This window comes from Vulpes lagopus, chromosome 3 (assembly GCF_018345385.1).
Source record: "Vulpes lagopus strain Blue_001 chromosome 3, ASM1834538v1, whole genome shotgun sequence".
Lineage (NCBI taxonomy): Eukaryota > Metazoa > Chordata > Mammalia > Carnivora > Canidae > Vulpes > Vulpes lagopus.
Window position 1 is genome coordinate 32,692,028 of NC_054826.1, and position 72,089 is coordinate 32,764,116.

At 40.1% G+C, this 72,089-nt stretch overlaps 2 protein-coding genes across 3 annotated transcripts; one reads left to right on the top strand and one right to left on the bottom strand.

The window, feature by feature from the left end:
* Window positions 1–5,651: 5,651 nt before the first annotated feature.
* On the bottom strand, window positions 5,652–31,286 carry FAM114A2 (family with sequence similarity 114 member A2). The gene is given in 14 exon segments (XM_041750049.1): window positions 5,652–6,894; window positions 6,896–6,982; window positions 8,830–8,883; window positions 12,422–12,494; window positions 14,012–14,151; window positions 14,655–14,777; window positions 20,960–21,039; window positions 26,459–26,582; window positions 27,247–27,405; window positions 27,904–28,038; window positions 28,545–28,636; window positions 29,870–29,962; window positions 30,570–30,669; window positions 31,051–31,286. Coding segments are annotated over 14 exon segments (1,533 nt in total). The 5' UTR covers window positions 31,273–31,286; the 3' UTR covers window positions 5,652–6,843.
* A 5,027-nt stretch (window positions 31,287–36,313) lies between these two features.
* On the top strand, window positions 36,314–55,380 carry MFAP3 (microfibril associated protein 3). 2 transcript variants are annotated; one of them, XM_041749821.1, is made up of 3 exons: window positions 36,314–36,364; window positions 47,451–47,914; window positions 51,173–55,380. In XM_041749821.1, exons 2-3 carry the CDS (start codon window positions 47,620–47,622, stop codon window positions 51,964–51,966), a joined length of 1,089 nt encoding a protein of 362 aa, XP_041605755.1. In that variant the 5' UTR covers window positions 36,314–36,364; window positions 47,451–47,619; the 3' UTR covers window positions 51,967–55,380. The 2 variants fall into 2 exon arrangements, with proteins under 2 accessions (XP_041605755.1, XP_041605754.1); XM_041749820.1 differs by lacking the exon at window positions 36,314–36,364 and adding an exon at window positions 42,540–43,650.
* The last annotated feature ends 16,709 nt before the right edge of the window (window positions 55,381–72,089 follow it).

The window sequence follows — 72,089 nt, forward strand, 5'->3', positions numbered from 1 at the left end:
TGGGCAGATGGTTGTCTAAATGTCCTCAGGCACACAGTCTGGAAACAGACAAATGTTTCCAATCAAAGCCTGGGACTCAATCCTACCACCCCCTGCGCCCCCTTGGTCTCCCTGCCGGCTGCAGGGCACACCCTCCATAAATCATGGACGCATTCTATGCCAGCCTGGAACATTCTCCCCTCAGACTCAGTAATGCAACTTCTAGGAAATGATCACTTACATGCTCAAAGATGTGTGTAAAATGGTATCAACTCTAGCATTATCAAAGTAATAAAGCTAACAGAATAACATTATTAACACATGCATAGTACTTGTTTCATTTCTTAAATGCTATTCCTGTATTTATTTAATCTTCACAATGGCCCATGAGCCATGTACGATGATTGTCCCCAGTTTAGAGCTTCATACATCGCCTCTCAGTAATTGACACTTACTAAGTGAAGTGGGACAGTGAAATGTGTGCTGGGGGCTTGGGGGCTGGAGCCTTGGCTTACACACTGTCCAGGGCACTTAAGTCTCGAGGGTGGAACCCCAGGCACCTGTGAGGATCTACGCTCACCAAGAAGGTACCCCTGTGCTTGAGGAAGCACAACATACACTAGCAAATAAAGAACACCAAGACAGCCAAGAGAGGGACAGTGGAAGAAGGGGGAAAAGCTGTACTCTTGCTGTTTGAACAAGGAGCCCTGTGTTTTCATTTTGCAAATTAAGTTGCCAGCCCTGGGTAAACCCAAAACACCTCTATGAGGAATGTGCTTATTTTATTCTTTTTTACAGGCAAGGAAGTTGGGCCTAGAAGGTACATTGCCCCGGGTAAGACAGCTGGAAATAGCTTAGGCAGGATTTGAACCCAGACCAGTTTAAACACACACACACACCCCACTCACCGTGTCTGTGGCCTCATCACTGTGCTATAGGAAGTCAGGTGATGCACAGGTCAGGCAAACCTCAGAGCAGCAACCCATGATGCCCTCTAACCACAATCAGCCATCACGACTCACACGGGGGTCAGCCCCTCCCCTGGATGGAGAAGGGGGAGCCTAGCTAGGTCTTAGAAGGGCATTAGGAGAGCCCTCACACCTCCACATATCTTTTCTGTCGGCTGAGAGGCGCCTGCTTGATCCAGGAGGACGGGGGTTTCACCTGGCTGTGTGAGATTCCACTCCCTCAAGGAAACTGAGCGGGCCGCAGAGAAGAGCCAAAAGGACCTCAAATGCCCCATCTTAAAATGGGAGTGAAAATACTCACGTGGAAGTTCTCTACAAATGCAAGGTGGTACAGCTATCAGCAGCCCCATCTGACATCGCCTGCACTGACTGGCAAGGACTGGCCAGAAGTTGGCTACTTCTACTGTATAGACGCTTGTACCTTGTACTCGTGTGTGTGTGTGTGTGTGTGTGTGTGTGTGTGTGTGTGTGTGCATTTAAAATTCCATACACTTTATCACACGAGTAGGTCCCTGTGTCCATCACAAGTAAGGCACCCCCATCACAAGGATCCCTCCCGTTGCCCTTTTAAAGCCACACTTACCCATCTCCTCCTCCACCCCCATTCCTAACCCCTGACAACTATTAATTGGTCTCCATTTCAGGGTGCCTGGGTGGCTCAGCCGTTGAGCGTCTGCCTTCAGCTCAGGGCGTGTTCCCGGGGTCCCGGAATTGAGATCCACATCCGGCTCCCTGCATGGAGCCTGCTTCTCCCTCTGCCTGTGTCTCTGCCTCTCTCTCTGTCTCTCATGAATAAATCTTAAAAAAAAAAAATGAGTCTCCATTTCTATAAATTTGTCATTTCAGTGTTTTATGAATGGAATATATAGTATGTAACCTTTGGGGATGTTTTTACTCAGCATAATTGCCTGAGATTCACCCAAGTTCTTGCATGGATCAATAGTTTATTCCTTTTAATTTCTGAGTAATGATCCATGGTGTGGATGCAGTTTAAGCACTCACCCACTGAAGGCTATCTGCAGTTTCCTGTTTGGGGCTGTTACAGATAAGGCTGTTATGAACACTGGTGTACTCCTCTCTCCTTTTTGATCACTAATTGATACAGATGCTCTTACTTCACAGAGATTTTTGTTCCTGCTGTGGCAAACATGACTTGTCACCACATCATCTTTTCCATGCCAACTCCAACTAGCTTTGGATAACGGGCCCAGGTGCTCCCCTACAGGCATTTACCACTAGACAGGAACCTCCAACCCCTTTCCCTTAAAATAATAAAATAGAACAAACTGGAGTTTGGGAGCCAGACAACCTGGGCTCACACTGCAGGAGCTCTGTCATTTACAGCTGTGAAATCCTGGGGAAGTCACTGAAACCTCTGTTTTTCATAACCATCATAATAAAGTAGCTAATAGTTGTTAAAGGTTTCTATTCTGACAGGTTATGGTGGCAGTGTGATGTCATAGTTGAAAAGAGAACTTAGGTGCTCAGCTGCCTGGGTTTGCATCCTGACTCTACCACTTGGTGACTGTGTGATCTCAGGCAAGTTATTTAACCTCTATCCTCAGTTTTCTCTTCTGTAAATGGGCATGCTAATAGTGACTATATCATGGAGTTGTTTTGAGGACTAAATTGGTCCACGTAAAATGCTCAGAACAGGTGTCTGGCTAGTAAGCATTATGCACCTATTGCTGTGTGGCAGGTGCTCTTCTAAGTACTTCATACAGATCGTTTTATTTAGTCCTATCAGTGACTTTATAATACAAGTGCTATTCGAGATGGATTTCACAGATAACAAAACTGCAATCTAAGGGGCTAAGTCACCTGCTCTTGATCACAAGGCTGGAACATAAGGGTGCTGAGGTCCATTTTGAGTCTGTGCTCACTCCCAACTTTTACACCATCCTGCAGGCCCCATACACATGGGCATCATTGCTCTGCCCCCGTACAGCAGTCATGAGGATTACAAAGAAAAGTGTATTCGGTGGTGCCTGATACTCAAGTTGCTCCATACTCGTGAGTTTCCTCTAACTACTGGTAGTGGATGAACAGGAGATCATGCTGTAGTTTTACATAAATGGCAGAAATTGGCCTCTTAAGACACAAGCCACCAGAAGTACAGTTGAGAGTTTCGATGGATACATCTGGCACACGTGTGCAAAGCTGAACTGGCCCAACAATCACAATTAGATTTGAGACATGTCCATCCAACTCAACCACAATTCATTACAACAGGGCATCTGCCCCTTGGAGAGCTCTGCAGCTAACAGGCAGAGATTGCTCAGACAGTGGCACCAGCGTAAGCTTGCAGGACAAATGAGTTCAGAGAATATTTCAATTGTTAAAAAAAAAAAAAAAAAAAAATTCCTAAAGAGTTGATTGGGGAAGCAATAGTTAGAAACGAAGGGACTCTGGGGTTGGCCAGATGATGTAATCACAAGTAACAGAGGCTGCAAGTTAAACAGAGAAATGAGTGCATGCAGCTTGTGGGAGTATCAGGGTGCAGCTGAGAAGTGATATTACCAGGCAAATTCTCAAAATTCTCCTCATAGATTAGCCAGAGACCTTGATGACACATTAATTAAGGCTTGTTATTTTTAGAACTTCATTTCCCAAATGCTTCATTTTAAGTCTTTTATGAAAATGAACATCACCTTTATTGGTGAGACAGAAGAGATTTCAATCTTTGACATTTCTGAAATACCATGCTTGTTGAGGGGCCCCTGCGGGTACAGTTTTAATCTGGGTTCTCCCAGTGTGAAAAATATTCCCACCTTTAAAACTCAGAATACATCTAGAAATAAAGATAATCTATTTCTCAAATGATGACATCAACAGCAACTACTTATAAAACATCTCTCCTTCAAATAGGTCTTTAGATAAAAATAAGTATGAAAGAGAGGGTCTTCATTCAGGGTAAGACTGACAACGTCTTGTTTTCTGATTGTAGGCCTAGAAAATCCACATTTGTGCATCACACTGATTTCAGATTCCTATGAAGGCCAGCCCCATAGATTACAGATTTACTCTTCACAAGCCTGTCAATGTTGGTATCTATGCCTTTATTTTTTTTTTTAATTTTATTTATTTATTCATGAGACACACACACAGGGAGAGAGAGAGAGAGAGAGGCAGGGACACAGGCAGAGGGAGAAAGGCTCCATGTAGGGAGCCCAACTTGGGACTCGATCCCGGGTCTCCAGGATCACACCCTGGGCCGAAGGCAGGCGCTAAACCGCTGAGCCACCCGGGCTGCCCGGTATCTATGCCTTTAAAAAAAAACCTATCAAAAGCAAGTAAGGTAAAGCTTGTCCTCAACACATCTGCACGCATTATATAAAGAAAAAACAAGAATTACTTTGTACATGTTTCTATTTCTTTTAGACCAAATTAATGAAGTTTCTTTTAATCACAGCCTTTAAAGATCCCAATAGTAGGAAGAGAAGCATCTTACCCCAATTATAACTGAACATTTTACCAATAAGGTGTTAAGTGAATTGGGAAGGAGGAGAGCAGTATACTTCAGGATGTAGATGTAAATCTCAGACACAAGAAAATTTAAAAGAATAGCACCAAAAGACTAGGTATCATCAAGAAACTACATCCTGTAGCCACCCCAAATGGAACGAAGTACGCACCATTCAAAAATCATCACCATAATTCAATAGGTTCCAAAGCATCCCCTGAATTTACCTTTTCACCTGCCAACAAATTTTTATGCTTACTTTTCTCTCTCTACTCCATCAAGGAACTTTCTTTTTTTTTTTTTTTTTAAAGATTTTATTTTTATTTATTCATGAGAGACACAGAGAGAGAGGCAGAGACACAGGCAGAGGGAGAAGCAGGCTCCATGCAGGGAGCCCGATGTGGGACTTGATCCCGGGTCCCCAGGATCACATCCCGGGCCAAAGGTGGTGCTAAACCACTGAGCCACCCAGGCTGCCCAGAACTTTCATTCTTTTTCACCATATTTTAGGTGAAAGGTAAGCAACTGTTACTCAGAATTAACTGGTGTTTTCATTGTTGCTTCACGAATGGTCTCCTAAATACACTGAAAAACATCTGGGTAGATAGGGGAGGCTGATAAGGGCGATAAGAAAAAAGTGGCAGTGAATCACATTTGCCTTTTTTAAGGTCTAATCTAAAACCAGTCTGGGGAGGTGCCTAAAAAGAGTCACTGTTCTGTTCTCCACATCTAAAACCCTCTTCTTGAAAGAAAAACCGTAGCTATGTTTCTAGATTGAAAAGTAAAAACTGCAAACCGCCATTGTACAAGCATCTGAACAGACAGACAGCAGTGTGAGCAGTTCCTAAACCTTGCTCAGGGGATCCAGGTTCACACACAGCAACTGCTCTTGAGACAGCAAACCAGGACTGGGGACACCAGCTTTCATAACCATAGGAAACTGTTTTTTCTCTGACATTTCAGAATTACATTAGGAAGGGTGAAATTTACCTAAAAAGAGAAATGTTCACGAAGTTTTCTGATCATATTAAAACAGAATATAAGCAGAGTAACATTTTAGTGCTACTGGTGTACCTTTTTAGCCCAAATCTATTTATTTTCTCCCTGCTTATAAACCACCCGTGCCCCAAATAAGGGTATGGAAATAGTGCTGAGATCAGTCAATGTTACATCTTTGTTCTGCTATTTCTTTGGTCTATTGGGGCTCATGTTTGGAAAAGTAAGTGAAAGGATCAAGTGACACAATTATTACTTTTTATTTAAACGTTTTAGAAGATGAGTGGTAGAGCTCACAAAAGTTACCTCCAACAACAAAGTTGGAGAATTCTTTTTTAAAAAGAGTGGATACCAAATAACTTTTAGGAAGATAACACCTTATTAGCCTCTTACATTGTTGAAGAGAGCAAAAGAAGGCTTAAGATCTAAAGGATAAAAGTTTTATTTATAAACATGCTAAGGAATACATTAAAACAAACAAAAAACAAAAATAAGGAAAACATATTGTATCTTACAGGTTAAATCCTGTTATAAATGATTTCTATGGGACTCTATAGTCCCCTTCAACAGCATTTAAATAACAAAAACTCCATTACTGAAAGAGCTTGAATACTCCTTTGGAGCTGGCTATTACAGAATTTATCCTGCACATAAGGTATGCATGAAAAACATCCTGGAGAGACTTGGAATACCTGCAAACATGAAATTGTTTCTATAAGTTGCACTTATTGGTCTGGAACCCCCTTGACTGGGGTTCAATTACAACTTGAAGCTTGTCACCTTAGGGTAGGAGAACAATTTAAAGCCAAAGGGCACTTTGCTGTATTTAATTCATGTGGCTTCAAGTAGATTTCAGAAGTTTCTCCTCCATGCCAAACACCTATTGAGAATTAAAGAGCACATGAAACTTTCTAACCAAGTCCTAAGAATCTAGGTAATCATTACAGTGTCTATATACTGTTTTCTTAAAGCCACAGATTTTATTATAGAAAGGAGAAAGGTCATGGCATCGACAGATCAAGCACAGGACTTCTAGAATACTAAATTGTTTCTCTCTTGCTTCACAACCAATTATATCAGTGGGCTGCAAAATCATACAGAACCATAACAAAACTGTTAGTGTTTTGCATCATGTCCAATAAAGAGCAATATTTTTGCCTGAGTCTCCCATTAACCTTTATCTAGAGCTATTATTCTTGAACTTTCCATAAAAATTTCTTCTCAAATAATTTAATAATTCTAACAACTTAGAAGGGCAGTGTGAAGACCTGAATATTTCACCCAAGCAGTGAAGGCAACAAAACTCCTTTAAACCTGCTCTCCTGCCCAAATTTTATACACTAAAAGAATCCTTTCTCCTTCCCTTCTGCAGGGGTACCCAAAAGAGAGTGGCATTTCTTGGCCACCAAAAGTTTTGGGTTGAATCCTCTCAGTTCTTCAATGTTCTGACAAAGACCCTGGGCCTGTATATAGCTCATGCCTCTGGTAATTCAGTTTTGTTCTCAATGAGAGAGATCTCCAGCACAGGTAAGAGCAGCTGAAAGGCATCCTGAATATAGGAAGCACTGTTTGATGCCTGTCGAGATTGAGAAAAAGAAAATATCACAGTTACTTAAAAGGGAAAATATATTAAAAGACAACAACAACAAAAAAACAGATTAATTTGTACAATCTAACTGAATCTCTGGGCTGGCAAACAAAAGCACAAACTAACCACGTTAGTAAAAGTTACAGAGGCAAGAATGAAATAGCTCTTAAGAGATGACAGTACCAAAAACAAATGTCAGCATTTTTTGTCCAACTTGTCCATCAGAAATGGTAGCTATTCTTTCACATTCTGCTCAAATTCGGCATTTGAAGCTTATTTAATCCTTTACTAAATGCTAGAGTCTGTTACAACATTCTAGTCACTTACTCAAAGGACTCTGGAAGGCTATGAATCTTACACCAATAGGATTTTTAGTCCATTATGATAGCTCTTCTTCCATGAACCCAATACAATTAGTGAATACAAGACAGGTACTACAAATATGAACAAGGAAAACCGCTTTCAAAGATGATACAGTATAGATATATTTCTATCTGGCACAACAGACATAATTATGAGAAGCATCGTGGAATCACCATGCTCAAGAGTTTGCCAGACTTCATATATCTGACAAGTTCTGATCTTCCAGAAGAATAATAGAGAGTTCATTACATTAAGAAAAAAACATATAATTTCAAGGGCAAGGATGTTTCAAATATGTAATCAAGAACAATCAACTCCAAACAGCAATAAGGAAAGCCCATTAAGTGAGTTTACCTTTTTCGGATTTATCAATAGCATGTACTCCTATTTAAACCTTAATGTGACATTTGCTGCCAAATTTTCAACCAAAAGAGACCTCAGAGATCATCTAGTTAAATCTATTATATTGCACATAATGATAATGAGATTGTCAAGAAGGTAAATGCCTGGTCCAGAGTCATAAAGCAAATCAGGGGAGATCCAGGACAGGACTAGACTCCCGGTCTGCAAACTTCTCACCTATACCACTCTGCCATGTACTAAATCACTAACTTTTAAAAACATTGGTTAAGTGTTAATTATCAGAATAATTACCCTGATATTCAAGAAAACTGTGCAGCTAAGGAATTAAAGGCATTTCCTTGATAATTTTAAAAGAATTTAAAACTAAAGAAGTAACAGTCTAATAGTTAATTCTTTTCAATTCATATTTAAAACCTAACCAATTATCTCCCCTGACTTACATAAACACGTTTTAAACAGATCATCAAATGTTCAAATAGTTTACACAATTAATTTACAAGACAGAGTTTTTAAAACATGGCAGGCAGAAAGTGTCACACAAGGAGACAAATAATTGATCATATGATCTTACATCCCCCTTTTCCATGGACTTAAACCACCCACCTCCTTAAATCTAATGAACTGATGAGGATTCTATAAACACAGTACCTTTGATAAAACAAAGCAAATCTCTTGGCAAGGAAATGGCACAACAAAATGTTTTGTCTTGTTTTGTAACAAATCTCCCCTATATAAACTTTAGTCCTTTTGGAAGCAGTATTTGCCTGTTTGTCATTTTCAGCTCTTCAAGTCTATACCTGGTCTCCAGAAGGCGTTTCATTACTAAAGATTGTCCATCAGCTGCCAGTGGGTAGTACTAGCTACTGAAAGCCTACTGCTGCTTTGCAGTTCATGCAAGAGCTTCATCATTATGCTTTGTAATAATGAAAAGGGAATATGCATCAACTACACACCATTTTGGCCATACCTGCATCAGTATGGCTAAACTACCAATCTGGTGAAAAAAAACAAAAAACAAAAAAACAAAAATCAAAAAATAAAGACTGAAGAAGAGCTGATTAATAAAACATTATACCCTAAAAGTTAGAGACTTATAATTAACTACTAACCTCCAGAAATACTGCAGTGATTAGGGGATTAAGGATGTCTGCCTTTTCTTTGACCTAGAATAAAAAAAAATACATGGTTAAAGTGAGCACTGCAAATTAAAAAAACACAACAGTAGACGCAGTGTGATCCCACTTTGAAACATAAACACACACACACCCATACATAATATAAGTACAGAAAAAGTCTGGACTGAGAAAGAGCAAAATATAATCTCTGGAAGTGCTTTAAATTTCCTTTTATATTTTCCCATGCTGCCCAACTGACAGTGTATTCCTTTATAGTTTTGTTTTTGTTTTTTAAACAAAAACTCACACTCACTAATTTGGGCTATGCTCTTGATAAGTTTAAGAGCCTAGAATTTGCTGCCACACTGGCACTTAAATACTTATTACAAAGTGATTTTATTTTTTTGATTGAGGTATAAGTGACATACAACACCATACTAGTTTCAGGTGTACAACATGATTTGATATCTACATATATTATAAAATGATCACCACAATAAGTCTAGTTATTTATTTATTCATGAGAGACAGAGCGAGAGAGGCTGAGACATAGACAGAGGGAAAAGCAGGCTCTCCTTAGGGAGCCCAATGTGGGACTCAATCCCAGGATCCAGGGATCACACCCTGAGCTGAAGGCAGATGCTCAACCACTGAGCCATCCAGGCATCCCCAGTTGTAGGTGTTTTGTTTTGTTTTGTTTACTTTAAAAAGTATTCATTTTGGAGGAGGGGGTAGAAATGATACACATGACCAGAAACTTCAGAACAATTTTAAAATGGAACATGCAAATAAAGAACATGTGCTCAAAATATTCAATGGTTTTTAAGATGGGCTATGTGGAAAACATGGAAATAAATAATGGAAATTTAACACCGCCATGTGTTAGCACCTTATAGTTGATTTGCTGGGTTAAAGTATCTTTATGAAACACATGGAAAGATTTGGCCTCAGAAGATTAACTTCAGGAATCCCAGAAGCTCTTTTAAAGACAATATTATGGAATAAAGAGATAATCCCAGGATTATCCCTTATAGGAATAATCTAAACTCATAAAGTAAGAAAAATTAATTTGGGCTATGCTCTTGATAAGTTTAAGAGCCTAGAATTTGCTGCCACACTGGCACTTAAATACTTATTACAAAGTGATTTTATTTTTTTGATTGAGGTATAAGTGACATACAACACCATACTAGTTTCAGGTGTACAACATGATTTGATATCTACATATATTATAAAATGATCACCACAATAAGTCTAGTTAACATGTGTCACCATAGTTAGAAAAATATTTTTCCTGTGATGAGAAGTTTTACGTTCTACTCAGCAACTTTCAAGTATATACTACATAATTATTAACTATAGTCATTATGCTGTACTTTACATCCCCATGACCTATTTAAAACTGGAGTTTTATACCTTTACATCCCCTTTACTCATTCTCGCCTCCCTTCACTCCCCCACCTCTGGCAACCACCAATCTGTTCTCTGTATCTATAACTTGGTTTTACTACAAAGTGATTTTATTTACTCATTTAAAATGCCTTGATTTGATCCTAATTCATGGTTACTGATTTCTGATCGTATTCTACAGTTTACACACCTTCAGTAAATTTTTACAATTCCTTTAAAAAGGAAAAAAATTACTTTAGCTGTTTTAATTACAACTCTCCTCTTGGTTGGCAACTGTAGAGTATAAGGATTGCCACAATCTAAGTAAGGCACTGCTCCCTAAAACTACAGCCAAACTTTGGGGGCTTTATTTTAGCAAAGTCTACATTTCCAGTACAGATATCAAAGAGTAGCAGAATATATACTGCAGATTTCATAAAAAGAGAAAACAAAAATAGATTGCAAAAATCTGCTAGACACAGAAAATATGATCCAAAAACTCACACGAAAATGTGTAATGCCCCAAAAAGATAAAAGATCTTGTAAAAGAAGAACCAAGTTGAAGATTTGCACATCTTGATTACAAAGCTACAGTAATCAAGACAATATGGCACTGGTATATGGATACACACACATAAAATCAACAAACAGAAATGAGAGTTTAAACCAGTTTATCTATGGTTAAATTATTTTACCATTCAACAGGGAAATGCTTTTCAACAAATGGTGCTAAGGCAACTGGATATCCACATGCAAAAGAAGGAAGGTGAAACCCCACTTCACAATGGATCATTGACATAAATGAGCTACAACAAAACTCTCAGAGGAAAACACAGAGGAGTACATCTTCATGATCTTGGATTAGGCAACGATTAGTACTGAACGGTGATAAAAGACAATGATGACAAACTGGACTTTTCAATATTAAAAACTTCTGTGCAGAGACACTACCAAGAAAGTGAAAAGACAACCCATGGCCTGGAAGAAAAGACATGCGTATCATGTATCTGATAAAGGAACTTGTACCCAGAATATATAAGGCATTCCTAAAACTCAGTAATAAATAGTAAGTAATAAAAAGGCAAATAATTAAAATAATAAATGACAAAAAGTAATGAAATAATCCAATTTATAAAATAATTTTTAAAAATAACTCTATTTGAAAGTAGGAAAAACTAGAAGACATTTCTCTAAAGAAGACATACATATGGCCAACAGTACATGAAAAGAAGTTCAACATCATTAGCCATCAGGGAAATGCAAATAAAAGCTGCAATGAAATACCATTCATACACTGTTCAAACAATGAACAATAGCAAGTGTTGAAGAGATTGTGGAGAAATTGGAACTTTCATACACTGCTACCAAGAACGTAAAACGATAGTTACTTTGTAAAACAGTCTGCGAATTCTTCAATGGTCCATAACACCCATATGACCCAGCAATTTTACTCCTACCTATACACCTAAGAGAAATGAAAACACACATGCATGTTTGTAGCAACATTCATTATAGCTGAAAAATGGAAATAATCCAAATGTCTATGAATTAATAAACAAAAATAAAATGTATATGTCAGGGTGCCTGGGTGGTTCAGCGGTTGAGCATCTGCCTTCAGCTCAGGTCATGATCCTGGAGTCCCAGGATCGAGTCTCACATTGGGCTCCCTGCAGGGAGCCTGCTTCTCCCTCTTCTATGTCTCTGCCTCTCTCTCTGTGTCTCTCATGAATAAATAAATAAAACCTTTAAAAAAATGTGTATATCCATAAAATAGATTATTTGGTAATAAAAACAAGTACGGATACATGCTACAATGTGGATGAACCTCAAATACATTAGGCTAACTGAAAGAAATCAGACACAAAATATCACATGATGTATGACCCCATACATATGAAATGTCCAGAATAGGTAAATCTAGAGATGGAAAGCATGTTAGTGTTGCTTAGGGCTAGTAGAATGTGGAGGGGAAGAGAATGCAAGTGGCTGCTGAAGGCATGAGGTTTTCTGAAGGATGAGGAAACCATCTAAAATTAGATTAAGGTCACAGTTGCACAACTCTGTAAATATATTAAAATCAATCTACTAAATGGTACACCTGAAATGGGAAAATTTTATGGTATGAAAATCTTAATAGAACTGTTTTTAAAAAGCCCAAAGAACAGACATTAGCCCAATAAGAGGCAAGAATTCTTACCCCAGCAGTTGTTAGGCAAGTGGTGAACTCTTTAGACAGAGAAGACAACTCTTTACACAACACAATTGTCATCCTAGGAAAGAAGTGAGCAAAGTCAGGAGGGTTCCTTGTTTTTGTTTTTTTTTTTTTAAATAAGCATATTTAACAACTATAAGAAAACAAATCATTCCTGGGAGTAAATGTGAAAGAGGAAAGCTTTTTTTAAAGGGAAACATGCCTTCATCAGTTACCTAATTTGGGGACCCATTTGAGCAAGCATTCATGCTACAGAAAGAGGTTTAGTCCTTGGAAAAACATTTTTCTGCAAAATCCTCTAGGAAGTACTAGATTTTCAAGTTATATCAAAGGAAATAACTAAAATACATTTTAAGGAAATAAGGTAGTACTTAAAAGATACTACATTCTGTTCACGAATGTAGTTAAAGTAAATATGCATTCATTCATTCAACAAATATTTATTGGAAGTCTTCTATTTACCAGGTACTGTCCTAAGCATTGCGGATATATCAGTAAACAAGTGAAAGCCCAGTTTCCATGGATTCTAACTTACTTGATAATTAGCAGGGAGACTATACATATGTGTGTTTATACACACATATACCTACTGTACACATACACATATACGTATATGTATACATGTAAACCCAGATATATAAGTAAAAAAGTGGAAGTAGCCACTTTTCCAAAGAACAGGCTACTCTGGGAGTGTAAGTCCCTCATCTTAAGGATGTTAAGACAAAACCAACCCCCTGTTGTGGGATGTTGCAGAGCAGTGAAGCTGTAGGTGAAGAAGGGGTCTGGAAAACATCAAGGGCCCTTCCCAATCCTAACAAACTCGACACTACTACACATTTTTTTTCTAATGAAAATTCTCATTATTTAATTAGATTTATTTAGAAAGCAGTCCTTTTTTGTCTCTTGTGACTATCTACTTAATATTATTTCTGAAATTTTTATTCCAAATCAGCAATATGGTGGGAAAGGGGCTTAGAGATTTAGCCTGGCCTGGGATTAAATCCCAGTCTGCACAAGCTAGGTAGATTATTTCATTTGAGTGTTTCCTCATTTATTTTATTTATTTATTTTTTTTTATTCTGTGTGTGTGTGTGTGTGTGTTTCCTCATTTTTTTAAAGCTGGACTAATCACTTATCTTTAGAGTTGTTATAAAAGTTAGAAATGATACACGTAAGTCCCTTAGCAGTCCCTTAGAGCCTAGGACATAATCAACATTCAATAATGGGTATAACCATTATTAAGAATTGAGGTTTTAGAACTATTCTGTTTTTACTTTTGTAAAATTTTATTTTTATTAAAACTAATAACGTGAGACCTAGTTTTCAGATTATCAATAAAAATTAATTAATAAAACAATCAGTTAATAAAAACATTTATAATGCAGAGTTATGGCTCAGTGAAAAGAACCCCTCGGGCTACTTAATAACTAAAACCCAAAATGAACAAACCTCTAACCTGTGGATGGTACAATGTGAATAGCACCTTTTTGAGAGGAACGTTTCTTAAACTTTGGAAAGAAGCTGAGAAAACTCTGAGCAACTTGTATCTTTTATAGGGATACTCTTTATACTTACTGGGAAAGAGTTCTGCTTCTTTCTATGGCTGTCACTTCCTGCTTCTGGCCATGAAGAACCAGAGCCGCTGTTTTGTGAAACAGTTCAATTGAGCAGGCAGTCAGCTCTGCTAGGCTCCGGATTGCAAATGCATGTATATCCTGAACGGAAAAACAAGACAAAGCACTGTTTTTTTATTTTTTTGGGTTTTTTAGCCCAGAGGAAATGACATCACTTTGCTTCTCTCATCCTGTAGGATTTGGTATCTTGAAAGCAGCAGAGACCAATGGCTGCCCTTCAATAAACCTCTTCTACCACAGCAGTGAGGTCTTTTAACAACTGGACTCAAAATTACAAAAACAGTAGCTTCCGTGAAGTCAGGTGTGACCATGTGACCATGTTTTGGCCAAAAGATTTAGATCAAAAGTGTCTTGTTGCAGCTTCTGGGAACTTTCCCCATAATATAACACACACCCTTAGTCTCTTTTCCTCCACTCCTTCTTTCATTCCATAGTCTGGAACAAGGTTGCTGCTATACTCTTGGATTGCAAGGGTGAAATGACGAGTAGTGGTGCAACAAAGAGAAGGTGCCTGCATCCCTGATTGTGATACCCACATCTCCACACCGTTAAAAGAGAAAAAAAAGGTTTAACTGCTCTGATACCTCTATTGAATTTTTACTGATTTGCTCAATTTTTTCTGTTTCCAACTGTTTCTCTCCATCTTCCTTCTCTTCTGATGGCTTGGCCAGAGATGTACTGATCCATTCGTAGGCAGTATTCCTTGCCTAAATAAGAAAAAGATTACTGCCCATCAACAGTTCAATTCAGCTCACCAAGAGGTAACAGTATGCATTGTGCACCTACCAGGAACATGTTAGCATCATAGCTAGCATCATGTAAGTCAATGCTCTGTTCTCACCCAAACATACATTTATCATACATGTATCTACTTACCTTACCACTTCTCTTAGAACACCTAACACTACTGTTCACTCATTCCTTGTTGAAATTCTCTAATCCTTTGGCCTTTTTGAAAACTGGGTAAAATTTACATAAAGTGCACAAATTTTCAGCACACAATTCAAGAAATGTTTACATGCATATGTGCCTTTGTAACTGTGACCCAGATCAAGATACAGAACATTCCCATCACCCCACAACAGAAGGTCCCCTCATGCCCATCCCTAAACCCTTGCCCAAAGGTAATCACTCTTCTGTCTCACTGTAAATTATTTTACCCATCCTTAAATGCATACAAATGAAATCTTAAGTCCATTCTAATTTGTGTCTGACTTGTTATGCCTAACATACTGTCTGTTAAATCCATCCATGCTGTTGCAAGCACCAGCAGCTCATTCTTATTTCTTGCCGTGTGGTAGTTCATTTTATACATATATCATAATTTACCATTGTCCTGATAATGGGCCTTTGAGTTGCTTCTTGTTTTGACTTTTATAATACCACCATCTTCCAGTTCTGCCTCCCCCCTTATAAGCATTCCTACTCAGACTCTTGTATGTTAGATCCTTATTTTTCAGCCCCTTAAATACCAGCATCACCTGGAGTTCTAGCCTGGCTCTCTACTTGCCTAACCCAACTCCCTCTTCCCTTTGCCCATTCTTTTTCTATAATTTTAAATATTCCCTACCTGCTGCTGACTCCTAAATCCTTATTTCCAGCACTGACCTCTCAGGAAAACAACACATTCCAGCTGCTTACTGGACATATGTATCAGGATATTTCATAGACTGATCATTCCTCTTCTCTTCAATGGCTCCCCATCAACTAGACCATGTTCTTTCATGATTGAAGAAGTACCCATGACCTAGACCTCCAGCTTCATCTCTGACCACTTTAATTTTAAGATCTAATAATAATGACCTATAAATATGCCTGTTCTTCACTCATGCTATTCCCTTAGGTTAAAATGCCCTTCCCCACCCTCTTCTTTTCTCCAAATAAAGGTAGCTCTTAGTTTTCTTTCAATCCTCCACCCAGACAGTGTTTCTTCCAGGTAACTTTCAAAACGTTCCAGGAGACTGGGCACCCAAACAACTCTTTTCTGCGTGTCCACAGTCCCCTGAGTTCCCATTCATCTTAGTACTTACCAAAATTAAATGTGTCTATCTCCTATACAAACATTGCTATAGGATAGTTACAGACTGTCTTACTTGGATTTGCACACCCACTATCCAGCACACTACAAAGGACACCTACTGTTTTTATCTAGCCAGCATCCATATCTCCTTTCTCTTGGTAGTAGGTTCCAGATTTTTCTCAGTTCCTGTGGTTCGGGTGGGGTTGCTTCCATCCTCTGGTTCCAAGGGTTGGCAAACAATTCAGGTTTTTACCAAGAATATTAATCCCCCTGTCCATACAGTGATTACTTCATGGATGGAAAAGTGACCCCAACCCAGGTCAATGGGCATTAGCCTCAGGACAACTGATAAAATTATTGGGGAAGGGAAGCCTTCCTTCTGTTGGGAGTTATTCAACTGGAAAAAAGTTACCCTTAAGTTGTCAGTAGTCATCCTACCACCATGTGGAAAAGATTCTCTAAGAATAAAGCCAAACTAAAAGAACACAGAGTCAAGAGACTGGTGTGGGGACTGGGGTGGGGATAGGTGGGTAGAGAGCCATGCCTGAAGTCAGTCTTGCCCCTTGATATTCTGGTTTCTTGAGCTAATGAGTGCCCCCTTTTTTCCTAAGCCAGTCTGACTGGAGTTTCTGTCATTTGCAACTGAGTGTGTCCTGGCATCTAAGAAAAGGTTTATTGTCATTAAATGAAGGTACCCACTCGAGGACCTCTATATGGACAGAATGTGCTCAGAGCTGTAACCAGGCAATAGGAATCCACGTAAGATTAGGAGAGTCATTCCAGCTGAGAACTGAGAGTCCCACGCAGGCTACATCATGAACGAGCTAGAGCAGAATCTATGTACCCAGATAATTCATTTCAAGGTTCTTTCTCCTATGACACAGGAACTCCCATAGAGTTCAGCTATGAACACCTTCAAGAACAATCTGGCTCTGATCTATAACTCCCCTATGCATTAAATCCTCAAATTAGGGGGATCCCTGGGTGGCTCAGCGGTTCAGCACCTGCCTTTGGCCCAGGGTGTGATCCTGGAGACCCAGGGCGTGATCCTGGAGACCCGGGATCGAGTCCCATGTTGGGCTCCCTGCATGGAGCCTGCTTCTCTCTCTGCCTGTGTCTCTGCCTTTCTCTGTCTATCATGAATGAATAAATAAGTTAAATCTTAAAAAAAAAAAAAAAAAAAAACTCAAGTTAAATAATAATAATTGTATAAAAGATCGGAAACAAGAAAACCCGAAGTGTGCTAAGAAAACTGTGAAGCAACTAGTAAAACCAGAGCAGGCAGTGCATTTATTCAGTTCATCCATTACAAATATTTACTACACACTGTCCTAAGTGCTGGGAACAGTAGCGACTAATATAATATAAATATTACTCTAGTGCAGAAACATAGCAAGAAACAAATAAGTGAAGAAAATAAAATAGAGAGATGGAGAGTGTGGACTGGATGAGAAGGCAAACTAGGTTTGGATGGTCAGGAGGGATCTTGAGACGTGATACCTGAGCTGAAATCTGAAGTTTAAAAGTTTAAAATGCAAATATTTAGAAAATGAGTGTTGTAAGCAGAGGGAAGTCAGGTGGGTGTACTCAAGGAAAAGAAGGAAGACCAATACGGGAAAAGCATGGTAGAAGATGAGGTTGGAGTGGTGAGATTTTTAGAGAAAAGGACAGTGAGAGATGAGGCTGGAAAGAATCCTAAGAGATGACTAATACTCTAAATAAGTATGGGAAATGTTCTGCAATTCCTTTCAAGAAATAAAACGAGAGCAAAACCAGGGATTGATTTATCTTGGATTAAAAGAAGGAAGAAGGGGATCCCTGGGTGGCTCAGCGATTTAGCGTCTGGCTTTGGCCCAGGGTGTGATCTTGGAGACCCCAGATCAAGTCCCACAACAGGCTCCCTGCATGGAGCCTGCTTCTCCCTCTGCCTGTGTCTCTGCCTCTGTCTCTCTCTGTCTCTATGAATAAATAAATAAAATCTTTAAAAAATAAAAAAATAAAATTTAAAAAAATAATAATAATAATATCTAAAAGCAGAAGGGAAAATGGAACGGATGGGAATTATATAGTTTTGACTTTTCAGAAACTTGACAATACTCTATATATTTGAAAATTAACATGGGGGAAAGCAAATAAATCATACATTCTTTCCAGAGGTTGGTTTTATAGTAGCGTGGGCAAAGAAATGAAACTAATTCAGATGCATAAAGAACTGAGGAAATAAGGACGTGTGCTAATGTTGGAAAATTGGATTTCTCACTGTGTTAAAAGAGAGATACAAAAGTGTCATGAGGAAAGGCAAAGCAGGAAGAACCATGTAGAGGTGGACTGAAATTAGAGTTACCAGGGTGAACTCAAATCTCTAACGTATGTACAATATACAAATATAGGGGTGTGTGTATCTGAATACATTTCCTAGCTCTGCCCACAGGGCCTGGAAGCAAAGACACCCCAGCAGTGATGAGCTCCCACATGTTAGCCTGTAATACTAAAAAGAAACCATGGCTCCTTGAAGAAATGGCTAATTCCAGGGCTGGCATATGGAAGGTACAAAGTGAGTCCAAGATATCCTGTTATGCCAGAAAATAAGGAAATACTCCAAACAATGGTAAGTGCATGTCACACAGGAGTCCATATGAAGGACAACTTGAATACCAAAATAATTTAAAACCGTAATGAATTACAAACCAAAGGAAAGAAACAGAAACCCATGAGATCATATTAAGTAACAGATAATAAATGAATAAACAAGAGAAGGGAGAACTCTTAAACTCTTAACTAGAGTAGAATGCCAAGAGCCAACTGATAAATGTGGGGCGAGTGCTGGGGTTAAAACAAATCATCATTTTGCAACCATCACTGGAAACACTGGTGCAGCAAGAATCACAGATGCTAAATAGAGAAGGGAAATTATGATGAGGATCAGGGTATCTGTCTTATGTCTCTGCACAGAAAGTTTATTAGTAACAGAGGGAGTCAATCTTAACCACACAGTGAGAAATCAGGCAACAAGGCACAATGAGGGGAAGATGTGCCTTGGGTCCTGTGCATTGGGTGTGACAACATGGGAAAGATACATCATCACTTAGGAAGTAGCTTGCTTGGAAATGCATAACCTGACGTTAATCGTGAGATCAGACAAACCCAAATGAGGAATACTCTATTTTTATACACAGGGGAAGAGAAATTTGTATTTCTCATAATAAAAAATAAGGAAAAGTGGGGAACTACTCCAGATGAAGACAGGCTGAAAGTACATGACAACTAAACACAATCTGTGATCATGTACTACCTCCAATGTTAGAGGAAAAAGTTTAATACAAAGGATATCGTTGGGCCAGTTGCCAAAACCAGAATGTGGTCAAGTGGACAACAGATTAAGTAAAAAATGGTATCAGGGGCGCCTGCGGGTTCAGTCAGTTAAGCATCTGCTTTCAGCTCAGGTCATGATCCCAGGATCCCAGGATCAAGCCCCACATTGGGTTCCCTGCTCAGAGGTGAGTCTGCTTCTCCCTCTCCCTCTGCTGCTCCCCCTGCTCCTACTCTCACTCTCTCTCTAATAAATAAAATCTTTTTTAAAATATAGTATCAATGTTAAGTTTACTGTGGTGATAACTACCGTGGTGACATAAGGGTATATCCACATTCTCAGCAGATACATACTAACATATTTATGACTAAAGTGCTATCGTATACACAATTAATTCCCCAAAATAGTCCCAATAATAACAATGTGCATGCATGAGCATGTGTGTATGTTTGTGTAGTGCTGTATGGGGGGAAGGGGAAGAAGGGGAGATGAAGGGGAAGGGATAGGAGAGGGAATGAGAGAACAAAGGCTCAGACATGACTGATGAAATGTATGAAGTAAAATATTACTAATAGGCGTACCTGCATAAAAGATACATGAATGTTATTTCCTTTATCTGTGCAATCTTTCTCTAAGTTTGACATTATTTCCAATTCAAAAAACACTATGATGATTCATGTCAGAAAGTGCTGTAGTCAAGTACTACAGTTGAGATGAGGAAGATGAGTGCCTAGGGGATGATCTAAAAAGTTCCTTGGGGAATGCAGCATTTTAAATGGAGATGGGAGAGTGGGATAACAAATCTAGCATCACATTCCTTACCCTGCAGTATCCAGATAACTGTAATGGCTGTCCTGGCCAGGCAGCAGTGTGTACCTGCTGCTAACTAATCCGAAAATGTATCTGGAGATTTTGAGAGGAGGGTACAGAGGCAGCAAGCAGCCCAAGACCCAGTGGAGAGTGTCCCATGAGTTGGCAGTAGCATATATGCTATAGGTGTACTGCTCTGGAAACAGACCCTCCCTACCCACTTTGACTAAAGCCCTTCCATGTTCCAAGTGCGTGAAGGTAAGTCAGACATCGCCATCAAAGACCAAGGCCTAAAAGCTGTGGGATTTTCATTTTCACGTGCTAAAAGGTCACTGGGCTCTGGGAAATGATAACCTCCATTCAAGCCATAAGGGCAGGGGCCACATTCCATTATCTCTAAATCACTCAGAGACCTAAGAACAGGAAGACCCCAATAGAGGCTAGCCACTGGGAAAACGAAGGCTGGGGAGCACCGCCAATGCTGTGGTCTCATGTGAGCTTTCAGATAAGCAAGCATTCCAAATGAAAACAGCTGAGGATGGCAGATGTGTGGGGCAGGCTCCACTGGGGAGGGCAGATGTGAGATCTGCATGTTAACCTGGGAATCCAGGAGGCAGGCAGAAGATAGAGAACTCAGGATATATACCCAATTTCGTGACATCCTTGCCAGGAAGCTAGAATCTTATATTCTTCATCCGGTAAATTGACATAAGTAAAAAAACGAAAATCACCAAGAAGTAATAACTTACCTTGGTAAGTTTCTCAGGTTTGGAGGAGACATGCAGCTGGGAAAATAGCTCTGTTATTTCTTTGGTAAAGTCTTCGTCATCTAAAAACAAAACAAAAACCAAGTCCCATGTAAGACGCAGCAGAAAGACTGATGGAGTGGGTAGGTGCTGAGGAGGAAGAGGAAAGGCACGGCAGGAACAGCAGCAGCAATTTAAATGAGGAACGTGCTTCAGTACTTACAGAATCTTCTATAGATACCAATGAATTCTTTCGATGGGCTTATAAAAAGTGTCATTATCCCATTTTAGAGATAAAGAAACTAGGCCTTTAAGTGGTTAATTTACTTCCCCCAAATCTCATAGCATAGATTAGGAGGCAAACATTGGCCTTCCCACCCCAGTCCAAATCCTGTGCTCTTTATATTCCAGATGTATGAATGAGAACTGGTGAAAGCAGTACTATGCCTGTGTTTTGAAGAAAGTGGAGTCAGGACATAAAACATGAATACAACTTAGCCAAGAGACAAGGAAATCTCAGTGAAAAAAGTAATAGAGGCAGAGGTGAAAGAAAGCATGGCAATAAGTTTAACATGTTTGGGAGTGCTATGTAAGGGAGAGGTAAGAATAAAGCTAGAAAGTTAAGGAGAATCCAGGTAAAAGAGGGCCTTAAAAACAACAGTGAGGAATTCAAACTTTTTATTGAGGGAATGAGGAGATGCTGAATGATTTTTAAGAGAGACAGATATGTCCAATTTAAATTTTAGAAAGATCCACTGGCGCACGGTGAAGGATGAACTGAAATGGGAACAAGAGGGGGGCAGGGGGAGTGGGCAGGGAGGCTGAGGCAATGATCGGGGATACAGGTGGAAATAATGATGGATAAGAAGAAAGGAAGAGGAAAAGGGATCCCAGAATGTTGGAAGGAGGAAAGAAAGCTGTTGGTTAAGAAGCCTGAGAGATGATGGGAAACATAGAATATTTGTATTTGAGAAACATACAGGCAAACAGGTAAAGTCAATATAAACAAAAAAACATACACACACAAATAGCAAAAAATGCTGTTTTCCTTTCCACTCATCTAAATCTTACTGAATTTTCTCAGATCAAGGAAGGCTTCTCTCAACTGTACAATGTAGGGAGACTCTTGTATATAGAAATCTTCTAGCACTTACAATCTCTAAGTGTATTTCTGAGTCACCAGTTCATGGTTTACCAGGGCAAATTATTACTGCTTTATACCTGTTTTTTCCCCCAAAACCCTTAGAAAAAAAAATTCCATCTTCATTCTTCTCTCTCCATCTGCTATCCTTTTACCTTTCTCTCTTGGTGTTCAAGACAAAATTCAAATGGTTTGGTGATCCCAGGTGTAATATGGCCTGGGAAAAGCTGATCTCCTTAATACTACAGCTGTCACTACATAAATCCTCTTAGCAGCTCCTAATCAAATCCCACTATCTAAAAACCTAAAATCTGACAGGCATTTTGTTTTTCTAGCAAAGCTTCTAAATTATATGGGAGCAAGGGAGTATCTGAATCTATACTGGGATGCATATACCCCAAGGAGTTCACAAAATAACCCAATAGAGTACTGGGAGGGGGGGGGGGGATAACTTTTATTTTTGGGCAGCAGTGTGTACCTGCTGCTAACTAAACCATCCTTTAAAAACTTCTATTTTAGAGTATACTTTAGAATGTAAGTAATATATTATCATAGTAGTACGTATATATAAACAGCAAACGTACATACATTAGGTCTAAGTAATAGACCAAAATCTTTTACTGCTAAGGATTGATCCAAAAATGTTTGGAGATCGTGTCTCATGTACTTCCTTCAGACCTAAGTATAAAATGTAGTTGTTGCATTAGGATAAAAGTGCGAGGATGGAAATGAGGTAGGGCTAGTGTTTTGGAGGGATTCAGGAGAGGCTAGAGTCTCCCTCTGAGGCAAAGGGATCAGATGCATAAGATAGAGGGGCAAGAGCTAAGTCTGTTGATGTAAAGTAAAGATGTCAGCATCACCAGAACCAGATTCTATGGTTTTCTCTCCCCTCTGCTACCACTGCCTTTTTTTTTTTTTTTAATATTTTCATTGAGATATAATACCAAGATCAGTGTTGCGTTTTTATCCAAAAATCCCTGGAGAAAACTGTTGGGGAGCGTAATGTGCAGCACTTGGGTGCCTTCTTTTCAGAGTCCTGATCTCTAGCAAACAGGTAGGGGAGAAAAATGTCATAGACACAAATCCATCTGTTCAGAAATGCCATTAGAGTCCTCAGAATGGTATTTAAAGATCAGGATTTCTGATTACTATGCAAAGCCAGATGTTGACTAAATTGAGCAAATACTGTTAATGGTATTATGTACAAATAAATAAAGTTTATAAATAACTGGGATTGCCACATTAGGGCTTAGTTAGGAACAATAGAGCAACTTACGCAAAACAAAATTAATTTATGGATTTCCTGCTAAGCATAGATCTTTATTTACTTATCACACCCTAATAATGAAAATAGCAGTCACCATCTGTTGAGTGCTTACCATGTGTCACACCTTAAATATTTCATTTAGTCCTTACAACAACCTGAGAGGAATTAGCATCCTTTTCTTACAACTGAGAAAACAGAAGTTGAATGTTAAGGAATTTTCCAAGGTCACATGGCTTAGGAAACAGCAGATCTTGATTATGAACCCAGGTCTAACTCCAAAACCCATCCTTCTATCCATCATGCTATACTGTCTTCTCAGTACTTCAGGGAAGCTTTAAAAACTTATACTCAAGAGCCATTTCATACCAGGACCAGGATTTTTACATAGAATATATAGCAAAATGTTATATAACCAGCCAATGTGACTTCTTAGAATGCAGTGAAAAACAAAAATGGGAACAAAAAGAGGAAGTTTTTCTTAGTATAGAATCCATACATTCTACTTTACTTCCCTCTCTCATAAGAAAGGCCCTAAGACTCACTCAAAGTGCCCTTTTAATACACAACTTGAATAAGACTGGTTTCCGGGACACCTGGGTGAGTGGTTGAGGTCTGCCTTTGGCTCGGGGCGTGGTCCTGGAGTCCCAGGATCAAGTCCCACATCGGGCTCCTTGCATGGGGTCTGCTTCTCCCCTCTCCCTATGTCTCTGCCTCTCTCTCTCTCTCTCTGCTTCTCTGTCTCTCATGAATAAATAAATAAAATCTTAAAAAAAAAAAAGACTGGTTTCCAACCAAAGCTGATTAAAGATAGATAGTAAGATTCAGAGGGTATTATAAGCAAGCTCACTGATAAAGAGAATTAAAAGATGGGCAGATTAATGCACAAAAGAACACAAACATGCACAATTCTGAAAAGCAATAGAGACATTTCTAAAAGACTAGCATTTTAGGATAATGTAACATAGTAGTTCTCAAAAACATTTTGGTCTCAGGACCCCTTTATATTCTTAAAACTTTTTGAGAACCCCATAGAGTTTTTTAAATATAAGCTATATACCTGTCCACACTTATTATATTAAAACTTAAAACTGAAATGTTTGAAGTATTTAATTCTTTAAACACACTTGTTGACATAAAATTTTTAAGAAAAACAAATATATTTTCCAAAAAAGAAAAACTTTAGTGAGATCAATACCATTGTTTTATATCTTTGCAAATCTCTTTAATGCCTAGCTTAAAGACAGCTGGATTCTTGTATCTGCTTATACATTCAATGTGTTCTGATATATTATTCTAAGCACATGAAGAAAATTCAAGCTCACATAGTTGGAAAGATGAGAATGATTTTAATAGCCTCTGCACATAATTGTGGATATTCTTTAATACTACACCAAAGTTCAACAAATTGTTATTTCTTAAAAGTTAGTTACAATGTACAACCTGAAATCATATCATAAAATTTTGAATTCAGTTACATTAAATCAAAATTTACTGGTCTCTCTTGCCCACGTATGACTTTGTAACATCACCCAACATCACCGGTAAGTCATCCAGAAAATACTGGTTCTCTGAATTATGCAGATCTAAACGCTGACACATTTGAATACCCCTAGGAGATCAAATTTGTTACTATCACCACCAATTTTATCAAAAAAATCTGTAAGCAATGGGAAGCTGTCAAGCTCACTACAATAACAAACAAGTTTTACAAAATTCTAAATTTTGCATAATTTAAATTTTACTAGCCACAAATATTTCTTTCCTTAAGGTGTCCTGAAGGCTTATTTCATTCATTTTTAAGAAAATATTTACCAAATATCTAATTCTGAACAGTCTGTGTGACTGCAATCTTTTTATATAAAAACTGTGTTCCATGAAAAAAACAGGTACTCTAGCTTACAACCCAAACAATAACAGTACTTCTCCATGAGACAACTTCCATACCATTCACACAAAATATGAAAAATAAGTGTATTCAAGGGTCAAGCCTTAGTAAGATTAATCATTGTTACTGCTTCATGAGACAAGGTTAAATGAACTAGCACTTTAAAAAATTTTATCTATTTTTTTTTCTTACTATGAATGCATGGCAGCTGTAAACAGCATTAGTACAGTTTGATACCACTGTCTTGATCTGTTAAGACACCAGTAATTTAATCACCACTGCTCTTGCACCATCAGTACAAATATCAAAATAATAAATTAAAAAAAAAAATCTTGGTATTATGATGCAAAGAGTTTTGACATATGGATTCCCTGAAGAAATCCTAGGGACCAAGAATCTGTAGACCCCACTTTTCAAACCACTGACTTAATCTACCATATGGGTAATTGGCCCATGTGTCTTGATGGACACTGAGGGAATTTTTCTAGTCACTTTTAATGTTTACAACTCATTTCATTTATTAAAAAAGGCAAAAAAAAAAACTGTATTAAGTCTAGTAAAAAAATGGTCAGTGTTTAAAACATATTAGAAATATTTCCAGCTAAACTTTAAAATAAAACAATTCTTAAAAGCTTAAGATTCAGCTGACTAGAAATTACATTTTATGTAAACTACCTTGTTTCCTGATAATTTTGCAAAAATGAGTAGTTACTAATATTTTCTGGAGTATGCAGACACTAGGAATATGGCATAAAAAAACTATCGAAAATAAAAAATACAAATTATCACCTACATTTGGGATAACTGCCACCTTGCATGCCTGATTTCAAGATGAAGACAGGGATCACAGAATTTAGAGAGGCACAGGAGCAGTATCTAGGGATATAAAAGAAGCTCACAGGGATGACCAGCCTGACTGAGGCAAGAATCTAACAAGGGTGACTCTCTAACCAAAAAAGCAGGCAGATCTGTGAGTCCAAGATGAGACCTTGGGGAAGTCGCGAACAGTTTGGGGGGGCAGGAGCAGGGAGTGGGGCAAAGATATGCACATAAGGCCAACTGCTCACATCAATACCTAGTCAGGGGCAAGGCAGCAAAAAGTAAAATCAGATTAGCGTAACTGGAGAAAAAATAATTTATTTCGAGGGCAAAACACTGCATATAAACATGCTACATCCCTTCCACTCAAATGTTAGATTTTCATATTACCTTTTTTCTCTTCTTCCTCTTCCTCACAGAACTCTGCTAGAGAAAATGCTTCCTTGAGTTGCTCCAATTCAAGTTTTAGAGTCTGTAGTTCTTCTCCACTTAAAGAATTAAGAATAGATTTCACCTGAATAGATACAAAATAATAAGCTGTGAGAGTACAAAACAAAGAGAAAAACATTTTAAACACTTTAAATAGCCTCAAAAAGAGGCTATAGACCAAATTAAAATAAAAATTATGAGTTCATCAGCCAATACAAACTATTCCTTAAGAACCTTAATACAGAGGCAAGCCATTACAGAAAGGTAGGGAGAAATTATATTAAAAAAAAAAATAGAAGCCAGAAACATCCAGAAATTATTAGTGCTTAACAATTGCTAAGAAATTAGGGGGAAATTAAACAGTTTTGAATCAATTAAAAACTAGCAGGTAATTGTATCCAAATTGGCAGCATAAGCCAGAGAGACTACAAAAAAAAAAAAAAAAAAAAAAAAAAAAAAAGACTAACACAAAGGCACAATACAGATGTGCTATTAAGACCTCTTGGTGAACCTGTCCTTTTCTGTTTAAATTAAAAATAGTAACACCCGACTAATTCTATTTCTAGCAAGTAGTTCAAACATTAGTTTGTTTTGCTACAGTATTTTTTTTTTTTATTTGCTATAGTATTTTTAAAGAGTTTCCAGGCTCCATGTGAAATACATTTCACCTTCCAATTGTACAGAGAGGAAACTATGCAGCACTCCTTTGCTGGGAGACCATCCATCTGAAATCATTGGTTTGGAATTACCTTTATTTCACTTTCTCGCGAAAGCATCTCCAGAGCTTCCAGATGCGAAAGGCCTTGAAATTCATCAAAGAGGAGCCCATAATGAGTTTTCTTGTCCGTTTCCAAGGTAACCTCATTGGAGGTCCATAGCTCTTCTTTCTCCTTTGCCTCTCGTAAAACCTGAAAAAAAGGTGGAGGAGTACCCTGCAGTCAGTAATGAGAGCTCAAGGGTGAGTTCTGAGAGCTGAGGAAGCAAAGCTGAGATGGTAACAGGACAGAGTGCTACCCTTTCATTCCTGGCACTGCAATTCAAATCTGATAGGCTAAGGAGCTGCTGGGAAAAAAATGGTCACACATAATTTGATCCTGGACAGGGTAAATAACACCCAAGGAACCAGGTGTTTCTCTGAAAATGCTTTAAACATTAATGTACTCAACAGCTCTGAAAGGGCTTGTCACCTTCTACTACACTGAGAGGAGGCTCCTGCAGAAAAGAAAGAGGAGGAGAAGAAAAAAAAAGGGGGCATTTCTCTAAGCATTAGAACTCTCACCAGCCACCTCCCACCCAAAACAAGCTTTACTGAAAATTCTTCAAAAGGAAATACTAACAAGGTCTACCATAGGCAAAAATACAGATCAAAACAGAAACATGAAGTAAACAGGTAAATACAACAGTACCTGAGACAATGTAGAATTCCGGTTCATCAGACCCTTGGTTCTTTTAAATCCAGGATCCCCTTCTGCTATTACATCCATTGTCTTTTTCCCAATGAATTCTAAGGCATCCAAACCCCCACTGATCACGCTCTTTCCCTAGGAAACACATTCAACTCCATTACAGTAATACTGAAAAAAGACATCTGCATGTTTTGATTATATAAAATAGTGGCTCCAATACCAAGCACTGGCAAGAATGTGGAGCAATTAAAACAATCATCCACTGCTTGTGGAATGTAAACAGGTTTAAACAGTTTGGACAACTGTATGTCAGTATCTACTACAGGGGACCATATGAAAATCCTGTGACCCAGCAATTTTACACATGGTTGCATACTCAACAGAAATGTGTACAGAGGCTCATCAAAAGACATATAAAATGGAGCAGCCCAGGTGACTCAGCGGCTTAGCACTGCCTTCAGCCCAGGGCGTGATCGAGTTCCACATCGGGCTCCTTACATGGAGCCTACTTCTCCCTCTGCCTGTGTCTCTGCCTCTCTCTCGGTGTCTCTCATGAATAAATAAATAAATAAATAAATCTTTAAAAAAAAAAAAAAAACCACTATATTCACAGAGTACAGTCCACCATCCATTTTACTCACTGTGGTTTGAACAGCAGTAGAGATGGTTGAAAATACACCAAATGGCCCAATCAATGAGGAAGAGTTTGCATTCTCATTGGCATTTGTCTCTCCTATAAAAGGAAGAGGATGTGTCAACATGAGGGATGATCCAAAATAGTTTTGGCTTATTAGCATCTATGTGAAATTTTAAAAGTTTGACCTTGCTTCCTATACACAGGGTAGCCTGAGCCTTTTTTGTTTTATTAAACTATTTACCTATTTTAAAATGAAAACTAACATAGTTTTTTTCATTTTCATTTCATTTCCAAAATAAAATCCAGTCTTTTGAACTACTGATATATGTAACAATACATTACACACTACATGATTCCATATACATGATCTTCTGGACAAGATCAAACTTTAGGCAAAAAATAGATTAGCAATCGCCAAAATTTGAGAGTAAGTGATAGGTAGGACCACAAAGGGGCATGAATAGTCTTCTGGGGGTGATGAAAATATTCTTATATTTTGATTACACAAACACATAGAGGAAATATTCTATACTGTATAATCACAATGGACTGTGATTATACTGTATAAACAGGATGTTATGTTCGTTGAAATACGTAAACTATATACCTAAAAAGTAAGTTTTACTGTATATAAATTATACATTTACATGTAATTTTTATATAATTAATTATAAATCAATAAATCTGACTTTTAAAAATATGGCCTATTTTAAATTTTATCCTAGAAAATTATGCTTATTGGAGAAAAAAAAGTGAGACCATCAAAGAGAGACAAGAATGAAAGACAATAAAGCCCCCGAGAGATGGAGAAAGCAAAACCAGGGCCTGAAAAACTTCCTGTTTTCTGGTCCCAGGCCATCTTGATCCCTGGTTATAATTTTGTCTTTTGTGGCTTAAGTGAGAATACACTGATCAAAGCAGGTATCCAAAATTAAATTTCACCCTCATAAAAATTCAAATACACAAAAAAATAACCTTCTAAAACTAAACACGTTAACATATTTTTCATATCACAACAGAGTCAAATTCAGCTAACCCTTCTTGGGCTCTTACTCATTTGTGCCAAACACAATGCTAGGCAATTCTTGTATTCTATATTCATGGCCTTATTTAATGTTTGTAACAGTCCTCTGACATACATCATCCCACTTCACAGATGACTAAAGTGGCTAAAGGACACAGAACTCGGTTAGAGGAAGATTCCAAACCCCATTCTCACCAGTACCATGATGCCCCAAACATCAGACACTCAATAAATATGTACTGAAAAATTGGCTCAACTGTTCCATTTGACCCATAATTCTAGGTCTTCAGTTTCCATATACTGACCTGCTGCATACTGGACTTCAGTTGAAATTTCACTGGGACTAGGAATTCCAAGAGAAGTCTCTGCCTTCTCAATGACATTTGAAATACCTTGTCCTAATGAGAAAAATGGTAACATTTTTCAAAAATCATAAACTGAAGAAACAAACCAAAAACAATCCTGCAGATTTTTTTTAAAGATTTTATTTATTCATAGAGATGCAGAGAGAGAGAGAGGCAGAGACACAGGCAGAGGGAGAAGCAGGCTCCATGCAGAGAGCCCGACGTGGGACTCAATCCAGGGTCTCCAGGATCACGCCCTGGGCTGCAGGCAGCGCTAAACCACTGCGCAACGGGGGCTGCCCAATCTTACAGATTTTTAAAGTCACTATGGCCACAGACACGTTATACTGACCATACACAACTGATGTTCATTTCCATAATATTAACAAAAAAACAAAACAAAAAAACAAACTTGATTTACCACCACACAATAGTTTTAAATTAACAATGTCTGGTTAATGAGAAAACAAGAAACTCTAATAAGAAATGCTAATGAGAAAATGCTGCAAATTCTAGGTATACTACAAATCAGCCCATCATTCCTAACAAATTCTCAAACTACAAAGCCCTTAAGTAAACATGGAAGAGGAATTAGGTCATTTTCAATACAGATCTGTAGCAACATATACCCAAAAACTGATAAAATGGTGGATGATCTTACCTACTGTAGCTACTGTAGCTGAGGCTGAAGAGAGTAAGGACTTGCCCCAGCTGCCCCAATATCCCCATCCAGTCTGAGGTACATCTTTGGAAACAGTCTCCTGTTCTTCCCAGTAGGCAGAAAAACAAAAGGCAAAAGAAAAGGGAAAAAAAATAAAGAATAAGAGAGAATACAGAGAAGGTATCTAATTAGCCAAAAGTAAAAGTAAAAAAAAAAAAAAAAAAAAAAAAAAAAGCCCAAGTACAGGTGAAAAAATAGGTATTATTAAGCTAAAGAATTGTACTGCTTGCCTGACATCACTTGCATTTAGGCACCATGTAGCACAGGCATTTATACTCATGCCTTACTCATAAAGGCATTTATAAAACTGAAAAGATTGTGTTTTACGGCTTTTAAAGAAAAGAAATAGATACAATATCCAAATTCCTTTTAGCTCTAACTTTTAATCCCAGTGTTTTAAAAGATACTCTACTTTGCCTACAGCCTGTGATGCCTCAACAGGGAGAACTTCTGAAGTCTCAAGGTCACTGGAAGGTTTGGACTCTGGTCTTTTCCTAGTGATAGCTGCAAGCTCTGATTTATTCTCTGGCTTGGCACTTTGGTCAACGAACTCAGAATTCTCGGCCAGCTCACAGTTCCCATCTTCAAGGGTGGAGGTTGCTTCGGTTACCACTGGTGTCTCAGTATCATCTTTATCTGACATGATTAGATCATTGCCTGGTAAAATAAAAGTCAAAGAAAAAAATTAACCTTATAGGCTTTTTTGATTTGTTTAAGCTTTTCATTTTGAGATTATCATAGAGTTACATGCAGGTTTAAGAAATACAGACAGATCTGTATATCCTCCATTCAGTTTCTTCCAATGGCAACCACTTGCATAACCACAGTCTAATATGACAACCAGAAAATTAATACAACCATCTTCAGATTTCATCAGTTTTACAGGCACTCATGTACATGTATTTAGTTCTAAGACATTTTATCATACATATAGATGTGTGTGACCATCTACACACTCAGGCTACAGAAAAGTTCAATCCCAAGGATCCCTTGTGTTGTCTTTTTTCAGTCACATCCCCCCGACCCCACCCCCACCAACCCAGAGCAACCCCTAATCTGTTCTCCATCTCAATACGAGACACTATATAAATGGATTCATACAGTATGTGACCTTTTGAGATTAACTATTTTCACTCAGCCTAAGTCCTTCAAGATCCATCCAAATTGTTTTATCAATAGTTTCTTTCCCTTTTTTTTTTTTTTTTTTTTTTGCTGAGTAGTATTCCTTGTATGGATGTATTTTAGTTTTACCATTTACCCATTGAAGGATATCTGGGCTGTTCCTGGTTTGGGGCTATTACAAACAAAACAGCTAAAAATATTAACATACAGGTTTTTGTGGGAACATAGCTTTTATTTATCTGAAAAAAATGACCAAGAGTATAACTTCTAGATCATGTTAAGTACTTGTTCAGTTTTATAAGAACTGCCACTCTTTCCCAGAGTAGCTGTACCATTTTATATTACCACAAGTGATGTATGAGTGATCAAGTTTCTCAGCATTCTCACCGGCATCTGGTGATTTTTTTTTTCCTTTTTTGAGCCATTCTGATTAGGTGTGTAATAATTTCACTGTAGCTTTAAGCTGTATTTCTCTAATGGCTAATGACACAGAACATCTTTTTTCATGTGCTTATTTACCATCTGCATATCTACTTCAGTGAAATACCTATTTGTATCTTTTACTCATATTCTAGTTGGATTTATTTTGTTGAGGTTTTTTTTGTTGGTTTTTTGTTTGTTTGTTTGTTTTTCTGTTTTGAGAACTCTTTATATATTCTGGATTCAAGTTCTTAGTCAGATATGTGGTTTGGAAATATTTTATCCTAGCCTGTAGTTTATCTTTTCATCTTCACAGGGCCTTTCACAGAGCAAAAGTTTTTCATTTCAATGAGGTACAATTTATCAATTTTTCCATTTGTTGATTGTCATTAAAAAACCTTAGTCATTATTTCTACCTCAATTTGTAAGTTAAATTATAAAATTTAAGCCATGAGATAGAATCTAAATCAACCAGCTTTTGAATAGCAATGTTAACCAATTTAATCCCTTCCATAAGTACGGCTCTTTGGCAATTAAAGCCAAGATACTACTGGTGTTTTTTTACAAGAAGCAGATGCTGGTTTCCAAGACAACCTAGTATTACCAAAAGAGAAATAAATGTATCTCACACATACACACTTATACCAAAGCCTTAGGTGTATATATAAGCATTTATTTTATACCAATATTTACCAGGTGCAGAATTAGACCCAATCCAAACCATCAATATGTTTCCAATGTAGTAGAAAAGACAGACATTAAGAACTAAGACAGCTTGGCAGGGGCACCAGGGTGGCTCAGTCAGTTAAGTGTCCAACTCTTGATTTTGGCTCAGGTCATGATCACAGGGTTGTGAGAGTGAGCCCCACGACAAACTCCATGGTGGGCATGGAGTTGCTTAGGATTCCTCTCTCCTGCTCCCACCTCCGCCTGCATGTCTGTCTGTCTCTCTCTTTCACAAAAAAAAAAAAAAAAAAAAAAAAGAGAGAGAGAGAGAGAGATCTAGGACAGCTTGGAAACAGCACTTTAAGTAAGGTATATATAAAATGTTAAAATAACAAAGTTTGCTGGAATCAGAGAATATGATTCACACACAAAGTATCTGAAATAAGCATAGAATAGTGACCACAAACTGAGAATGTGACTGCTAACTCCAGCCTTTAAATGTTTCTATTTGGCCTGCATAGTGTTTAAACTTTTATATTAACTGCTAACATTTAAAAATCAGACTTCGGCCGGGTGGCTCATCGGTTTAGCGCCACCTTCAGCCCAGGGCATGATCCCCACATCAGGCTCTCTGCAAGGAGCCTGTTTCTCCCTCTGCTTGTGTCTCTGCCCCCCACACACACACACCCCATGAATAAATAAAATCCTTAAAAAAATAAACATCAAACTTCATATATGAATACAGATTTTCTACTTCTCTTGTAAAGTTGAAACATCTGGTAACATGGCACCACTATTAACATGGTAATAATTAGCTCATGCCAAAGAGTTGCTGGACCTTTTTAGACAGAAAAATGTTCTCCAGTTCCCTACAATCTCCACCTAAATCCATTTGACTTGTTTGTTACCAAGCCCCTGTATACATCTGAACTTGCAACACGTACCTAAAAGGGCACTTGGGATTTTGACAGATAAAAGTGCCAATGAGAAAATTCAAAGGTGGGAAAACAACACATAGGAAGTATAAATGGAATAGACAGACCATAGATAGACATGGACTATCGACAAATAACTGTAGTTAAGATAGCAGGGAGAATGATGAAAAAGCATAAGGCTGGAAAGTTAGATGTACACACCATGGAGCCTAGATCATATATGATATACATACATTATACACTCCCAAAACACAAAGAAAAAAAACCCAGATGCAATTACCCACACACATACAAACCAACTCTGAAATATCCATTCATTTGCAAACATTTTTTTCAGTCCCTACTACATACCAAGTTTTGGAGACCGAGAATTAATTTATGGCACAATTTCTGCCCTATTGCTCCAAGAACCTAACAGGGAAGACTACACACGCCTTGCACAAAGTGCAATCACTGTTTTGTGCGTCTAAATATGTACTTTTTTTACACTATCATTCCCCTTTCCTTAAATGCTCTTTACAAATTACAACACATAATAATATATATTTTATAAATAGTATGCTATATACAGCAGTCTCTCTTCTCTGGGGTTTCAGCTACCTACAATCGACCGCAGTCTGCAAGCAGATGATCCTCTTTCCAAGATGTTGTCAGGTCAGTAGCGGCCTAAGGTAATGCTCTATCACAGCGCCTACATCATTCACCTCATCTCACCTCACTACGTAGGCATTTTATCATCACACCTCTTGGGATAAATCACCTGCAGTAAAGGGGCAACTACTGTACAGTTTATGTGGCATCCATATTACATAAACAATTCGTATTTTACAGAAGACCCGAAGAGCATATTCGAAAATACTAAACACTAGGTCTATTCCTTCACTTGTGCAACAAAGGTCTATTTTTTTTCTAAAGATTTATTTATTTATGATAGACACAGAGAGAGAGAGAGAGAGAGAGAGAGAGAGGCAGAGACACAGGAGGAGGGAGAAGCAGGCTCCATGCAGGGAGCCGGACGCGGGACTGGATCCCAGGACTCCAGGATCACGCCCTGGGTGGAAGGCAGGCGCCAAACCGCTGAACCACCCAGGGATCCCCGCAACAGAGGTTTAATGAGCCCCTAGAATGTGCTCATTAGATATTTGGCTAGGTGGAAAAGCTGCTTATATTATAATGACCAAAAAAAACATGTACATATATATATTATAATGACCATTACTTTTATTATCATAATGGCTGTGCTATCCCTGTTCTCAGTGGATTCACTATCAGAAAAAGGGAAAGAAAGAAAGAAAGAAAGAAAAAGAAAGAAAGAAAGAAAAGGAAGGAATTAAGAAAGAAATTAAGGAAAAGAAAAAGAAAAAAAGAAAGAGAAAGAAAGAAAGAAAGACAAAGAAAGAAAAGGAAGGAATTAAGAAAGCAATTAAGGAAAAGAAAGAAAAAGAAAGAAATTAAAAAAGAAAGAGAGAGAGAGAAAGAAAGGAAGAAAAGGAAGGAATTAAGAAAGAAATTAAGGAAAAGAAAGAAAAAGAAAAAAAAGAAAGAGAAAGAAAGAAAGAAAGAAAGAAAGAAAGAAAGAAAGAAAGAAAGAAAAAGAAAGAAAGAAAAGGAAGGAATTAAAGAAATTAAGGGAAAAAAAGAAATTAAAAAAGAAAGAAGAAAGTGAAAGAGAAAGAAAAGGAAATCTCGGGTGCATGGAATTGCGCTATCTAACGTTTCCGCGAGTTCTCCAAGTGTCCTGTAGCGATGCGTGTCATTCTCACAGAACCCCCAGGACGGAAAATGACAGTCAGGCGGCCGAGCCCCACTCCTTAGAAACAGCCCGCCCACGTCTAGACGCGCACACGCCGCACGGCGGCCCGGCCCGGCCGAGCAGGGAACGCGCTGGCGCTGGGTGAGGGCTCAGCGGGCGGGACTCGTCTTCCACGCTCCCCGCGCGGCGCTGCGCTCACCCGGCCGCACCCGCAGCGCCTCGGCGACCCGGGGCCGACGCCCGCCCGGCGGGTTCCCACGGGGACTCGCCTCCACCCGCACAAGCACGCGAGGGGCTCAGGGCAGACCCCGCACGCCGCCGCCGGCCGAGGACGGGCGGGCGGAGGCTGGCGGGGCCGCGACTGTCGTTGATAAGCGGCGGTCTCCGGCGGACACACGGGTGGGCTCACCGTCCCACACCCAGGTCGGGCCCAGCCGGACGCCCGCGCCGACCCGCGCTCCCAACTTCCACGCCCACGACGAGCGTGCCCACGCGAGCGCAGCGCTTCGACGACCCAAAGCGCTTTACAGCCGCCGCGTCCAGCCGCAGCCGAAGCGCGGGCCGCCCGGGCCCGGGCCGCTCCTCCCCCTCCCCAGCCGCCCGCACGGCCTGGCCGCGAGTCCCCGGCCGGCCCGCACCCCGCCGGCCTCCTCCCCGGGAGCCCCGCACCCGGCCCACCGCCCCCCTCACCGCCGCCGCCGCCGCCGCCGCCGCCGCCGAGGAGCCGCTCCTACTGCCCCGGAAGTACTCGTCTTCTGTGCGGAGGCGGCCCCGCCGGCCCAAGAGCACTTCCGGGTCAAGCCGCGGCTCCGGCCAGCGCCAGCTGAGCTGCCGGTCTGGTAAGTGCGGCTTCCGTCGGGGTCGTGCCGGGAGGCACTGGGGGTGCTGAGGCAGGAGTTTGAACCGGTGGGTCGGGGTCCGGCGTGGGGGAGACGAGGATGTCCCCGCCCTTTTGAAGGCGAGGCTTGAGCTGCAGGAGTTCAGCCGTCGTCGCTCTACGGAGCGTCAGCTGCCTGCCGGGCGCTACCCTGGGCGTCGGGGACAGCACTGGGTTACGAGCCGCCCCCGGCCCTGCTCCCAGTTTGTTGACTGTAAACAAGTCAGCAAGCAGACACTACGGTCTAAAACGGCGGCGGGGGGAGAATGAGGAGTCCGAACACTTTACGGGAGATTAAACGGCATCGTGTGATACGGAACAGGGAGAGTGATGCTTAGGAGGCTGTTGAGAGCATTGGAGGCGGAAGAAATAGCAAATGCAAGGAAAGGCCTTATGGTCGTAACAGACTTAGCAGGGTCAAGGAAAAGATTAAAAAAAAAAAAAAAAGAAAGGCCGCTGTTAACTTGCCCAAAAAGAGGAAGGAAGATGGGCCGAATCTTGTAGTGTCTATGAGCCAGGACGAGGAGTTTGACTTTTATTTGGAAACAACGGGGGAACGATTGAAGGTTTCTCTGCAGAAGCTTCGTATGCTCTGATTTATGACTTTTAAGATTGAAATTGACCTTCATCAGGAAGGTGGATCTCTTCAGTTGTCTTTGAGCGGTGAGAATGCATGCAACCGGGACTGAGCCAGAAAGAGGCACTAGAGACCCCTTCAGTGTACGGATGTGAAAAGTGAAGTTCCCGGGAAGTGAAGGGATTTGATCTTTTAAGAACCCAAGTCTCCCGACCCCATCTGTTGCCTGCAGAATCACCATATCACTGTCCGTATATAATAATTGTCACTTCCTAAAACAGCTAGGGCCTTTGCTTTTCATGGCGGTTCTCTTAAACTTAAGGGCATCACTGTCACCTGGTAGCTGGTTAAAAATCCCTATTCAGGGGATCCCCGGGTGGCTCAGTGGTGTAGCGCCTGCCTTTGGCCCAGGGCGGTCATGGAGTCCCAGGATCGACTCCCATGTCCGGCTCCCTGCATGGAGCCTGCTTCTCCCTCCTCCTGTGTGTCTGCCGCGCGCTCTCTCTCTATGTCTATCATGAATAAATAAATAAATAAATCTTTTTTAAAAAAATAAAAATCCCTATTCAAAAGAAAAAAAAAGATAACAAATTTGTAAGAGTATAAAATAGGTAGTCTCCTCTGATTTTCTGTGGTAATGGAAATTGCATAGAATTTGAGGTTCAAAAATGGAATCTCGGTAAGTCACTTAATTGTGCCTTGCATTTAAAATGGTGCTAATAATAATTATAGCAGCAGTTTTCAAACGTTTTGGTCTCAGGATCCCTTTACACTTTTTAAAATGTACTGAGAACACCAAAGAGTTTGTGCATGCGACTTATATCTATCAGTGTTTACCATTCTAGGTATCAAAACAACTTTCAGTTATTTATTTGAGATAATAAATTCATTACGTGTTAACATACATAGCATTTCTATGAAAAAATATTTTCCAAAACAAAAAATCATTGCAAGTCTTTTTAATATTTGGTTTAATAGAAGATAGCTAGATTCTCATTATCTCCTGAATTCATCCTCTTATGTTAGCACTCATCATGTAGCTTCTGGAAAATTACACCATATTGTGTGAGAATGAGAATGTAAAGGCAAATAAGATCCTAGTATTATTATGAAAATCATTTTGAAAAAGTCTCAGGGACCCCAGGAGCCCCTGTACCACTACACTTTGAGAATCACTGGATTGCAATATTGTCATGACAATCAAAGGAAATATGGGCTTGATTTGTAAGTCATTAAAACTATGCACATGAAAAAGCAGATGCTCGGCCCTACACTTAGAGATGCCAAATCAGCAAGTCTGAGTGGGACCAAGAAATATTCATCTTTAACAAGCCGCACGGGTTAATTTGATATAAGTTCTCAAAAATTGCAATTTAAGAAAACCAGGTACAGATCAAACTCACTCTAGACTATTTTCCCCACTAAAATTTTAAAAGCTACGCTTCCATATCTTCAAAAATCTCCATTAACACTTTCCAGAGCCTGAGACTCTGGAAAGCCAGTAAGAAGTTGGTAGCAAGTACCTTTCTAACTGCCAGGTTGAGCATCTGAATTCAAAATGTTGAATCCAGTCTTATGCTAAAGAATGAAAAAGTTTTTAGATGCTGATCTTTAAGCTTATGGTCTTTTGGAGAAATAACTGATAAAAGAAGGAACCCAGTAAGTCTTAAAATTGAGTACTTTCAATGTGCTAGGTGACTGACCGAATAAAAGAAATTCATCCAAAATGAAGAGGGTAAAGGTTGAGCAGGCTTCTAGAATAAGGTGAAATTTGAGTTGGATACAGTACAGAGGGTGGAATTTCCACAGGAAGATACTAGTGGGGAGGAGCAGGAAGTTTCAAGTAAAAGGGACAACTAGAACCTAACTTTAAAGTAAAAGGTTATTTGGAGAGATTAGAGAGGGAAACGAGTGTAGTTAAGGCTTTGAGCCATGACTGGAGGAAGCTGGGAAGACTATAGGATTTAAGCAAAGAAAGGAATGATAATGATAATTAGCCTCTAGCTGAGGAAAGAGGCCCCTGCAAGAGCATAGCTAATTGGTGACAGAGGTGTAACTGAAGACCAGATTTCTAGACGCATTCATTCCTTCAGCAAGCAATTACTCTGCACGCAGGTACCACTGGGCTTCATCTGGATATTTCTGTTCTACCACCTGAATATGGATATCTGACCAAAATTTGAAGCTTCTCTCTTGAGCAGTAGAAAATCAATGGATTTTTAAATCACCATGACTTTATTTATGTTTAGGACCAGTTCTAAGAGGAGCAGTGTTTGGAGTATAGTTGGAGTTAATGAGACCCATTTAGAAATTAAAAGAATAGTATGGTGCCCAGGTAAGGTAAAAGGACTGTGACCTAGGGTGGGAAAACATCTAGGAAGTGGAATAATATTAACAATAGCATGTATTTATAATATACCCACATTAGTTCATCTAATGCTCACAACTACCCTATGAGGTTATTACTGTTAATAATCTTATTCAGTATATATGAAAACTAAGGCCTCGCAAACCCACAGCTTCATCCAGGTATGGGATCAGGCCCTTCAGTCCAAGCTACTAACCAAGAAGCCATGATGATCTTGTAACTTTGATCTTGCAAAACAAAGAATTATATTGTGTGGCCATGATCTAAGATATGTATATATTGGACAAGTAGATGTGAGGGTGAGAATGAGAAGTTCTGTTTTAGTTATACCAAGCTTAATTTTTTAGACTATAGAGGAAAAAAAAGTAGGTAAGATGATCGTAAATCTAGGCCTGTTACATCCTACATCCATATCTTTGTCATTTGCATTCAGTAATTTCAGCAAATGCTAATGGCAAAAGAATATAAGTCACAGGTGTTTTTCAGGGGGCCAGAAAATACATTGAAGTTTGAGCTGAGTGTCCAAACCAGTTATGAGGTGTGTGATAGTTCCAAGTTACTACTGGCAGCATAAGGGCTATTTTAATTAGGAACTTTTCAGAAAATGATCCTCAAAATTATGATTTCTGTTGGAATATTACTAACCTTTTTATGGTTCAGATCTCTATAATAATGGTTGAGTATAAGCAGGAGAGTTTTATGTTTGCTCTTTGCGACGGATGGAAGAGTACTAACAATCTGCTTTTCATTTGCTTTTTCTCCCCCTTGCCAATTCAAAATGCCACTTTGACCATTTGTGTGCCAGGCGTGGGGGAACTTCATTTTTCAAGTGTAACAGTGCCAGTAGAGAAGAGTAGATAAGCTGTAAATACAATCTAGAACACATCTAATTATGGAGAATAAAGCACTAATATCCCAGTATACTTGAGACCAATACCATCTGGGCATCAGTGTTTTTCCCAACTTTGTGTTATCCCAGAACTATTTCTGCAAACAGCAGTTTCCTCGGCCAACTTAATATTGAGCCACAGGAACGGAAATCAGCCACATTACTTCCTTATTTACTTCTGTTGAGAATTGAAGCAGAATGGAAATATTTCTTCTCTCTGAAGTTGGCAGAACAGCAACAAAGCAATCTGTTAGGGATGACAGCTTAGGGGTTTTTCTTTGTTTCTTTGTTTCTTTTTTTTTTTCTTTGTGATACAGCCAATATTTAGAATGGTTCTGTCAGGTAAAGTCATCTATGTTTCTGATTATTCATGATCCTAGAAAAGCTTATATTTTACTGTACCTAAAAGATGAAAAAGGAGTTGGATTAAACTTGAGTAACACTTCTCTGTTATTCTTTTTAATGCTGAAGAAAGCTAATGAAACATTCTACCAAGTAACTTCACCCACAAACATAGCATAGCCCTTTATAACTGTTTGTAAGAAGGTGGCACTTTGATTTTCCTTTTTGAACTCTTTCCTCTTCTCCTCTAAATGTCAGCTGCAGCATTAAGAAATAGCAGGCAAGGGTACCTGGCTGGTTCAGTTGGTAGAGCATGCAGCTGTTGATCTCAGGGTTGTGAATTCAAGCCACATTTTGAGCATGGAGTCTACTTAAAAATAATAATAACAGGCATGATATTGTCACGATAAGTCCCAAAACTAGTGTGTAAGGCATGATATTGTCACAGTAAGTCCCAAAACTAGTGTGTAAATTCCTGAGGGACAGTATCCTAATACCCTGGGCATCCCTTTAGCACCCAGTACTTCATCTTGAGCGTGATGGGCCCCTGATTTACCTGAACTGTTTGAAAATTATTACACCAGCGTGAGTAGAATGGTTATAGTCAGTGTAATTTTTGTTGAAATTAGCAGACTGATTCTGACACAAGGAAATTTAGTATGAAGAGCTCTCCTGATCCCAAAGGTGATTTGTTCCTTCACTCTGTTTTCTGTCACTGCAACCTTCTTGGACCCATACCTTCACCGCTTTCTCTCCCAGCTGCTCAACAGCAACAGCCTCTTATCTGCAAATAGACTGTGTCTTGGTACCTCAGACTAGAAGTCCTTTGTGTTTGGGATGCCCATGGTATGATTACGAAGTGCTCAGGCTGCGCCTGCCTTTATTGACCAGACATATAAGGAGAGTATAGGACCTATTGCTCTTCTGGCAACAGAAAGAAATCAACAGATAAAATCAACAGATCAGGCTACAGCTGCCACCTTTGACCTAAGAGCAGTTTAAGAGTGTACATAGTATTTTTCTAGACCTGTCTTGTAGGTTTCTCTAAACTTCTAATAGAGGCAAATGGTTGTTTCTATACAGAATAGGCACCACAAGTCTTGACCACATGGGCAGTTTGTGTACCACCACGTTCCAGTAGATAAGGAGGAGAGGAGGTTGATATCAATGATGAGTATTGCCTGGTAGCCACAGCCACAATTTAGTCACTTGCTGAACTGAATCTTTCTTCTCCTACCTAACCATTTGTCCATTTCCTTTTTTTTTTTTTTTTAAGATTTTTTATTTATTTATTCATAGAGACACAGAGAGAGAATGAGAGGCAGAGACACAGGCGGAGGGAGAAGCAGGCTCCATGCAGAGAGCCCGACGTGGGACTCGATGCAGGGTCTCCAGGATCACGCCCTGAGCTGCAGGCGGCGCTAAACTGCTGCGCCACCGGGGCTGCCCCATTTGTCCATTTCCTTTTCTTGTTTTTACATTTAGTCTTAATTTTTGTGGTTCTTTTTTTATTATTATTTTATTTATTCATTCTGAGAGAGAGGCAGAGACACAGGCAGAGGAAGAAGCAGGCTCCCTGGAGGGAACCTGATGTGGGACTTGATCCCAGGACCCCGGAATCACGACCTGAGCTAAAGGCTGATGCTCAACCATTGAGCCACCCAGGTGCCCCAATTTTTGTGGTTCTAATTTTGAATGAAATTGTATATGAATGTTTATTTCTTTAAAAAATAATAATGTTGGAGGGAGGAAGTAGAATTCTGTCAGGAGGCAGCACTTTAGTGTGTCTCTTTCTCTTCCTCTCTGTTCCCCTCGCTTCTTTTCACCACTCTCTCTCCCTTCTGCATCCGTGTGATCCTGTCTCTCTGCTTCTGTTTCATGTGGCTCAGACCTGACTGCCTCAACACCTTCTCTTTCTCAAATGGCCCTAACCCACCATGTCTCAAATCCAAATTCCAGGATCAAAGCTTCTGATTAGTTTAGTCGTCCAAAGGGTTGACTTCCTCCTGGGCCCTGGAACATAAAGGCAGGTCTCAAAAAAGGGAAAGGTAAGCCAGGCACATCATAACAGAGATTATTTACTGCAAACTCAGAATTCACAAAAACAATGTAACATCATGGTTCGACTCCCAAGTTCAGTTTAAAATGCCTGGTTGATCCACATTATTACTTATTTGCAGTAAGCGAAAGAAAAACGTGAAATTTAAAATTACAGATTGAAATTACGTAATAGTGTTTCCTCCTCTCCCCACCAAGATTTTTAAATGGTTGCATAGTATTCTGAGTAAAAATGTTCCATTTATCTTAAATAATGGTTTTATTATCAGATGTAGATTTTAGGACACTATCTAAAAAGACAATAATAGTTACTAGAGGTTACTCAGTGATTACTATTGCCAGACCCTGTGTTTTATACAGATAATTTCCTCAAACCTCACAACAGTCCTATAGAACAGGCACTATTATTTTCTCCATTTTAAAGATGAGGGTACCGAGACAGGCAGATTAAGTCATTTACAAAAGTTGCAAGGCTGATTAGAGTCTGTCAGGATTCAAATCCAGAAAATCTGGCTCTGGAGACTGTACTCTGAATCTCCCTGATACTCCGCCTTTTTCAGAGGCCTGTACTTCCACTGATCCAGGGTAATCAAAGTCCAGAATGGAACATGAGTGATAGTTCTCTCTTCTTGGAAGTGTTCAGTCTGTACCACCATTGGGCAATGCTGTGGTAGAGGAAATCAGGAAATATAGTCATAGCCTCAGGACGCCAATCCATGGGCCCTCTGCCTCAGAATCATCCAGGGAGCTAATTAAACACCATGAATTCCAAAGTCCAAGTCCAGAGGTTCTTATTCACTAGGGCTAGGGTGGAACCCAGGAATCTGTATTTTTAACAAGCTCTCTGGTGATCTTAGTAGTCAACCTGGGCTTGGTAATCCTTTATCCCTACTATTTTCTTCTAGGACAAGATGGTGAATGAAGACTTTGGGAGTTGGGGTTGACCCAAGGACTGCCTTTAGGCACTATGCCTCTTAAGTTCTCTGGATTGTTAACATTGGCTGTCTCAGTATAGTAAGTGCTAGTAAATGCATGTCAGTTTGCATAATTATGATCCCTATTATGTAACATTCTTCAGTTTACAAAGATATATCACATACTTTTTCAAATTTATTTTTTAAAGATTTTTTATTTACTTTATCAAATTTAAATGAATTTCCATGAGTAAACATTTATTGAATATGTGCTAGTTTTGAAGTATAGCAATAAAAAATACAGTCCCGTGCTTAAGGGACTCCTAAGTGAGAGGGGATGGACTGCCAATGAGTAGTATAATGTGAGAGCTACAGGGGTTGGGGGAAAAGCCAGCCTGCATCCAGGTATACTCTGGACCACGTGGGAGGGAGAGCCAGGACTTGAGACTCAGGGAAGCTACATGAAGGAATTCCACACGGCAGTAACACTGCCAGGACACTGCTTGCCCCACAGCCCTCTCATATAGAGGCTGTTTATTCTTCTAAAGCTCCTGCATCTCAGCAGAGAGAGAGAGTCCTTTTTTTTCTATTTCTGGTGTCTTCTACTCTAGCTGCCTTGAACCTGGGGGGACATTCCCTTTCTTACAGGTAATCTACCCTACTCTTGAGCCTCCACATTCTTTGACTTCTTCTTTTTTATTTTTTAAATCTTTTTTTAATTTTTATTTATTTATGATAGTCACAGAGAGAGAGAGAGAGAGAGAGAGAGAGGCAGAGACACAGGCAGAGGGAGAAGCAGGCTCCATGCACCGGGAGCCCAACGTGGGATTCGATCTCGGGTCTCCAGGATCGCGCCCTGGGCCAAAGGCAGGCGCTAAAGCGCTGCGCCACCCAGGGTTCCCTGACTTCTTCTTATTGGACAGTTATCTCCTTCACTCACTTCAGCCTCCCACTCCAGTTCCGAAAGTCCACCTCCAGATTTGCCATTGGCCCAGACTGCTCCCCTCCAGAATCAGGAGTCAGACCCAGCATGCTTAGGCCACCCCTTCTCATTACCACAACTTGTAGCTTTTCTTCCTGAGCACCTCCTAACCAGTGATCTCTGTGCTTTTTCCTCTGTCCATTTACTAAAACACTTCTCTTCCATTTTCTTTTTCTTTTTTTTTAAGATTTTATTTGTTTATTCATGAGAGACAGAGAGAGAGAGAGAGAGAGAGAGAGGCAAAGACACAGGCAGAGGGAGAAGCAGGCTCCGCGCAGGGAGCTCGATGTGGGACTTGATCCCGAGTCTCCAGGATCATGCCATGGGCTGAATGTGGCACTAAACCTCTGAGCCACCTAGGTTGCCCTTCTCTTCCATTTTCAATTTTTATTTATCCCTCAGGTATTGTTGCACACCTCATTTTCAAGGGGGCTTTCTGTGACAAGTTTAGTTCCTCACATTGAGTACTACTGTAGCATCCTGTACTTTACCTTGGGTAGCATTTACTATATTGCATGTGTTTAGTTAGTGTCTGTATTCTCTGCCAGACTGAGCTCCATGGAGGCAGAGGCGGTTCTCTAGTACAAAAGGTTGGCACATAGAGCTCAGTAGATACAGGTGGATAGATGAAAATGTATACCTCATCTAAAATTGTGGTTCTCTGGCACGTGGGTGGCTCAGTCAGTTAAGCATCCAATTCTTGATTTCAGTTCGGGTTATGATCTCAGGGTTGTGAGATTGAGCCCCACCCCAGGCTCCTGGCTGAGCATGGAGCCTGCTTGAGGTTCCCTCACTCCCTCTCCCTCTACTCCTTCCCTGCTCACACACTCTATAAAATTAAATTAAATTAAAAATTGTGGTTCTGAACTCAGTGTGGAATAGGTGGGAAAGAAGAAGATGATGGCAGGATAAGAAATGAGGTGGTATTAGAATAAGGTAGAGTTGTGGGTGGTTTATCTGTTTTGTTTATTTTTGTTTTCCCGACAAAGAGAGGAAGCCTCTGGCTCAGAGCCCTTAGCAGACAGCAGTTAATAACATTGTTTTCACCATATTTATGTGTACGGTTAACGTTTATTTACAAAGGTGATATAGACTTTCCTTTTAAAATAAATGTGTGAAAGTAAAATAATGAGTTGACTTAAAAAAAATCATGCTAATAGAAGAAATGAATGAAATTGGGAAAACATTGACTTGGATACAGCCACAGGAACTCGTCTTCAAAGTTCTAGGGAAGACTTAGAACACTTTTCCTCTTTTCCTCTCACAATTGGAAGTCATTTCCTCTCACAATTGGAAGCAGTAGTTTAGAATAAAGGACAAAAGTCTTATCCATCAACTGTAGATATTGTACTGAAAAAGAACTTGAGAAATTACACATGTCAAGCCCTGAGCACAGAGCCTGGCTTATGGCAGTCATTTACTACTTAGTGTTCTTTGCATTGTTTCCACTCACCACTCTCCCTCAATAGAGAATCCTGGTCTCTGTCTATACATACAGTATAATTTAAAGGAGCAAATCACTGTATAGTAAATGGGTTGGACCATTTCTGAAATCCCCTCCAATGCCCAAGATCTTTATTTCCTGTAGTGTCATTTTAGCTGGATTTGGGGAAGAAATAGAAATAAACACATGTATTTGAGCTACTATGTATAACAAAGTTTGAAGTCTTATGTTTTACTCGAAAAAGTCCATTCTTATATTTTAAAGATATAGCAAGGTATAGAAAATTATTATTATCATTCAATCATTATTTCACAGGCTAATGAAAATTAAATGACATTTACAGCTTGCTGTGATTCAGACTTTGAGGAGTTTAATGGCTAAATACAATGATCCAGTGCTTTTTATGTTCTGTGATCAAGCAATCTTTACAAAAGTACAAAGGAGAGTCATTTCCAAAACTAATTATTTTGGGCCTTTATAGGAAATAAAGCTAGGCATTTCATCCTATCTTTTATAGAAATAAGTTGAAATTTTTCTTTGAAAGTCATTGAGTTAAAAGAGGAATCAAATTACCAGAAAGGTAATCGTAGCTGGGATATTTTGCTCTTTGTTCATGATATTTTATTGTCTGGCACGCTTCTCTATAGTTGTATTTGTATTTCTACCAGCTAGACATTGAAGATGTCAGCTCCTCCCTGAGCTAATTTTGCAGACTTTGAGCTAAAATTCGGTATTCTCACAAACTGTTAAATATACTGTATTTTGTCTCTGGATACTGAAGGAAGTGTTAAAGGAAAATTCTTTAGTCTAACATTGTTGCCCAAGAGGGAGGTTCTAAAGCTTCAGAAGTCAATAACTACTTATATATATGTAGTAGTACAATTTCCTTTCTAGTATTAAAACAAACAGAAAACTACCTTCTACATTATCTCTGCATTATTTAAAGCTAATATATTATGTATTTGGATTGCTCAAATTTTGAACTCCATCGTTACTATTATGATGTATCAGTTGATTTACATTATTGATACAACAACAGATGGTGATAGTGCAGGTTGAAATAAAAGATCATTAAGCTAAATATTTTAGCCTTTTTGGCTCCCTGTTGCATAAGATTTGTCAGAGTAAAATAGAATCATAGCCTTTCAGAACTAGAAGAGTCTTTAGAGAGGTCTCATCTAGTCTCATTTGATGAATGAGAAAATGGCCAAGGGAGAATGCTACTTGCCAAGGTCTTAACAGCTTGTTAGTAGCACAGTGAGGACCAGAATCTAGGTCTGCCTACCATTTTCTAATTCAGTGCTCTTTCTATGGTCTCGGTGTGAGATTTTTAGGTAGTGTTCTTTCTATTTTGCTCCCTGATGTCAGAGCCAATTATTCTAATCAATTTCACATCTATTCATTTCTAAAACATAAAAGTTTCACCCCATTATGAGTCTTTGTTGGTTAAACTTTATATCTGGCTTTCTTTTAGGTTGGTATCCACTCACATCTTTTATTTTGAAGATTTCAAAATACGCCTGAATCTCCCACTTGTTTGGAAAACTCCCAATACCAGGCAATAAATTACCCACCGTGCTCTTGTTATAGAATAGAAGCTTTTGAGTTCTCCAAATCTAAACAAGACTTCCTCCCATTTTTCCATGAAGCCACATTGTTGTCTCTTCACTTTAGTGGTGAGTGTTACTGTGCCAGCAGCTTTTGTTTTGGAAGATGTCGGCTTCAACGAAATGGCCCCACTGGGAACAAATAATAGTTCCTTCAATTCATCATTTCCTCCAAGCTTTGAGCACTCAGCAGGTTCCCACTCAGGGGACGATGTCATCATAGCCAAAGAAGGAACTAGTGTTTCACTTGAGTGTCTTCTCACAGTCGACCACTACGAAGATGTCCGTTGGTACAACTCAAAAGGCCAGCAACTGGATGGCAGAGGCAGAGGTAACTATGCCAGGGTATAATTAATCAAGGTTACTCATTTCCTGTTAGTTTTGTCTCCTTGAAATATTCAACAAAGACTCTTAACGATGAGGTGCTAGGGGGAAGAGTTAAAACTTTGAAAGGCCTGCAGTATTCTAGCTATGAGAAAAAGCAAACCAATTTTAATTACTTAACCAGAAGAAGAAAGAAATAATAGTTATAAATTTAAAAGATGTTCACTTGATAACAGGGAGCTAACGTCTCTCCTGCTGGTGAGCTAGTTTTCTTCTTTTGAAGGTAGACTACATCAGGGCTGCTACAGACAGCTGTGTGGGCTGTGCACTGCACAACCCCTTTCACCTAAACTGTAATGTGAATGATAGTGTGATGGCCCTGTGTGAATACAGCAAGAAGGATTATGGCTAGACTTAGATAAATTTGTCATAAATTTTAAAATCTTCTATGGAAATGAGTCACTAAAAATTTTAGAGGAAATCCAGGATGTTTTTTTAAAAAGTGTAGCTCTGTGCATCAAACTTTTAAGTCCCTCTGAGAATTAGAATGGCACTGAGAAGGAGCTCTATAGGCTCTTCCACCTCAACTGTTTTCCGTGGTATACCTTAATTTACTTGAAAATGGGAAAGCTTCTCTTGTGCCTTTGTGTCTCAGTCTTAAAAATTATCCAGACATAATATTACAACTACGTCTCTTTTTTGACAGGTTTTTATTTTATTTGTTTTTGCTGTTTGTGAACCTGTGAACACATCTTAATCAGAATATTATTTCCTAGCTAATATTCTGCTAGAAAGAGCTTTTTGAAGACTGCTTGTGTTAAAGTACCTCAAAAAGATAAATAAAATTAAAAAAAAAAAAAAAATGGATCCCTGGGTGGCGCAGCGGTTTGGCGCCTGCCTTTGGCCCAGGGCGCGATCCTGGAGACCCGGGATCGAATCCCACATCGGGCTCCCGGTGCATGGAGCCTGCTTCTCCCTCTGCCTGTGTCTCTGCCTCTCTCTCTCTCTCTGTGACTATCATAAATAAATAAATAAAATTTAAAAAAAAAAAAAAAAAGTACCTCAAAAAGAAATCATGAAAAATCAATTGGATAAAGATTAAATTAGAGGATGCTCATAACCTACACTTTCAGAAAAGGCCTTTCTTATCTTTTTCGCTAGAAAGATAATCTAACCTCTTGGAATATAAAGGATATTTGATTATTCACATTAGAATGGAAAACAGAAAAAGAGACCAATGGTATTTTCTTCTAAAATATACACTAAACATTTTAACTTTCTATAAACTGGGTAACTGCCTGCCAGGGAATTAAAGAGTTTGAATTGTTAGAACAGAATATTTTTAATCAGCTTCTTAAAAGTATACATCTGTTGACCCAGGATCTCTAGAGTAATGCCCAGAATGTATATTTTGACGTGATTTGGTGTTTCACATTTGGACACAATGATCTAGACTCCTACTCCCTTTGGGCACTAGGATCCTCACCAAACACTTCTGAGATTTGAATTTTTCTTTTTTTTTTTTTTTAAAGGAACTTTTTTTTTTTTTTTTTTTTTTATGATAGTCATACAGAGAGAAAGAGAGAGAGGCAGAGACACAGGCAGAGGGAGAAGCAGGCTCCATGCACCGGGAGCCTGATGTGGGATTCGATCCCGGGTCTCCAGGATTGCGCCCTGGGCCAAAGGCAGGCGCCAAACCGCTGCGCCACCCAGGGATCCCTGAGATTTGAATTTTTCAATCAGTGTGATCATTACAGACTGACCACATCAACAAAGCTTAGGTTAGGATGAGACCAACCAAGTGGAATGGCAGTTTCATTTTCCTTTTTGCCTTTACTTTGAAAACCACTAACATCTATCATTGATGCTTTCAGTAGCAGCTCTGGAAAATTCTATTAAATTTTATGAATCTCCAGTGAAAGGAGTTTAAAGAGCATGTCAGCCTAGTATAAGGTTCATAAATCTTGAGCTATTATCAGCAAGTAAGCTAGAGAGTTTACATTGTGGTTGTAGTACAGTGGTTGATGAATGGAGTGATGTACTTCCATCATACTTTGGATTCATAGGATAGCCTTTTCGTAGCTCCAAATTCATAGAACAGAAGCATATAACTACAGAATTTAGATAAATTTTGATGACAATAAAAATGGACACAATCCAGAGTGCTTACTAATTGATGTACCACTAAAATAATTGAGAACCATAGAATCTCAGGGATGAAAGATCTTGAAGATCTCTTAACTGCAATATCTTAAGGTTGGGCACTCAGGTGGTTCTTAACAAGCAATCCCCCAGCCTTCTCCAAGACACTTCCTCTAGTCATGGGGACTCATGTCTACACCCCCAGTTGGCCCATCCATCCCACTTTGAATGAATGGCTTGTGTAGCTAAAGTACAGGATACACTGAGAATTTACCACAAACAGAATTGTGGGGCAGAGCCAAGTTACAAATGGGTATTGAATCAAGGTAGGTAGGCCATCAGCTTTGCTTTTTATACTCTTAGGTATTTTGTGTACATGATCCCTGAATGAAGATGCCTTCGTGTATAGAAGACAGGCAGCATGTCTTAGGTTTAAAACAGAACCCAAAGATCCTTTTGGCATCTTAAGGGCAACTTTATTCTCTTTGCTAAGCAGTTCATTTACCCTGACTTGTGACACGTATCTTTTGGCTTGTGCTTCAGTTATTCTTGCCAGAAAATCAAGACATTATCAACAAACCTTTTCTAACAAAATAAATTAACATGTGCAAGCCATGCCATATTTACTAGTTAGACAATGCACTAAACTGGTAGGATTGTATTTTTTTTTTTAATTTTTGTCTCGTTACGAAAAGTAAACAAGTACAGTTAAATAAAAAGAAGAAAATGTAATCACTCAACTCATTACCCCAGAAATAACCATTATTTTGCATTTCTGAGGCATTTTCTTCTATTATGTGAAAATGTATTGGTACATACATATGAACTTTTTTTTTTTAAGATTATTCATTTAGCATTATAGGACTAACTATCTCCCTGAAAGGCTTGCTGTGTCTAGCCTCAGAATGTAGCTATGGTAATCATTTGTGTCAGGAAGGAAGATCTTGATTCTCTTTTTAACTTCAGGCTGTTTAAATTTCTACTCTGTACACAAGTAGCAGAACCTAATAGATGAGGTAAAGCACTCTCGTGAAGAGGTGGCATATTTAAGGTAAGGCAATTGGCTTTTTCAGTAATAATATTCTTTATGCTGTAATTTTTTTTATTTCTGTTGGGTCATCAGGTGGAAAATGGTTGATTTCTGATAACTTCCTGAATATCACCAGTGTAGTCTTTGATGACCGAGGGCTCTATACATGCTTTGTCACCTCTCCAATCCATGCCTCCTACTCTGTCACCCTTCGTGTTATCTTCACCTCGGGAGACATGAGTGTCTACTACATGATTGTTTGCCTGATTGCCTTTACAATCACACTCATCTTGAACGTTACACGGTTGTGCATGATGAGCAGCCATCTTCGTAAGACTGAGAAGGCTATCAATGAATTCTTCAGAACTGAAGGGGCTGAGAAACTTCAAAAGGCCTTTGAGATTGCAAAGCGCATCCCCATCATCACTTCAGCCAAGACTCTAGAACTCGCCAAAGTCACACAATTTAAGACGATGGAGTTTGCTCGTTATATTGAAGAACTGGCAAGAAGTGTCCCTCTTCCACCCCTTATTCTAAACTGTCGGGCCTTTGTTGAGGAGATGTTTGAGGCTGTGCGAGTGGACGACCCTGATGACATGGGAGAAAGAATTAAAGAGAGACCTGCCTTGAATGCTCAAGGTGGCATTTATGTCATTAACCCAGAGATGGGCCGGAGTAATTCACCAGAAGGAGATTCAGATGATGGTTCTCTGAATGAACAAGGCCAGGAGATAGCAGTTCAAGTTTCTGTCCACCTCCAGTCAGAAACCAAAAGTATTGATACAGATTCCCAAGACAGCAGTCATTTCAGCCCACCTGATGATCTAGGATCTGCTGAATCAAACTCTTACTCCAAAGATGGGACATATGAAAGCCGTCAGCTGTGAGCTATCCCAGTACCTGCAAAAACAGCTCTCACAAAAGGAACGTATTTCATGCAGGAAATAACATTTTTACCAAAATATAACTGGGGGTTCCCCCTTGTTAATATTAAGCACATCAGAATGTGACTTATTGCCAAAATCTTTGTAAAAATTCAGTGTTTTTAATATCTGATATTTCTCATTTTCCTCAAGCTTGATGAAATGACACAAGCTAAGATTTAAAGGAACCCGAGAGAGAAGCATAATGGACAAAGTGCCACACTAAGAGTTCCGTGCCTCCTCTTCTGGTCATGGTTCTTCAAATGGTTAGGGTTGATGCTTATCCTGAGGCCTCACTTTTCCCGCCAGTTAAGTTGAAGGATTTGCATTAGATGATATCTCAAGTCATTTCTAGCCCTGTAACTTCTTACCTGTCCCTGTTAAAACCACCAGATTTCATCAGCACATCACCAAATAAACCCTTCCCTAGACTTTTAAGTACCTTTTTATGGAAAGGATCAAGCTGAGACTTTATTTTGTGATTTAAATTCCCACACCAGTGCTATAGTGCATAGACGTGTGGGTGTTTTTCAGATGTTTTGCCATATGGAGTGTGCAATTGTATGTGCTAGATCGAGTCTCTTTAGTGTAGCCAATGTCTGTATTGTTATACAGATATCAGGGAGCTAACTGCTCATTAATAAACTACTTTCCGTGAGTAAATTGGTCCTTTTGGGGGATATATCATGTCTTTTTAACTTACTGAAGCATCATTTAGTTCATTGAGCTGGCAGTGATTTCCCAACTGATCTCCAAAAGTGAGCAATTTGTTCTTAAGGAATAATGTCTTCAGTGCTTTTAGAATAAGAAACAATGTCAAATCATCTATCTCTTGTAAATCATGGATTTTTGACATTTCTGTTAATAGAATTTCTCAGGCTTTCCCTTTTTGAAAGTACTGGACTCCGTAGAGGGTTCTGTGTAAGGGATCTCATCCCAGGAGAAAACTCAGAGCTGGGTTCATCTTTAGACTTCTGTCAACACTCTTGCCCTCCATGATGGTTAATATGGTGCTAAAGGCTGCATGCCTCCTTATCTTGTTTGTTTTCTTTATACGTTGTTGTTGAGGTTTTTATTTTTGTGTACTTTAGATAGAGAATTCTGAGCTCAGGCTGCTTTTGTGGTCTTTCTGAGAAGCACTAACCTGAAATAAGATTAGATACTGGTATGTGGTATATGTGAATATATTAAATATGTAGGCATAGATATAGGTACCAGTATATAGATATATATACACACAAAAATGATCTAGATATAAAGAGAGAAAAATTATGGATGAGGCCATCTGATTCAACTGTGTATAATGAATACTTGAGACAGTATTTCTTGCCTGGTTGAGGCCTAATATAATAGAATTGTAAATACTCTTCAGAATAATTTCTTCAGCTACAGGAAGCTTGGTGTCATATGATTTTTAAGAACTTGGCAGTGGAGCTCCATTTGGTGCTTCATGTTTCTTCATTTGGTTTCTGATTATTGAACCATTACTTGAACTAGAGGCTCCTGAGGGAAATGTTCAGAGGAGGTTTTATCAGGATTTTAATTTAAGGTTTCAAATGGAGGAAGGCAAGGAAATAGAGAGTGTAACTAGATAAACTCACACCTCCCTTTGTCCAGGCTTATCACAAATAATACATCTCTTCTGGATAGCATGAATGAATCAGTGTGCAGTTGTATCAGATGGCATTATGGATAAAGATGATAATGCTGCCGTTTCTATCTCAGGCTGTTTCCATGGAAACCTCCAGAGCCAAACAAAAGCTACCACCAATCATTTAGCCAAAGCTCGCCTTGGCTTGTAGACTTGCATGTCTTTAAGAAATACTGTTTTCATACATTTGGCTTTGAGAGCAAGGGCTCTTCACCTTTCCCTAGACCCTAGATTATAGAACACTTTTTCCTTCCTAGGCTTTTTTTCTTAAAAAATTAAAAATGCTAAAAATCTCTTGTCTGAGGTTTGTTCCCTGACTATCCTTCAGATCGTCAGATAGTACCTCCAATGGATCTATCCCTCAAGTTCTCACAATGGATGTGAGTGTTTGGAACCTTAAGGTAGAAATATTTAACGGTCAAAGTCCTGGGAAATGGGACTTTGGAAAAATATGAGAACTAATGAAAAAAATCTGTTAAGTTTACACAATACTGTATCACTATTGGCTACTCCAGTGTGTCCTGGTTAAATTAACTTTAGAAACGTAATGGTGACTTTATTTGGTAACTGGGTTACTTTGAATATTCCAAATTATGGTGCCAGTGATAAGGAATTACAGTAGTCAAAATTTAACTGGAGTTGGTGTTACATTTTTTTTTTTTTGGTGTTACTTTCTAAAGCTAGTTTCCAAGAGGAAGAAAACCACACATTAATATGTTCTGTATCTAATCAAATACTCTTCATATGTAATGAATAGTCTCATGTTACGTTTTTGTAAAATCCTTAACCTTTTGAACTTAAACTACAGTCTAAAAGTCTTTTGACAATAACTGTGGTATAATTAATCTTTTGTTTCAGTGGATTTTATAGTTAGTGAAAATGTGTTTAAATAGTCCTGTCATCTCATTTATAAATTTTGTATTGTGACTTAATGAACCTTATTGTCCTTATGAAATGAAATGATGGCTTTGTGAAATGAATTTACCAAAAATGGATATGTAAACATTTTTATAGATTCCTGGACAGCTGAAATGATGCCAGATGGACAGGCATCTTTTGAGCTGATACTCAACTTGAGTTTTAGGTAGTTCAATAAGCGTATCCTCACGTTGCATCTGTTCTGATAGTTAAATTCTTGATTCGGGACCAGCAAGCATTTGTATTTCTCCCAACTACCCTTACGCAAGTACCTTGGGAGTTGCCAATCTGAAACGGTTGTGAAAAGATTTCTGGCTCCTTCGCCTCACTTAGCATGCATTTTGAAGTTAAAGCACGTGGCTTTCTGTGTGGTCCTCCAGCTTCAGTGAACCCCTTGGTGTATTCCTCTCCACATCCTGCATGTTGCTTCGCCCCAGATCAGACTCTGTCTCCCATGTCCCAGAGTGGCATGGGAGCATGGCATGCTTGTTTTCCAGAGCACAGCCGGCCATGGGTGCTAGCCTTGTCTCAACACACCAGCACTTATAACACAAGTAAATCATATTTCCTGAGTCACCAATAAGAGAAGACAATCTTTTCTCATCCAGGCCGGGAATTTTGAAAATGCTCAGCTTTATACATAAACTCCTACATCTCAACACATTTCATAAGCGTGTTATTTTAGTGTGGTTCAGATGATGTTTAAATGGTCACCATTTTAATGAATACTTACATTATGATTTTGTCCTTTCTTTTAAAAAAAAAGTCATGCTTGAATATATTTATTAAATGTTCAATGGACTATTTCATTTGTCTGAAATCCTCTATTGAGTATATATTCATTTTTACGTGTGATGGAATTTGATGTTAATGATTTTAAACAGGAGTAAATTTTAATCCAACTTGAATTCTACTATGGTTACGCATTTTAATCTTAAAAATATTTAATAAGCATTTATATGTTTTTGGTGTTCTGGGCCATACTGAGATGGATGTGTTGCCTACAGTGTCCGTGAGAATGCAGTTAGCAGACACGTATGCAACAGTTTTTCACTTCTGAGGTAAAGCATTCCTGGCAAAGACCTAAAGAGGATTTAGCACATGTTTTGGAAAACACAATTAGTATATAAAGTCTGATGAGATTTGGCACATAGGACATGTGCCTCTGGTACAAGCAAATGCCTGTAGTCCCATGGGAGTGAAGGGTGACGATGGAAAAGCAGAGGATCTCAGGAGAAGACAGGCAAAGGAAACGTAACGGCACAGCTCATTACCTCAATACCACAGAGCTTTAATTCTTAGAATGAAAACCTAGTTTCTATCTCCCTATGGCAAAGATCGCTGGACTTGGATCCACCACTAGCCACTTAACAATGTACTTGGCCTCTCTGGACTTCAGAATGGAATTGATGTTACCTACCTCACAAAATTTAACATGAGCATTAAATAAACATATAAGCAAACACTGAGCTAGCTGTAACATGCCATAGAGTGTAAGGGGACAATAATTGTGCATTCAGAGTGTCAGCTTTGTTAAAAGCCATAACTGGTGGTGTTTGGAGTCAACTAAAAATTCCTCCAAGTCTCTCAGTTACAGTTGCATTTGGCTGCATGCCATAGAAAACCAGTTGTGGTGGCTTACCCAAATAAGACGTTTATATTTTTCAAATAACAAGAAGTCCAGAGGAAGTCAGTCCCAGGCTGGTGCAGGGCTCAAGTCTAGCATTAAGGACTCTGGCTGCTTCTAGATTCCCCTCCACCCTTAGGATGCGGCTTTCATCTACATGGTCACAAAATGTCCTAGATTGGGTTCCCCCAAGAAGTGAGACAGGGAAAAGGAAGCCGAATCCAGGGTCCATTAATGAGTGGGTTACTGCTTTGGGCCACTGCTGTTCCTGAGGACCTCAGGGAGCTCTCTGCCCCCAGTATATGTAACTGAAGGCCGAGGAGCTCAGATGTTTATGCACCACCTCCCATCTGTCATTGAGGGCTACTCCCAAGTTCACTAACTGGCACTTGCAACCTGCCACACATAGGGTAGCATGATCATATAATCAGCAAAACCCCTCAGAGTCACAAAAACTTTTGGAAAGGAAGCCTGTGTTGAATATAGGAATGGTGAGTGCCAGGGGGTGGGAGCGGTTATGGACAGAGCACTGAGAACACATGCTACACAGGACAACTCCTTCACCTTCAGCATTATGTCTACATTCCAGGCAGGGAAAAGGGTATAAAGTCAAAGGGCAAAGACACATAGCAGCTGAGTCTATCTTTTTTATCTAGAAAAAGATAGCTTTCCTGAAGCCTCACCTGACTTCTGTCACTCAGCCTCAAGAGCTGGATTACATGCCCACTTGCTGTAGCTGTAAGAAACCCTGGGGAGATGAGTATGTGTATTTTTTAACTGGACACATTCCCTTAAAGGATTCTATTATGAAGGAAGGAGGGATAGAATGGAAGTTGTAGATAACTGGTAATGTGCAACAAAATCATCTTCACATGAATTAACAGGAACAAAATACGTTTCTGTGGTGGATAAGTTGCAAGCCATGTTCCTTGAAGATACATGCATCAACAAAGCAAAGATCAGAAGCAATAAATCTTAGACTAGATCTTCAAGCCATCACTTATATTGTCTCCAACACACATGGCTCAAAAAGCAGACAAGTTATAGGATTCTGCAGGGGCATAATTGTCTTATCTTAATCTAGTTCTTCATTAACAGATGTTGACTGACCACCTGCTATATGCCAGGTGGTTCCAGGGACGAGGGACTTCTCAGTGGTAGTGACTGGCAGGTAGTATCTTTAATCAGCATTATAGAATCCTCTCCAAAGAGGGCATTGGGTTGAGACCCAACTGATGAGGATCCAGACATTCAAAGGTTAGGGGAAGAGGCATTCCAGGAAAAAGAACAAGCAATGACAAAGCTCCTAGGGGACAAGTTTGGCCTGTTAGAGAAAGAAGAAATAGGTCTTGTGGCTGGTGAAGTGAGAGAGAGAAGCAGGCGGGGGCCAGAAATATGGTTAAAAGATTTCCAAGCTTGTTTTGGCTGGCCCCAGAAATGTATTGTTTAATGAAGAAATGCGAGAAGTACCTAATTTGGAAGATGAGATTTACATATTTAGGGAGGAAAGTTTGATCATTCAATAGCACTATTTTGTCCCAAAGTCATCTGTCAGCTAAAGAAACAATTGTACTAATTTTCTTTAAGGAATTAAACTCCTTCAGAGTTCCTTAAATTCCAATCATGTTCTTGAGTTTTCATGTTTTTGCTGGAACCTATTGATTAGGAAATATATATGTAAATATACATATGTTGCTCCATCTGCCTGGAAGATCTGCGGCTACTGCCAGCGTGCTTATTCTTCCTGACAGTTGGGAACTCTGCTTTGCCTCCTGCTCAGCTGTGCAAAAAGGAGGACTCAAGTGCCCTAAGTAATGATAAATCAGCCTTTGAGGGGCCTCCTTCCGATAGAAAAGCCACCCCCTGGGAAATAGTTTGTCCCTAAGCAAACGGGAAGTTCATCAGTAGATACTCCCTCTGTGCGGTAGTTTTGCCGTGTGGATTTCATTGCTCTTTCAGAAACTGCCAGCAGACAGGTGGACCATGCCTGAGGCTACTCCACTAGAACCCCCCTGGCCCCTTGAGCACCAAAAGCCATGCCTATTCAATTTCTCAACAAATGTTTGTTACAAAAAAAAAAAAAAAAAAAAAATGTTTGTTACACACAAACTAGGGATGCTACCACAAGCAAAATCAGAGGTGATCTCTGCTCTTTGGAATGTACAGCCTATTCAAATAGTTGCACAGAGGGTATATAATTAAAAACTGCAAAGTGTACTAGAAAATGATTCAATGAAAGCCTAGAACAAAGAAACCTCATCTAATTGGAGGTCAAAAGAATTTTCTAAAGTGACATTTGAAGCAATAGGCATTGCTTGAGGACTTATCACGTTCCTATCTTTTTTTTTTTTAAGATTTTATTTATTTATTCATAGAGACAGAGAGAGAGGCAGAGATACAGGCAGAGGGAGAAGCAGGCTCCACGCAGAGAGCCCAACATGGGACTCGATCCAGGGTCTCCAGGATCACGCCCTGGGCTGCAGGCGGCGCTAAACCGCTATGCCACCGGGGCTGCCCACATTCCTATCCTTGAGCAAGAAACTATGGATTTAATACATGGATCATGGGATCCCTGGGTGGCTCAATGTTTTGACGCCTGCCTTCGGCCCAGGGCATGATCCTGAAGTCTTGGGATCGAGTCCCTCTTCGGGCTCCCTGCATGGAGCCTGCTTCTCTCTCTGCCTCTCTCTCTCTGTGTGTGTCTCTCATGAATAAATAAATAATATCTTTAAAAAATAATAATAATGCATGGATCCCACTTAGAAGGAATTTATAGAACTGTGGAAAAGGTAAGATGTTTCTACAGTAAACCACCTGAGACAGTGTATCATCTAGTGCTAAATGGATTAACACTAGATAACAAATGCAGAAGAGCTAAAGATGAAAAGTCACTGATCCAGGATGGGCAATATTTTGTGGTTGGGGTGAGATTTGAGCTAGACACAAAAGGATGAAGAAGTCATGCATAGGAAGGATGTGGATTAATCTGATTATGGAACTCAGGAATCTTCAATGGTGTCCTATTGTCTACGCAGAAAACAAATCCAATTTCTTAGCCTTCCAGGATCTGTTCCCAATCTGTCTCCCCAAGTTTATCATTTGAGGATCTTTCTATTCCCTTAGAAATACACTAACATATCCTTCCTTTTATATTATATTCTTTCCTTGCCAGCTAGTGAGTAGATTGAGAGATGGCATCATGTATTAGTCACCTATCTTTGTAGCCCCTGGGGTAACACCTTTCATATAGAAGAGACAGTAAATGTTTGTTTATTTTAATGCAATAGGAGGAATGAAAGTCTTGTGTTACAGGATATGACCATGACCATTGGTCAGTTTGGGACTTAGGGATGAGGGCTTGGGAAATATACCTGCTCCTTCCCCAACAGCACTCTCTTCTTTGGCAGAATCACCCACTTTCAAAGTTTTAAATGCCATTCTCATACTGATGACTCCCAAATGGCCATTTTCAGCTCTAAATGCTCTCTTCCAGACTTATGGATCTAACACCTCCCTACTTGGCATCTCCACTTGGCCAGGCATCTTTAAAAGGCATCTCAAAATTAATACACCCAAAACAGAAGTTTTGATCCCTTGCCCTGATAACAAAAGAATACATTAGTTTCTACCCCCACCATCTTCTCTCAGCACATGGCACCACCATCTTACTCATTTGCTCAAGCCAAAAACCTATGTCATCCTTGACTCAATTTGCCTTACTACTCTTCACATCCAATAGATCAGCAAGTTCCATCTCAGTTCAAAAAATAATGTATCTAATCCACTCACTACTCTCTACTTCCATTGACACTGTCCTAGTCCAAGACACTATCACCTCTTGCCTTTGCTCTCTGAGGCCCCTCCAAGCTCCCTGCTTCCATTCTTCTCCCAGGTCATCCAGAATGAACTTTCAAAAGAATAAATCCCATCATGTCATCCTCTGCTTATATTCTACAGTGTTTCCCATCATTAGAAGAAAACTGTAGAAGAAAATCCAAACTCCTCTCCATGGCCTCCAGGTCCTGTAGAAGTTGGGTCCTTCCTGTGTGTTTCAGTCCATCACCTACTACTCCAACTCACTCATTACACCTTTTCATCCTGACTTCCTTGCTGTTCCTCAAACACACCAAGCTTGCTCCCACCTCAAAACCTCTGGTCTTGTTCCCTCTGCCCACAGTTATCTTCCCCCACGTGGCCCTTCATTGGCTTCTGCTTGACAAGCAGATCTCAGCTCATTTGTCCCTGTTTCAGAGAGACATCTCTGACCATGACACAGTATGTTCACCCAGGGCTGGGGTTAGAGTTGGGGTTACATAACTCTTTTATTATCATCACAGCATTTGTCACTATCTGCCTTAGTCCATTCGGGCTGTAGAATGGAATACCCGCTTCCTAACTCACAGATGGTCGTCTTCTTGCAGTGTCCTTACAAGGTAGAAAGGGGCGAGAGAGCTCTCTGGGGCTCTTATAAGGGTACTAATTCCATTCATGTGGGCTTCACATTCATGATCTAATCACCTCCCAAAAGCTACGCCTTTTAATACCACTACACCTAGGGGGTACATTTTAACATATGAATTTGAGGGGATACAGTCTACCGCACTATTTGATATTAATTTTGTATGTCTTTGCTTACTTGTCAATCAGCTATTTCTCTCAGGTAGAGTATCAGTTACATGAAAACAGGGACCGTATCTATTTCCTGTTATATTTCCAGCAACTTAAAACAGAGCTTGGCACCAAGTTAGCAGCCACTAAATATTTGTTGCTTCATTGATAAAGATGGATGGGTAAATACTGAATAATTGTGTGAACTTAAATCATTTATCATCTTTGCCTCAACTTACCTCCTTCCCTGATATAGATTGAAGGTATTATATTACTTGTCTCTCCTGAAACACAAAAGCAGGTGGTTAAGATAAATGAGAAGGCTGAAGGCTTTACCACTTATTATGAGAAAAATATTAGAGTGTATGGGCAAGGAGCCATTTGAAAGTGGCAATGGTAGCCTAATGGAGAAAGAAATTCATTTGTTTTATTACCCGTGAATCTCCTGGGGACTGCATAAGATGGGGGAAAATGAAATGTACCCATTCGTAATATAAAAATTCATAAATAGAGCTTACATTAATTCAAAGTAGAGTAATACTTTGTTTATCTTGCATCAATAGGTATTTTGTTAAGTGTTTTGTTTTTTTAGATAATGTTCCCATTATATGGAGACTTTTTTCAATTTGACTATTTTAATGGAAATAGTTTTTTTATGAATTTCAGTGCCACTTCCTCTTATATAGCACACTAAAGAGAGCCTTTTTTTGTCACCAACTTGGGGACATCATTATAAGCTTATATTATTATATTTGGGTATAAAATAGTGCTATATTCTGAAATCACAGAAATACAGAGCTCTTCTGCTTTCTGAGGTCTTTGAAGTATATTGCAAGAGTTTATCTCTCTTCTCTCATTGATTTAATCAACAAGTAGGGTAATTAGCACTAGCAAGCTGGTTGCTGAGGAATATACCCAGAGTGCTAAGCAAGAGAACTATGGGCACTGCCTTCCTGCAGTCTACCCCTTTGCTAGGGAAGATCATGGTGAACAAATAAGTACAAGTATAACAAGAATCTCGAAGGCCTCCCCTGGTGCTTGGGAAAGGGCTTCCCCCAAAGAAATGGCCTTTAAGTGGATTCTTACAAACAAGTTGCTCAGGGAAAGAGTGTTCCAGAGAAGATGGAGAAACCTGTGTAGGGGCTGTGAACCGTGAGGGCCAAGGTGCATTCGAGCAGACACCAGCATCGCTCCTGATAGTCCTGCAGAGTCAGAGAGGCCAGATTATAGACCCCCTCCTCCCCTGGGCCTAGGCCAGGAATCTGAGTCTTCATTCTAAAAATGCATTAAGTGCTTTTAAAAGGAGGAGTAACATGGTCAGCATTATACCTCAAAATGTGTGTTATAAGAAAATGAAGTACCCACTAAACTTTCACACATATTTTTAGTGCAAGCCAAGTTAAAACAGGTGTGCCACAGTAATCTATTGTCCACAAACTATGGAACTGACAAGTGGTGTTCAGGATCACAGATGTAGTACAAATATTGAGATGTGGATATTCAGGTTTGGAAAGTGCAGGTTTCAGAAAGGAACCTTATTATTGGAAGCCTGTTACAACACTGTCCATGGAAGAGCCCAGTTTGATTCAGTTCGACACTGTCTGAAGCATCTGCTGTATAGCCAAGGCCAAGGGAGAAGGTTGTTAAGGTAGATGAACATGCATTAGGAACAAAGGCCTGCCTCGCCTTGGGAACGTCTTTCCCCCTCTGGACCTCAATTTCCCCTCCTCCAGAATAAGATGATGCCTAAGGGACTCTCCACTTGCAGCAACGCTGAGACACTCCTAGCTTAGCAGGCGGGAGGCTCTAAGGGGTCTCCCCCACCTACTCACCAAGTAACCTTAAGTTTACTTCTCTGAACCCCACTTTACCTATTTGTGAAAACCCTACCTCACTGGGTAGTTGTAAGGGCTAAAACAGCTGGCATAGAGAAAGTAGTCAGTAAATATTAAGATCACTCTGTAGTCCTATAGCTTAATATCTGATGCCTAACATACTAGCCCAATAAAACAGGAGAAAAAATTGGAAGTGAATGTTCCCTTCAGGGAAAAAAAAAAAAGACCCCTCATGAATTAAGAACTCAGGCTACATGTTATATTTTTCTGTATTCTTTTGAGACTTAGTAACATTTTGGGAAGCATCTTGCACCATCCATCTGTCCAACATTTGTGCTCTGGAATATCTTTCCTCTAACAGCTTGGCCAACTCTGTTTTGCATGTGTTCAGGGCTGCTATCCCCAGTCTATCTATTCTGAGCATGTTATTAACCTGAGCTTGCATGTATCAATATAAATTCTGCTAAGAGCCAATGTTGTCTTAATTTCTGAGCATCCATGCAGAAATATGCCGGCATGATCTCTTTCTGCTCTCTTTACAGCCCCCAAGGGTGTTAATAACAAGTCATGTACCCTCTATTTTTCTTATTATTTTTAAATAACTGGGTTTTAAATGATCAATTTAATACATGCCTATTATTTTAAAATATGAACAGTATAGAAGGTTTTTAGATTTAAAAAAATCTTTTGTTTCCCACACCCCACTTCCTGGTTATCCTCCCTATCTATTAGCAGTATTTTATACATTTTTCCAGAAATGTTCCTCCTTTGTCCCTTCTTTTCTATGTATATTCTACATAATCGTCTTCAGTTTACACAAATAAGATTATACTCTTTTTTCTACCTTACTTCCTATATGTATCTTATATCATTGTATTTATTTTATCCAAAGGGAACCATACACAAATGCAACTATTTAGACCCTATATCTTGGACATTTTCCCACAGGAATATCGATAGATCTGCCTCATTCTTTTGAGTGGCTTTCCGGCATTCTATTAATGGAATGTACCCTTTAACCAACTCTTGTTGATGGGCATTTTAGATGTTTCCAATCTTTTCCTCTTACAAACACTTCTGTAACAAATATCTCTGGACATATATCTTTGCACACTTGAGGGACTCTACCTGTAAAATAAGTTCTTAAAAGTTTTAAAACCCAGCACAGCATCCTCCTACATGTTCACAAAGCCATAAGCTTGTCACTGCTAGTGTCAGATCTCCAAAAAGACCTCCTTCCATGGAGTGGCTATCTTACTGGACAACATAGGTACAATCAATACCTTGAAAGGTATCATTAATCTTTATTGTGAAGATAGGTGATAACATAGCAAAGTCCTTAACAATTCTCTGAAACCCCATAGTTACCTGATAGATGGTGGCTATCAATCATATTGCCTTTATCCTTGCAAACAACCAGTCAAGAATTTATCCCCAAGACCTGAGGCTAAATGTAACTAAAGTCAATGGGTTGACAAAATATTAGTACACTTTAGGTGGCGTTGTTTTCAGGATACTCAGCCCTTTGTTTAAAAGGAATGACTGGTGGGACAGGAAAGTCCTTTTAAGGTAGTAAAGGAAAAAATACAAAGCATTATGCCTCAATATTAGAAATTTTCTCTGGCTAGTTCTCCAAGAAGCCTTGACATTTTCAATGGCAAAAATCAATCCATCACTGGTAGGTGTTAATCTGAACACTGGGAGAAAAGGAATTGCCAATTTAGAAAAAGCAGTCTTGGTTTCAAATTTGGCAAGTCATGAAACATGATTTGAAGGAACCCTGAGCCAGGGATTCATTCATTCATTCAACAAATAAACATTTGCATCCTGTTAGGTACAAGGCTGGGTTCCAGGTTGCAGGGGGTACAATGTGAACCAAACAGATATGAGGCCATGTGATCTTGGACAAACCTCTTGCCCTTCTTGGACTTTACCTTTAACATCTTTAAAGTAAGCTGCCTAACCTACATTACCTCACAAGTGTACTACCACGTTCTGACCAGTGGGTACTGTATTAGTTTTCTTGGGCTGCCAGAACAAATTACCCCAAATGTGGTGGTTTAAGATAATAGGAATTTATTCCCTCACGGTTCTGGAAGTTAGAAGTCTGAAATCAAGCTGTCATCAGGGCCATACTCTTGAGGCTCTACAGACAATCCTCCTTCTCCTGTTCTAGACTTCTGGTCTTGCCAGAAATCCTTGGTGCTCCTGGACTTGTAGCTGTATCACTCCAATCTCTGACTCCATAGTCACATGGCATTCTCCCTGAGGGTCTGTCCGTATCTCTGTTTTCTTTTATAAGGACAACAGTCATTGGAGTAGGGCCACCCCTCGCCCCTCAATCCAGTATGACTTATCTGTAACTTTGCCATTATACCTGCAAAGACCTATTTCCAAATAAGGTCACATTCTAAAAGTCCAGGTGGACATGAAGTTTGCAGGGGGTGTGGGGCAGGGGGGACTATTCAGCTATTTCCTTTTGCTTCTACCAAGGATATAGACTGTTATAGCAGTGCCCATTAGCAGACACTGAGCTGGTCATGCAACCTGCAGAGATCATGCAGAGAGGGGCCCTCCATGAAGAAGAGGCAGGGAGTAGAGCTGAATATCAAGGCTGCTAGCAAAAGAAGGGAGCATGTTTAATAGAATCAAGGAGACTGTGCCTTGTAGATAGGTACAACAGGATGAGCACAGCTACATTGAACACCCAGGATGTTCCAGGCAGTAAACAGTTCTGTACAACAGCAACACTGTGCTGGGGTGACAGAGTAAAGAATAAGATATCCAGAAGCTTCTCTCAGTTATAACTGGGAAATCTTATAATAGTGCTGTCGTCATGATGACTTTTAATTGACAGTTGGTTTCTTTGGGACAGTTTTGAGTCATTTCATTTCTTCTAGATGAGCACCAAAACCCCAAGCATTTAGAAGGGTGTCCCACATGCAGGGAACCTGACAACTAGGCTTCAGAGCAGGGGCCAAAGGCTCTAGCTCTGAAGGTGACTCCAGGATGGAACCTCTGCTTTCCCATCACACTGGCTGAGTCTTTGGGAACATTAGTTCATTTCTCAGCACTCAAGCTCTATTGTCTATAAATTGGGGATAATAATAGAACTTCCTCTAGAATTGTGGAGAGGAGGAAATGTTGAAAGGAAAATAATTCATGTACAACATTAAACACAGTGCCAGGAGCATAAAAATGTGCTTAATAAATGTTTGTTGTTATTAAAATATCTATTAATTTCTCCCAGTGCTGGAAGATCTTTCCTAACAAAGGTAGAAATATGTTGTTATTTCTCATATTAAAAAGGGGGTGGGGGGCGCCTGGGTGGTTCAGTGGTTGAGCATCTGCCTTCAGCTCAGGGGGTGACCCCAGGGTCCTAGGATCAAGTCCCACATCGGGTTCCCTGCAGGGAGCCTGCTTCTCCCTCTGCCTATGTCTCTGCCTCTGTCTCTGTGTCTCTCATGAATAAACAAATGAAATCTTTTAAAAAGGGTTGGGGGAGGGCCTTTCTTGACCCTGTTCTCCTCCAACACCCTCCCTTTACAGCAAAATCCTGGAAAAGACTTATTTATCCTCTGTGTCTCCAGCTGCTCTTCTCCTATTCTGCAGATAGGCTTTGACCCTTTCCCAGCCCCTCCACTGACATTGTTCCCAGTCACTGTGGTCCCCATGACCTAGATGCTACTAAGTCTGGCAGCCAATTCTCAATCTTCGTGCTGTGTGATGGGTCAGGAGCTTATGATCATTGACCATTCTCTCTTTCTTGAAATACATTCTCACTTGGGTTCCTGGGACACCACTGGCTCTTGGTTCTCTTCCTACTTCTTTTCTTCCTACATTGAAGTGCCCCTACGGCTTCCTCAGCCTTCTCTTTTTTTTTAATCTACACTCCCTCCCTAAATATCCCACCGTTTGGCTTTTCAACATCATCTATCACTGACAGCTCACAACTTGGATGTCCAGGCTGGCCATCTCCCTGGAGCCTATTCAGCATCTCCATTTGGCTCTCCAACAGATTTCTCAAACTTAACACATTCAAAATCAAACTCCTGATTCCCCTGCTTAAGGAGACCTGTCCCTCCCACAGTCTTCCCCACTGTATCAAATGGAAACCACATCATTCCAACAACTTTCTCTTACACCCTGCATCGAACCCATCAAAAATCCTGGTAGAAAAAAAAAAAAAATCCTGGTAGGACTACCTTCAGAGTATATCCAGGATCTGACCACTTTTCATCACCTCCGCTGCTGTCATTCCAATCCAAGCCGTCATCGTGCCTTACAGCAGTAGCCTCCCAACTGAGCTCCCTGTTTCCTCCCTTGGCCCCCTTCAGCCTATTCTCAAGCCAGAAGCCAGGGAGCTCACGCTTGGCTGCACCTTTGAATTACCTAGAGAGTTTTTAGAAATTTCATTGCCCAGCCCATAGCTCAGATTAATTAAATTGGAATCTCTGGGGGGGTAGGGCTAGGGCACAAGCACATTTTTATTAAAATCATATCATGGCACTCCTCTGCCCCAAACTACCAACAGCTTCTCATAAGAAAAATGAAAGCTTTTGACTCTGACAAAACAGTGGGGCCTCTCAGGCCCTGAAGCAGTGGTTTTCTGACTGTAGGGGCAGCAGACTCAGCAGGAGGGCTTGTGAAGACCTGTGCTGCTGGGGTAGAGCCTGGCGATTTGCATGTGAAACAAGCTCACAGGTGACACTGAAGCTAGGCTGGGGACCCATTGTTTTCCGCCGTCTGACCCCAAAGCTTCTCAGCATCTCCTGCTGCTCTTCTCTCAACTGGCCTCCTAGTCCCTGAAACAAATGCGGGTACCCCTCCAAGGACTTTCATTCCTGCCCTTTTACCTGGCTGGATGCTCCTCCCCATCTCTCTCAATTCCTTCTTAGAGATCACCTCATTAGTGAGGCTTTTCTACCACCTGATTGAAAAGTGTTGCCCTTCTTCCCCTCATGACCCAACAGCCCCTCTTCCCTGCTGAATTATTCTACAGTTCTGAGCATCCAGCATTTATGTACACATACATGAATGTATATTTTCTGCCTCCCCAGCAGGTGCATTAAAGTGTAATAAGTGAAAGCATTTTGTTTTGTCTGCTTGTGTGTTCACGGTGTCTAGAACCATGGCTGGCACACAGTAGGTCTCAATAAATACAAACAGAAAGACTAAAAAAAAAAAAAAAAAAAAAAAAACCAGAAACTTAGTGGGAAATCAGACAAAAGTGCCTGTAGTTCTGTTGATGGGCACAAGGGGCCGCCGTTGGGCCGCAGAAAGGAGAGGAAGGCTCGCTGCTGCCCTTCCTCCTGCTGCCGGTCCTCCTAATACAGTCCTGAGTGGAAACAGCAGACAGGCACGGGGTGGCCAAGCAGGCCCAGCTGGGTGGGAGCAACGTTATTATCTCCTAAAGCCACGTGGCCAACACCAAGCCAAGCAGCTCCCGGAGATCAGCTGCCACCCATACTCAGGAAGCTTTTGGAAGGGAACATATCAGGGTGGGTGCATTTCCACAAGTCCCCAATGAGAGTTGATAGTCACCAGCTCCTAGTGAAGTACTGAGGGGTAGGAGTTGGCCTGATGCAAGTAGACACAGCCCAGGGTAGGAATTAGTCTGGTAGGATTAGTCATAACCACTCGGAGTTCAAGTCCTAAAACCAAATTTCCAAGAGTTCCCGTGGGGCTAGGTGAAGCGCTTAGCTTGAATACATCCCTTTCTCAGTCTGGCATGTTCCAAGGCCCACTCTCTCCCCTTTCCTCAGTACTGTAGCCGTCTATCTGTCCACATGCACATACAGACACCCAAAGGCTCCAAAGAGAAGCTATTTTAATTCTCTATGACACCATAGATTAAAGCTCTGGGCTTGGGAATTCAAAACAAAACAAAACCAAAAACACCTTCAACCATGAGGACTTCTCTTAGTTGCAGGGAGTGGTCAGCACGTACCTCACAGGTGAGTCATGCTGATGAAATCCTGTGAAAGCTCCTCATGAACCAGCCACACGTCAATGGGGTTTTCTGATGATGGTGGGAGCAACTTCTTAGCTTTCACAAAGGGCACTTAACACCAGCGGGGATTTATCAGAAGACCCCCCCCCACCCCCACCCAGCTGTAGAAGTCAGGGAAGCCACAGTTTGATTTGCATACTATTTAAGAATAACATGAATTATAATAATGCCTAAAAAGGATGGAGCCTTCGCCATGGGCCTATGAGCCCATTTCATACTTGAAAGTTCATTTCATCCTCACAACACATCTCTGAGATTAGGGCTATTCTAATCCCTCCTGGCACAGGTAAGGAAGCTAAGACTCAGAGAGGTTAAGCAACTTGCCCTAAGTAACAGGCTAATAAATGAGATTGGGACCCAGGCATCCTCTCCCCTTCCCCCTCCTCCTACACCAAAACCTGTTGAGTAAGCTAGAGGGATAGTGATATCTGACTCCTTTATAAAATGGTAGCACAATGTAGGGGCCCAGCCTTGGACTGTAGGGTCACACAGACCTGGTATGCATCCCAGCTCTTCTACCTCTGAGCCGTATAAACTTGGGCAAATGATTTCTCCTCTCTAAGCTATTGTAAAATGAAGATACCATTTCCCTGGGAGTGTTGTTGTGAGCACTAAATGAGATAATACATAAAGCACCGAGCCAGATCCTGTCAGAGGAGATGTGCATTTAATATTAATAATCCACCCGATTCCTCATTAAAGATGACAAAAACCTAAAGCATCAAGAAGCTAAATCTTAGTTGACATTACCCAATGCGTCCTCCTAGATGTTGTGGTCAGTCCCTGGGCCATCTCTAGATAAGATTTTGTCTTTGCTGCAGTTGGTAGTCAGTGATCTCATCTATTTTCCTCAGTTCTCTCTTAGGCAATTCCTGGTCTCCTCAAGGTGGGGCCCTAGAAGGTGGAACCCACCAGAAGCCTTTGCCCACCCTGCTCTTGCTGGCCCTTCTTTCCTGCCCTCTCTCCAGAGATCAAAAAGAAGAGATGGGACTAGGAGAGATGAGAAGCCGCCTTGGTCACCAGGAGAATGAAGGTGAAAAGGGACATTGTGGAGGGGAGGCCACACCAGTCAAGAGCCTTTTAGCTCTAAGCCACCGACTTGGGCACAGCAAGATTCACTCAGTGACACAGCCTAGAACCTCATCTGGGATGAGAGCTGAAAAAAACCTCAGAGATTATTTCATTTTCAGCAAAGCTTCATGCTTGGTAGATGAGGCATCACAGGGTGATTAACTTGCCTGGAGTCTCACTTTAGCAGAGCTGCCTCAGCACTCCGGGGTCCTGGCTCCCCAGCCTTCTTGCCTTGTACCACTTAGACTCCCATGACCCCACCATTCTCTGCAGCGTGGTTGCCCTGGAACTTAGCATGGCCAAGGCAGGAGAGGTGGCCTTTACCCTCCTGGTGCTGTCTTCTCAGCCCTTAGACCCCCAAAGCCTTTTTCACTGCCTCCTGGCTGCCAGGAACTCCACGCTAAACCCATGTCCTGAAGCTTCCCCTCTGCCCATTTCTCCGTCACAACTTACCTTTCCTCCATCCCAGGCAGCTGTCAAATTCAGAAGGAAATCTGAGGTGTAGTAAGTTCCACTGCGTTTATAACTGAGAACGAACTCAAATTGTTCTGTGGTTGTTCATTTTTAAGACTGGTGTCCTAGAGGAATGAAACCTTTACCCAAAGGGATAAGGCCCTTATGGTTAGAATTTTGGGAATTCTGAGGCAGATAATTCTCCCTGGCTTTGCCCCCACATGATAATAGCCTTGAGTTAGAGGTACATGTGGTGTCAAGTAATAGCCTGATAATGCTCTGGTCTCTTTTCTGGATCTAAGAAATTCCGTGGTCTTCTTATCATACTGAATCTGAAGTCATTTATCTCCATTTCCTTGGACTGCTCTTTTAATCCATCTCTCCTTCTCATCCAGTGCCTGGAGTCAGAATGTGAAGGACAGTGGGGGGTTGGTGCCAGCTGCGCATTGACTACTTCTTTTTGTGACTCCAGAGGCAATTGAACTCACCCCTTCCTAAAAAATCTCAAGTACCCAATCCCAAATGCCTCACTTCCACAGGACTTTGCCCCTTCCCTAAAATGCTTCCTAAGATCAATATAAGCATTAATTGTTAATAAAATGATGGTGCTGCCAGCTGCAGATTCTTCATGTCATGATGATTCATAGTGGTCCTGAGAGATGGCGAGAATCCAAGTGTCAAGAGCTGGGATGACCACACATCCCTGTTTCTGTCTCTGTCCTGGCATTACCTGTAACTTTAATTCTCAAAATGTTCTGGGCCAGGGGCACCTGGGTGGCTCAGTCCGTTAAACATCAGACTCTTGATCTCAGCTCTGGTCTTGATCTTAGGGTTGTGAATTCAAACCCCGTGTTGGACTCCATGCTGGTTGTGAGACTACTTTAAAAAAAAAAAAAGTGTTCTGGGCTAAACAATAAACTCTATTAAGAGCATGGGCTTGGGAGTGAGTTTGACCTGGATTCAAACCACAGCCTGTTTCTTAGTAGCTGAGTGACTTTGGACAAGTTACTTAAGGTCTATGAGCATCAGTTTCCAAATGTGCTGAAAGAGGATACCATTAGCCCCCCATTCATAGGGTTCTTTGGAAGGAATGGTCTTGCTCTGTGCCAAGTGCATAGACAGTATAATGTGGGTTAGCTCTGTTTCTAGGATTATAGAACATCCATGTGCATACTCCTCATTTATGGACTCCTTCAAGGAGCATGTTGCACTGAAAAAATTTGCAACCAGACAGAGGAGCATTCAAATCCCAGCAGCGTGACTCCTAGCTCTGTGACCCTGGGCAATTCAAATGAGCTTTTTGAGCCTCATGTAACTCATCAGTGCCACAGGAATAAAAATCTCAGGGTTGTTGTAAGGAGAAAATGAGATGAAGATATTAGAAAACACTGTGCCCTGTGTCTGAACTCAATAAGCGCTGCTTCTTATTACACTGGGGCACAGAGAGGTGGGAAGGCACAGAGAGGTGGGAAGCCCTGCCCAGGTACACGGCGAGGGTTCACCAGTGAAAGACAGACAGCCCTGGGCACTTCCCACCTTCTCTTGCAGTCTTGGAGGACCAGGCTCTCCTTCCTCCTTGGGTCTCAAGTGCCCCAAGCCATCAGCCTCACATCTAACTCAATATCAATCCTTCTGGGATCCCTGGGTGGCGCAGCGGTTTGGCGCCTGCCTTTGGCCCAGGGCGCGATCCTGGAGACCCGGGATCGAATCCCACATCAGGCTCCCGGTGCATGGAGCCTGCTTCTCCCTCCGCCTGTGTCTCTGCCTCTCTCTCTCTCTCTGTGACTATCATAAATAAATAAATAAATAAATAAAATTTAAAAAAAAAAAAAAAAACAATATCAATCCTTCTCATGCCTTCCCCTCCTTTACCTTGGAGATTAGAAGATGTCAGGATGACCCATGGCTGAC

Bases quoted from the DNA above. Each gene is read 5' to 3' on its own strand.
- MFAP3 (XM_041749821.1), top strand. From the start codon at position 47,620: ATGAAGCCACATTGTTGTCTCTTCACTTTAGTGGTGAGTGTTACTGTG. The intron at 47,915-51,172 runs GTAACTATGCCA...TTGGGTCATCAG, and splicing joins ACTGGATGGCAGAGGCAGAG to GTGGAAAATGGTTGATTTCT.